Below are 72,089 nucleotides of genomic sequence, written 5' to 3' on the forward strand. Positions count from 1 at the left end.
AAGCTGTTATATTTATATTGTATTTTATGCTTCTGGCGTTGACTTCTTAGGCCCTAACTATTCGATCTGGTGGAACAACACCCTAGAGTGAAGCCTAGGTTGCCTGGAACGTAGAAATGACCATCACTTTCACACGGGTTGCAATTATTCCTGTTATAGGATGAAAGACTGTTGTATTTTTATTGGATTTTATGCTTCACGCGTTGACTTCTGAGGCCGTAGCTATTCGATGTGGTGGATGAACGCCATAGAGTGAAGCCTAGGTTGCCCGGAACGTAGAAATGTCCATATCTTTCACACTGTTTGCAATTATTCATTTTATACGATGGCAATGCTGTTGTATATTTATTGCATTTTATGCTTCGGGCATTGACTTCTAAGGACCTAACTATTCAATCTGTTGGAGCAACGCCATTGGGTGAAGCCTAGGTTGCCCGGAACGTAGAAATGACCATAACTTTCACACTGGTTGCAATTATTCGTTTTATACGATGGAAAAGCTGTTGTATTTATATCGTATTTTATGCTTCTGGCGTTGACTTCTTAGGCCCTAACTATTCCATCTGGTGGAACAACGCCCTAGGGTGAAGCGTAGGTTGCCCGGAAAGTAGAAATGACCATAACTTTCACACTGGTAGCAATTATTCGTTTTATACGATGGAAAAACTGTTCTATTTATTTTGCATTTAATGCTTCGGGCGTTGACTTCTAAGGCCCTAACTATTCGATCAGGTGGAGCAACGCCCTAGAGTGAAGCCTAGGTTGCCCGGTACGACGAAATGACCATCACTTTCAAACTGGTTGCAATTATTCGTCTATACGATGGAAAAGCTGTTGTATTTATATCGTATTTTATGCTTCTGGCGTTGACTTCTTAGGCCCTAACTATTCCATCTGGTGGAACAACGCCATAGGGTGAAGCCTAGGTTGCCTGGAAAGTAGAAATAACCATAACTTTCACACTGGTTTCTATTATTCGTTTTATACGATGGAAAAACTGTTATATTTATATTGTATTTTATGCTTCTGGCGTTGACTTCCTAGGCCCGAACTATTCGATCTGGTGCAACAACGCCCTAGAGTGAAGCCTATGTTGCCTGGAACGTAGAAATGACCATAAGTTTCATACTGGTTGCAATTATTCGTTTTATACGATGGAAAACCTGTTGCATTTATATTGTATTTTATGCTTCAGGCGTTCACTTCTTAGGCCATAACTATTCGATCTGGTGGACCAACGCCCTAGGGTGAAGCCTAGGTTGCCCGGTACGTAGAAAAGACCATAACTTTTACACTGGTAGCATTTATTCGTTTTATACAATGGAAAAACCTTTCTATTTATTTTGTATTTTATGCTTCGGGCGTTGACTTCTAAGGCCCTAACTGTTTGATCTGGTGGAGCAACGCCCTAGTGTGAAGCCCAGATTGCCCGGAAAGTAGAAATGACCATAAGTTTCATACTGGTTGCAATTATTCGTTTAATAAGATGGAAAAACTGTTGTATTTATATTGTATTTTATGCTTCAGGCGTTCACTTCTTAGGCCCTATCTATTCGATCTGGTGGAACAACGCCCTAGGGTGAAGCCTAGGTTGCCCGGAACGTAGAAAAGACCATAACTTTTACACTGGTAGCATTTATTCGTTTTATACAATGGAAAAACCGTTCTATTTATTTTGTATTTTATGCTTCTGGCGTTGACTTCTAAGGCCCTAACTATTCGATCAGGTGGAGCAACGCCCTAGAGTGAAGCCCAGGTTGCTCGAAATGTAGAAATGACCATAACTTTCACACTGGTTGCAATTATTCATTTTATACGATGGAAAAACTGTTGGACTTATATTGTATTTTATTCTTATGGCGTTGACTTCTAAGGCCCTCAACTATTCGATCTGGTGGAGCAACGCCCTAGAGTGAAGCCTAGGTTGCCCGGAACGTACAAATGACCATTACTTTCACACTGTTTGCAATTATTCATTTTATACGATGGAAATGCAGTTGTATTTATATTGCATTTTATTCTTCTGGCGTTGACTTTTAAGGCCGTAGCTATTAGATGTGGTGGAGCAACGCTCTAGAGTGTCGCATAGGTTGCCCGGAACGTAGAAATGACCATTACTTTCACAATGTATGCGAATATTCATTTTATACGATGGAAAAACTGTTGTACATATATTGTATTTTATTCTTCTGGCGTTGAATTCTAAGTCCCTAGCTTTTCGATCTCGTGGAGCAACGCCCTAGAGTGAAACCTAGGTTACCCGGAACGTAGAAATGACCAGTACTTTCACACTGGTTGCAGTTAATCCTGTTATACGATGGAAAAACTGTTGCACCTTTATTGTATTTTATGCTTCTGGCGTTGACATCTAAGTCCCTAACTGTTTGATCTGGTGGAGCAACGCCCTAGAGTGAAGCCTAGGTTGCCCGGAACGTAGAAATGACCATAACTTTCACACTGGTTGCTATTATTCGTTTTATACGATGCAAAAGCTGTTATATTTATATTGTATTTTATGCTTCTGGCGTTAACTTCTTAGGCCCTAACTATTCGATCTGGTGGAACAACACCCTAGAGTGAAGCCTATGTTGCCTGGAACGTAGAAATGACCATCACTTTCACACGGGTTGCAATTATTCCTGTTATAGGATGGAAAGACTGTTGTATTTTTATTGTATTTTATGCTTCACGCGTTGACTTCTGAGGCCGTAGCTATTCGATGTGGTGGATGAACGCCATAGAGTGAAGCCTAGGTTGCCCGGAACGTAGAAATGTCCATATCTTTCACACTGTTTGCAATTATTCATTTTATACGATGGCAATGCTGTTGTATATTTATTGCATTTTATGCTTCGGGCATTGACTTCTAAGGACCTAACTATTCAATCTGTTGGAGCAACGCCATTGGGTGAAGCCTAGGTTGCCCGGAACGTAGAAATGACCATAACTTTCACACTGGTTCCAATTATTCGTTTTATACGATGGAAAAGCTGTTGTATTTATATCGTATTTTATGCTTCTGGCGTTGACTTCTTAGGCCCTAACTATTCCATCTGGTGGAACAACGCCCTAGGGTGAAGCGTAGTTTGCCCGGAAAGTAGAAATGACCATAACTTTCACACTGGTAGCAATTATTCGTTTTATACGATGGAAAAGCTCTTCTATTTATTTTGTATTTTATGCTTCGGGCGTTGACTTCTTAGGCCCTAACTATTCCATCTGGTGGTACAACGCCATAGGGTGAAGCCTAGGTTGCCCGGAAAGTAGAAATAACCATAACTTTCACACTGGTAGCAATTATTCGTTGTATACGATGGAAAAACTGTTCTTTTTATTTTATATTTTATGCTTCTGGCGTTGACTTCTATGGCCCTAGCTATTCGATTTGGTGGAGCAACGCCCTAGAGTGGAGCCTAGGTTGCCCGGTACGTAGAAATGACCATTACTTTCACACTGTTTGCAAATATACATTATATACGATGGAAAGTCTGTTGTATTTATGTTGAATTTTATGCTCCTGGCGTTGACTTCTTAGGCCCTAACTATTTGATCTGGTGGAGCACCGCCCTAGCGTGAAGCCTAGGTTGCCCGGAACGTAGAAATGACCATTCATTTCACACTGGCAGCAATTATTCGTTTTATACGATGGAAAAACTGTTTTATTTATTTTGTATTTTATGCTTCGGGCGTTGACTTCTAAGGCCCTAACTATTCGACCTGGTGGAGCAACGCCCTAGAGTGAAGCCTAGGTTGCGCGGAACGTAGAAATGACCATAACTTTCACACTGGTAGCAATTATTCGTTTTATACGATGGAAGAACTGTTTCAATTATTTTGTATTTTATGCTTCGGGCGTTGACTTCTAAGGCCCTAACTATTCGATCTGGTGGAGCAACGCCCTAGATTGAAGCCTAGGTTGCCCGGAACGTAGAAAAGACCATAACTTTTACACTGGTAGCATTTATTCGTTTTATACAATGGAAAAACTGTTCTATTTATTTTGCATTTTATGCTTCGGGCGTTTACTTCTAAGGCCCTAAGTGATTGATCTGGAGGAGCAACGCCCTACTGTGAAGCCCAGATTGCCCGGAACGTTGAAATGACCATAACTTTCACTCTGGTTGCTAATGTTCGTTTTATACGATGGAAAAGCCGTTATATTTATATTGCATTTTATTCTTATGGCGTTGAATTCTAATTCCCTAGCTATTCGATCTGGTGGAGCAACGCCCTAGAGTGAAACCCAGGTTACCCGGAACGTAGAAATGACCAGTACTTTCATACTGTTTGCAGTTATTCCTGTTATACGATGGAAAAACCTTTGCGTCTTTATTGTATTTTATGCTTCACGCGTTGACTTCTGAGGCCGTAGCTATTCGATGTGGTGGATGAACGCCATAGAGTGAAGCCTAGGTTGCCCGGAACGTAGAAATGTCCATATCTTTCACACTGTTTGCAATTATTACTTTTATACGATGGCAATGCTGTTGTATATTTATTGCATTTTATGCTTCGGGCATTGACTTCTAAGGACCTAACTATTCAATCTGTTGGAGCAACGCCATTGGGTGAAGCCTAGGTTGCCCGGAACGTAGAAATGACCATAACTTTCACACTGGTTGCAATTATTCGTTTTATACGATGGAAAAGCTGTTGTATTTATATCGTATTTTATGCTTCTGGCGTTGACTTCTTAGGCCCTAACTATTCCATCTGGTGGAACAACGCCCTAGGGTGAAGCGTAGTTTGCCCGGAAAGTAGAAATGACCATAACTTTCACACTGGTAGCAATTATTCGTTTTATACGATGGAAAAACTGTTCTATTTATTTTGTATTTTATGCTTCGGGCGTTGACTTCTAAGGCCCTAACTATTCGATCAGGTGGAGCAACGCCCTAGAGTGAAGCCTAGGTTGCCCGGTACGACGAAATGACCATCACTTTCAAACTGGTTGCAATTATTCGTCTTATACGATGGAAAAGCTGTTGTATTTATATCGTATTTTATGCTTCTGGCGTTGACTTCTTAGGCCCTAACTATTCCATCTGGTGGAACAACGCCATAGGGTGAAGCCTAGGTTGCCCGGAAAGTAGAAATAACCATAACTTTCACACTGGTAGCAATTATTCGTTGTATGCGATGGAAAAACTGTTCTTCTTATTTTATATTTTATGCTTCTGGCGTTGACTTCTATGGCCCTAGCTATTCGATTTGGTGGAGCAACGCCCTAGAGTGGAGCCTAGGTTGCCCGGTACGTAGAAATGACCATTACTTTCACACTGTTTGCAAATATACATTATATACGATGGAAAGTCTGTTGTATTTATGTTGAATTTTATGCTCCTGGCGTTGACTTCTTAGGCCCTAACTATTTGATCTGGTGGAGCACCGCCCTAGCGTGAAGCCTAGGTTGCCCGGAACGTAGAAATGACCATTCATTTCACACTGGCAGCAATTATTCGTTTTATACGATGGAAAAACTGTTCTTTTTATTTTATATTTTATGCTTCTGGCGTTGACTTCTATGGCCCTAGCTATTCGATTTGGTGGAGCAACGCCCTAGAGTGAAGCCTGGGTTGCGCGGAACGTAGAAATGACCATAACTTTCACACTGGTAGCAATTATTCGTTTTATACGATGGAAGAACTGTTTCAATTATTTTGTATTTTATGCTTCGGGCGTTGACTTCTAAGGCCCTAACTATTCGATCTGGTGGAGCAACGCCCTAGATTGAAGCCTAGGTTGCCCGGAACGTAGAAAAGACCATAACTGTTACACTGGTAGCATTTATTCGTTTTATACAATGGAAAAACCGTTCTATTTATTTTGTATTTTATGCTTCGGGCGTTGACTTCTAAGGCCCTAACTATTTGATCTGGTGGAGAACGCCCTGGAGTGAAGCCTAGGTTGCCCGGAACGTAGAAATGACCATAACTTTCACACTGGTTGCTATTATTCGTTTTATACGATGGAAAAACTGTTATATTTATATTGTATTTTATGCTTCTGGCGTTAACTTCTTAGGCCCTAACTATTCGATCTGGTGGAACAACGCCCTAGAGTGAAGCCTAGGTTGCCTGGAACGTAGAAATGACCATCACTTTCACACGGGTTGCAATTATTCCTGTTATAGGATGGAAAGACTGTTGTATTTTTATTGTATTTTATGCTTCACGCGTTGACTTCTGAGGCCGTAGCTATTCGATGTGGTGGATGAACGCCATAGAGTGAAGCCTAGGTTGCCCGGAACGTAGAAATGTCCATATCTTTCACACTGTTTGCAATTATTACTTTTATAGGATGGCAATGCTGTTGTATATTTATTGCATTTTATGCTTCGGGCATTGACTTCTAAGGACCTAACTATTCAATCTGTTGGAGCAACGCCATTGGGTGAAGCCTAGATTGCCCGGAACGTAGAAATGACCATAACTTTCACACTGGTTGCAATTATTCGTTTTATACGATGGAAAAGCTGTTGTATTTATATCGTATTTTATGCTTCTGGCGTTGACTTCTTAGGCCCTAACTATTCCATCTGGTGGAACAACGCCCTAGGGTGAAGCGTAGTTTGCCCGCAAAAGTAGAAATGACCATAACTTTCACACTGGTAGCAATTATTCGTTTTATACGATGGAAAAACTGTTCTATTTATTTTGTATTTTATGCTTCGGGCGTTGACTTCTAAGGCCCTAACTATTCGATCAGGTGGAGCAACGCCCTAGAGTGAAGCCTAGGTTGCCCGGTACGACGAAATGACCATCACTTTCAAACTGGTTGCAATTATTCGTCTTATACGATGGAAAAGCTGTTGTATTTATATCGTATTTTATGCTTCTGGCGTTGACTTCTTAGGCCCTAACTATTCCATCTGGTGGAACAACGCCATAGGGTGAAGCCTAGGTTGCCCGGAAAGTAGAAATAACCATAACTTTCACACTGGTAGCAATTATTCGTTGTATACGATGGAAAAACTGTTCTTTTTATTTTATATTTTATGCTTCTGGCGTTGACTTCTATGGCCCTAGCTATTCGATTTGGTGGAGCAACGCCCTAGAGTGGAGCCTAGGTTGCCCGGTACGTAGAAATGACCATTACTTTCACACTGGTAGCAATTATTCGTTTTATACGATGGAAGAACTGTTTCAATTATTTTGTATTTTATGCTTCGGGCGTTGACTTCTAAGGCCCTAACTATTCGATCTGGTGGAGCAACGCCCTAGATTGAAGCCTAGGTTGCCCAGAACGTAGAAAAGACCATAACTTTTACACTGGTAGCATTTATTCGTTTTATACAATGGAAAAACCGTTCTATTTATTTTGTATTTTATGCTTCGGGCGTTGACTTCTAAGGCCCTAACTGTTTGATCTGGTGGAGAACGCCCTGGAGTGAAGCCTAGGTTGCCCGGAACGTAGAAATGACCATAACTTTCACACTGGTTTCTATTATTCGTTTTATACGATGGAAAAACTGTTATATTTATATTGTATTTTATGCTTCTGGCGTTGACTTCTTAGGCCCGAACTATTCGATCTGGTGCAACAACGCCCTAGAGTGAAGCCTAGGTTGCCTGGAACGTAGAAATGACCATCACTTTCACACGGGTTGCAACTATTCCTGTTATAGGATGGAAAGACTGTTGTATTTTTATTGTATTTTATACTTCAGGCGTTGACTTCTGTGGCCGTAGCTATTCGATGTGGTGGTAGAACGCCATAGAGTGAAGCCTAGGTTGCCCGGAAAGTAGAAATGACCATAAGTTTCATACTGGTTGCAATTATTCGTTTTATACGATGGAAAACCTGTTGCATTTATATTGTATTTTATGCTTCAGGCGTTCACTTCTTAGGCCCTAACTATTCGATCTGGTGGAAGAACGCCCTAGGGTGAAGCCTAGGTTGTCCGGAACGTAGAAATGACCATAACTTTTACACTGGTAGCATTTATTCGTTTTATACAATGGAAAAACCGTTCTATTTATTTTGTATTTTATGCTTCGGGTGTTGACTTCTAAGGCCCTAACTGTTTTGATCTGGTGGAGCAACGCCCTGGAGTGAAGCCTAGGTTGCCCGGAACGTAGAAATGACCATAACTTTCACACTGGTTGCTATTATTCGTTTTATACGATGGAAAAGCTGTTGTATTTATATCGTATTTTATGCTTCTGGCGTTAACTTCTTAGGCCCTAACTATTCGATCTGGTGGAACAACACCCTAGAGTGTAGCCTAGGTTGCCTGGAACGTAGAAATGACCATCACTTTCACACGGGTTGCAATTATTCCTGTTATAGGATGGAAAGACTGTTGTATTTTTATTGTATTTTATGCTTCACGCGTTGACTTCTGAGGCCGTAGCTATTCGATGTGGTGGATGAACGCCATAGAGTGAAGCCTAGGTTGCCCGGAACGTAGAAATGTCCATATCTTTCACACTGTTTGCAATTATTACTTTTATACGATGGCAATGCTGTTGTATATTTATTGCATTTTATGCTTCGGGCATTGACTTCTAAGGACCTAACTATTCAATCTGTTGGAGCAACGCCATTGGGTGAAGCCTAGGTTGCCCGGAACGTAGAAATGACCATAACTTTCACACTGGTTGCAATTATTCGTTTTATACGATGGAAAAGCTGTTGTATTTATATCGTATTTTATGCTTCTGGCGTTGACTTCTTAGGCCCTAACTATTCCATCTGGTGGAACAACGCCCTAGGGTGAAGCGTAGTTTGCCCGGAAAGTAGAAATGACCATAACTTTCACACTGGTAGCAATTATTCGTTTTATACGATGGAAAAACTGTTCTATTTATTTTGTATTTTATGCTTCGGGCGTTGACTTCTAAGGCCCTAACTATTCGATCAGGTGGAGCAACGCCCTAGAGTGAAGCCTAGGTTGCCCGGTACGACGAAATGACCATCACTTTCAAACTGGTTGCAATTATTCGTCTTATACGATGGAAAAGCTGTTGTATTTATATCGTATTTTATGCTTCTGGCGTTGACTTCTTAGGCCCTAACTATTCCATCTGGTGGAACAACGCCATAGGGTGAAGCCTAGGTTGCCCGGAAAGTAGAAATAACCATAACTTTCACACTGGTAGCAATTATTCGTTGTATACGATAGAAAAACTGTTCTTCTTATTTTATATTTTATGCTTCTGGCGTTGACTTCTATGGCCCTAGCTATTCGATTTGGTGGAGCAACGCCCTAGAGTGGAGCCTAGGTTGCCCGGTACGTAGAAATGACCATTACTTTCACACTGTTTGCAAATATACATTATATACGATGGAAAGTCTGTTGTATTTATGTTGAATTTTATGCTCCTGGCGTTGACTTCTTAGGCCCTAACTATTTGATCTGGTGGAGCACCGCCCTAGCGTGAAGCCTAGGTTGCCCGGAACGTAGAAATGACCATTCATTTCACACTGGCAGCAATTATTCGTTTTATACGATGGAAAAACTGTTTTATTTATTTTGTATTTTATGCTTCGGGCGTTGACTTCTAAGGCCCTAACTATTCGATCTGGCGGAGCAACGCCCTAGAGTGAAGCCTAGGTTGCGCGGAGCGTAGAAATGACGATATCTTTCACACTGGTAGCAATTATTTGTTTTATATGATGGAAAATCTGTTTTATTTATTTTGTATTTTATGCTTCGGGCGTTGACTTCTAAGGCCCTAACTATTCGATCTGGTGGAGCAACGCCCTAGAGTGAAGCCTAGGTTGCCCGGCACGTAGAAATGACCATAACTTTCACACTGGTTGCTATCATTCGTTTTATATAATGGAAAAACTGTTGTATTTATATTGTATTTTATGCTTCTGGCGTTCACTTCTTAGGCCCTAACTATTCGATCTGATGGAACAACGGCCTAGAGTGAAGCCTAGGTTGCCCGGAACGTAGAAATGACCATAACTTTCACACTGGTTGCTATCATTCGTTTTATATGATGGATAAACTGTTGTAGTTATATTGTGTTTTATGCTTCTGGCGTTCACTTCTTTGGCCCTAACTATTCGATCTGGTGGAACAACGCCCTAGGGTGAAGCCTAGGTTGCCCGGAACGTAGAAATGACCATAACTTTTACACTGCTAGCATTTATTCGTTTTATACAATGGAAAAGCTGTTCTATTTATTTTGCATTTTATGCTTCGGGCGTTGACTTCTAAGGCCCTAACTGATTGATCTGGAGGAGCAACGCCCTAGAGTGAAGCCTAGATTGCCCGGAACGTCGAAATGACCATAAATTTCACACTGTTTGCTAATATTCGTCTTATACGATGGAAAAACTGTTATATTTATATTGTATTTTATACTTATGGCGTTGAATTCTAAGTCCCAAGCTATTTGACCTGGTGGAGCAACGCCCTAAAGTGAAACCTAGGTTACCCGGGACGTAGAAATGCCCAGTACTTTCACACTGTTTGCAGTTATTCCTGTTATACGATGGAAAAACTGTTGCATCTTTATTGTATTTTATGCTTCTGGCGTTGACTTCTAAGGCCCTAACTATTCGATCAGGTGGAGCAACGCCCTAGAGTGAAGCCTAGGTTGCCCGGAACGTACAAATGACCATTACTTTCACACTGTTTGCAATTATTCATTTTATACGATGGAAATGCAGTTGTATTTATATTGCATTTTATTCTTCTGGCGTTGACTTTTAAGGCCGTAGCTATTAGATGTCGTGGAGCAACGCTCTAGAGTGTCGCATAGGTTGCCCGGAACGTAGAAATGACCATTACTTTCACAATGTATGCGAATATTCATTTTATACGATGGAAAAACTGTTGTACTTATATTGTATTTTATTCTTCTGGCGTTGAATTCTAAGTCCCTAGCTTTTCGATCTCGTGGAGCAACGCCCTAGAGTGAAACCTAGGTTACCCGGAACGTAGAAATGACCAGTACTTTCACACTGGTTGCAGTTATTCCTGTTATACGATGGAAAAACTGTTGCACCTTTATTGTATTTTATGCTTCTGGCGTTGACATCTAAGGCCCTAACTGTTTGATCTGGTGGAGCAACGCCCTAGAGTGAAGCCTAGGTTGCCCGGAACGTAGAAATGACCATAACTTTCACACTGGTTGCTATTATTCGTTTTATACGATGGAAAAACTGTTATATTTATATTGTATTTTATGCTTCTGGCGTTAACTTCTTAGGCCCTAACTATTCGATCTGGTGGAACAACACCCTAGAGTGAAGCCTAGGTTGCCTGGAACGTAGAAATGACCATCACTTTCACACGGGTTGCAATTATTCCTGTTATAGGATGGAAAGACTGTTGTATTTTTATTGTATTTTATGCTTCACGCGTTGACTTCTGAGGCCGTAGCTATTCGATGTGGTGGATGAACGCCATAGAGTGAAGCCTAGGTTGCCCGGAACGTAGAAATGTCCATATCTTTCACACTGTTTGCAATTATTACTTTTATACGATGGCAATGCTGTTGTATATTTATTGCATTTTATGCTTCGGGCATTGACTTCTAAGGACCTAACTATTCAATCTGTTGGAGCAACGCCATTGGGTGAAGCCTAGGTTGCCCGGAACGTAGAAATGACCATAACTTTCACACTGGTTGCAATTATTCGTTTTATACGACGGAAAAGCTGTTGTATTTATATCGTATTTTATGCTTCTGGCGTTAACTTCTTAGGCCCTAACTATTCGATCTGGTGGAACAACACCCTAGAGTGAAGCCTAGGTTGCCTGGAACGTAGAAATGACCATCACTTTCACACGGGTTGCAATTATTCCTGTTATAGGATGGAAAGACTGTTGTATTTTTACTGTATTTTATGCTTCACGCGTTGACTTCTGAGGCCGTAGCTATTCGATGTGGTGGATGAACGCCATAGAGTGAAGCCTAGGTTGCCCGGAACGTAGAAATGTCCATATCTTTCACACAGTTTGCAATTATTACTTTTATACGATGGCAATGCTGTTGTATATTTATTGCATTTTATGCTTCGGGCATTGACTTCTAAGGACCTAACTATTCAATCTGTTGGAGCAACGCCATTGGGTGAAGCCTAGGTTGCCCGGAACGTAGAAATGACCATAACTTTCACACTGGTTGCAATTATTCGTTTTATACGATGGAAAAGCTGTTGTATTTATATCGTATTTTATGCTTCTGGCGTTGACTTCTTAGGCCCTAACTATTCCATCTGGTGGAACAACGCCCTAGGGTGAAGCGTAGTTTGCCCGGAAAGTAGAAATGACCATAACTTTCACACTGGTAGCAATTATTCGTTTTATACGATGGAAAAACTGTTCTATTTATTTTGTATTTTATGCTTCGGGCGTTGACTTCTAAGGCCCTAACTATTCGATCAGGTGGAGCAACGCCCTAGAGTGAAGCCTACGTTGCCCGGTACGACGAAATGACCATCACTTTCAAACTGGTTGCAATTATTCGTCTTATACGATGGAAAAGCTGTTGTATTTATATCGTATTTTATGCTTCTGGCGTTGACTTCTTAGGCCCTAACTATTCCATCTGGTGGAACAACGCCATAGGGTGAAGCCTAGGTTGCCCGGAAAGTAGAAATAACCATAACTTTCACACTGGTAGCAATTATTCGTTGTATACGATGGAAAAACTGTTCTTTTTATTTTATATTTTATGCTTCTGGCGTTGACTTCTATGGCCCTAGCTATTCGATTTGGTGGAGCAACGCCCTAGAGTGGAGCCTAGGTTGCCCGGTACGTAGAAATGACCATTACTTTCACACTGTTTGCAAATATACATTATATACGATGGAAAGTCTGTTGTATTTATGTTGAATTTTATGCTCCTGGCGTTGACTTCTTAGGCCCTAACTAATTGATCTGGTGGAGCACCGCCCTAGCGTGAAGCCTAGGTTGCCCGGAACGTAGAAATGACCATTCATTTCACACTGGCAGCAATTATTCGTTTTATACGGTGGAAAAACTGTTTTATTTATTTTGTATTTTATGCTTCGGGCGTTGACTTCTAAGGCCCTAACTATTCGACCTGGTGGAGCAACGCCCTAGAGTGAAGCCTATGTTGCGCGGAACGTAGAAAAGACCATAACTTTTACACTGGTAGCATTTATTCGTTTTATACAATGGAAAAACCGTTCTATTTATTTTGTATTTTATGATTCGGGCGTTGACTTCTAAGGCCCTAACTGTTTTGATCTGGTGGAGCAACGCCCTGGAGTGAAGCCTAGGTTGCCCGGAACGTAGAAATGACCATAACTTTCACACTGGTTGCTATTATTCGTTTTATACGATGGAAAAGCTGTTGTATTTATATCGTACTTTATGCTTCTGGCGTTGACTTCTAAGGCCCTCAACTATTCGATCTGGTGGAGCAACGCGCTAGAGTGAAGCCTAGGTTGCCCGGAACGTACAAATGACCATTACTTTCACACTGTTTGCAATTATTCATTTTATACGATGGAAATGCAGTTGTATTTATATTGCATTTTATTCTTCTGGCGTTGACTTTTAAGGCCGTAGCTATTAGATGTGGTGGAGCAACGCTCTTTAGTGTCGCATAGGTTGCCCGGAACGTAGAAATGACCATTACTTTCACAATGTATGCGAATATTCATTTTATACGATGGAAAAACTGTTGTACTTATATTGTATTTTATTCTTCTGGCGTTGAATTCTAAGTCCCTAGCTTTTCGATCTCGTGGAGCAACGCCCTAGAGTGAAACCTAGGTTACCCGGAACGTAGAAATGACCACTACTTTCACACTGGTTGCAGTTATTCCTGTTATACGATGGAAAAACTGTTGCACCTTTATTGTATTTTATGCTTCTGGCGTTGACATCTAAGGCCCTAACTGTTTGATCTGGTGGAGCAACGCCCCAGAGTGAAGCCTAGGTTGCCCGGAACGTAGAAATGACCATAACTTTCACACTGGTTGCTATTATTCGTTTTATACGATGGAAAAACTGTTATATTTATATTGTATTTTATGCTTCTGGCGTTAACTTCTTAGGCCCTAACTATTCGATCTGGTGGAACAACACCCTAGAGTGAAGCCTAGGTTGCCTGGAACGTAGAAATGACCATCACTTTCACACGGGTTGCAATTATTCCTGTTATAGGATGGAAAGACTGTTGTATTTTTATTGTATTTTATGCTTCACGCGTTGACTTCTGAGGCCGTAGCTATTCGATGTGGTGGATGAACGCCATAGAGTGAAGCCTAGGTTGCCCGGAACGTAGAAATGTCCATATCTTTCACACTGTTTGCAATTATTACTTTTATACGATGGCAATGCTGTTGTATATTTATTGCATTTTATGCTTCGGGCATTGACTTCTAAGGACCTAACTATTCAATCTGTTGGAGCAACGCCATTGGGTGAAGCCTAGGTTGCCCGGAACGTAGAAATGACCATAACTTTCACACTGGTTGCAATTATTCGTTTTATACGATGGAAAAGCTGTTGTATTTATATCGTATTTTATGCTTCTGGCGTTGACTTATTAGGCCCTAACTATTCCATCTGGTGGAACAACGCCCTAGGGTGAAGCGTAGTTTGCCCGGAAAGTAGAAATGACCATAACTTTCACACTGGTAGCAATTATTCGTTTTATACGATGGAAAAACTGTTCTATTTATTTTGTATTTTATGCTTCGGGCGTTGACTTCTAAGGCCCTAACTATTCGATCAGGTGGAGCAACGCCCTAGAGTGAAGCCTAGGTTGCCCGGTACGACGAAATGACCATCACTTTCAAACTGGTTGCAATTATTCGTCTTATACGATGGAAAAGCTGTTGTATTTATATCGTATTTTATGCTTCTGGCGTTGACTTCTTAGGCCCTAACTATTCCATCTGGTGGAACAACGCCATAGGGTGAAGCCTAGGTTGCCCGGAACGTAGAAATGACCATAACTTTCACACTGGTTGCTATTATTCGTTTTATACGATGGAAAAGCTGTTGTATTTATATCGTACTTTATGCTTCTGGCGTTGACTTCTAAGGCCCTCAACTATTCGATCTGGTGGAGCAACGCGCTAGAGTGAAGCCTAGGTTGCCCGGAACGTACAAATGACCATTACTTTCACACTGTTTGCAATTATTCATTTTATACGATGGAAATGCAGTTGTATTTATATTGCATTTTATTCTTCTGGCGTTGACTTTTAAGGCCGTAGCTATTAGATGTGGTGGAGCAACGCTCTAGAGTGTCGCATAGGTTGCCCGGAACGTAGAAATGACCATTACTTTCACAATGTATGCGAATATTCATTTTATACGATGGAAAAACTGTTGTACTTATATTGTATTTTATTCTTCTGGCGTTGAATTCTAAGTCCCTAGCTTTTCGATCTCGTGGAGCAACGCCCTAGAGTGAAACCTAGGTTACCCGGAACGTAGAAATGACCACTACTTTCACACTGGTTGCAGTTATTCCTGTTATACGATGGAAAAACTGTTGCACCTTTATTGTATTTTATGCTTCTGGCGTTGACATCTAAGGCCCTAACTGTTTGATCTGGTGGAGCAACGCCCTAGAGTGAAGCCTAGGTTGCCCGGAACGTAGAAATTACCATAACTTTCACACTGGTTGCTATTATTCGTTTTATACGATGGAAAAACTGTTATATTTATATTGTATTTTATGCTTCTGGCGTTAACTTCTTAGGCCCTAACTATTCGATCTGGTGGAACAACACCCCAGAGTGAAGCCTAGGTTGCCTGGAACGTAGAAATCACCATCACTTTCACACGGGTTGCAATTATTCCTGTTATAGGATGGAAAGACTGTTGTATTTTTATTGTATTTTATGCTTCACGCGTTGACTTCTGAGGCCGTAGCTATTCGATGTGGTGGAAGAACGCCATAGAGTGAAGCCTAGGCTGCCCGGAACGTAGAAATGTCCATATCTTTCACACTGTTTGCAATTATTACTTTTATACGATGGCAATGCTGTTGTATATTTATTGCATTTTATGCTTCGGGCATTGACTTCTAAGGACCTAACTATTCAATCTGTTGGAGCAACGCCATTGGGTGAAGCCTAGGTTGCCCGGAACGTAGAAATGACCATAACTTTCACACTGGTTGCAATTATTCGTTTTATACGATGGAAAAGCTGTTGTATTTATATCGTATTTTATGCTTCTGGCGTTGACTTATTAGGCCCTAACTATTCCATCTGGTGGAACAACGCCCTAGGGTGAAGCGTAGTTTGCCCGGAAAGTAGAAATGACCATAACTTTCACACTGGTAGCAATTATTCGTTTTATACGATGGAAAAACTGTTCTATTTATTTTGTATTTTATGCTTCGGGCGTTGACTTCTAAGGCCCTAACTATTCGATCAGGTGGAGCAACGCCCTAGAGTGAAGCCTAGGTTGCCCGGTACGACGAAATGACCATCACTTTCAAACTGGTTGCAATTATTCGTCTTATACGATGGAAAAGCTGTTGTATTTATATCGTATTTTATGCTTCTGGCGTTGACTTCTTAGGCCCTAACTATTCCATCTGGTGGAACAACGCCATAGGGTGAAGCCTAGGTTGCCCGGAAAGTAGAAATAACCATAACTTTCACACTGGTAGCAATTATTCGTTGTATACGATGGAAAAACTGTTCTTTTTATTTTATATTTTATGCTTCTGGCGTTGACTTCTATGGCCCTAGCTATTCGATTTGGTGGAGCAACGCCCTAGAGTGGAGCCTAGGTTGCCCGGTACGTAGAAATGACCATTACTTTCACACTGGTAGCAATTATTCGTTTTATACGATGGAAGAACTGTTTCAATTATTTTGTATTTTATGCTTCGGGCGTTGACTTCTAAGGCCCTAACTATTCGATCTGGTGGAGCAACGCCCTAGATTGAAGCCTAGGTTGCCCAGAACGTAGAAAAGACCATAACTTTTACACTGGTAGCATTTATTCGTTTTATACAATGGAAAAACCGTTCTATTTATTTTGTATTTTATGCTTCGGGCGTTGACTTCTAAGGCCCTAACTGTTTTATCTGGTGGAGAACGCCCTGGAGTGAAGCCTAGGTTGCCCGGAACGTAGAAATGACCATAACTTTCACACTGGTTTCTATTATTCGTTTTATACGATGGAAAAACTGTTATATTTATATTGTATTTTATGCTTCTGGCGTTAACTTCTTAGGCCCGAACTATTCGATCTGGTGCAACAACGCCCTAGAGTGAAGCCTAGGTTGCCTGGAACGTAGAAATGACCATCACTTTCGCACGGGTTGCAACTATTCCTGTTATAGGATGGAAAGACTGTTGTATTTTTATTGTATTTTATACTTCAGGCGTTGACTTCTGTGGCCGTAGCTATTCGATGTGGTGGTAGAACGCCATAGAGTGAAGCCTAGGTTGCCCGGAAAGTAGAAATGACCATAAGTTTCATACTGGTTGCAATTATTCGTTTTATACGATGGAAAACCTGTTGCATTTATATTGTATTTTATGCTTCAGGCGTTCACTTCTTAGGCCCTGACTATTCGATCTGGTGGAAGAACGCCCTAGGGTGAAGCCTAGGTTGTCTGGAACGTAGAAATGACCATAACTTTTACACTGGTAGCAATTATTCGTTTTATACAATGGAAAAACTGTTCTATTTATTTTGCATTTTATGCTTCGGGCGTTTACTTCTAAGGCCCTAACTATTCGATCTGGTGGAACAACACCCTAGAGTGAAGCCTAGGTTGCCTGGAACGTAGAAATGACCATCACTTTCACACGGGTTGCAATTATTCCTGTTATAGGATGGAAGGACTGTTGTATTTTTATTGTATTTTATGCTTCACGCGTTGACTTCTGAGGCCGTAGCTATTCGATGTGGTGGATGAACGCCATAGAGTGAAGCCTAGGTTGCCCGGAACGTAGAAATGTCCATATCTTTCACACTGTTTGCAATTATTACTTTTATACGATGGCAATGCTGTTGTATATTTATTGCATTTTATGCTTCGGGCATTGACTTCTAAGGACCTAACTATTGAATCTGTTGGAGCAACGCCATTGGGTGAAGCCTAGGTTGCCCGGAACGTAGAAATGACCATAACTTTCACACTGGTTGCAATTATTCGTTTTATACGACGGAAAAGCTGTTGTATTTATATCGTATTTTATGCTTCTGGCGTCAACTTCTTAGGCCCTAACTATTCGATCTGGTGGAACAACACCCTAGAGTGAAGCCTAGGTTGCCTGGAACGTAGAAATGACCATCACTTTCACACGGGTTGCAATTATTCCTGTTATAGTATGGAAAGACTGTTGTATTTTTACTGTATTTTATGCTTCACGCGTTGACTTCTGAGGCCGTAGCTATTCGATGTGGTGGATGAACGCCATAGAGTGAAGCCTAGGTTGCCCGGAACGTAGAAATGTCCATATCTTTCACACCGTTTGCAATTATTACTTTTATACGATGGCAATGCTGTTGTATATTTATTGCATTTTATGCTTCGGGCATTGACTTCTAAGGACCTAACTATTCAATCTGTTGGAGCAACGCCATTGGGTGAAGCCTAGGTTGCCCGGAACGTAGAAATGACCATAACTTTCACACTGGTTGCAATTATTCGTTTTATACGATGGAAAAGCTGTTGTATTTATATCGTATTTTATGCTTCTGGCGTTGACTTCTTAGGCCCTAACTATTCCATCTGGTGGAACAACGCCCTAGGGTGAAGCGTAGTTTGCCCGGAAAATAGAAATGACCATAACTTTCACACTGGTAGCAATTATTCGTTTTATACGATGGAAAAACTGTTCTATTTATTTTGTATTTTATGCTTCGGGCGTTGACTTCTAAGGCCCTAACTATTCGATCAGGTGGAGCAACGCCCTAGAGTGAAGCCTACGTTGCCCGGTACGACGAAATGACCATCACTTTCAAACTGGTTGCAATTATTCGTCTTATACGATGGAAAAGCTGTTGTATTTATATCGTATTTTATGCTTCTGGCGTTGACTTCTTAGGCCCTAACTATTCCATCTGGTGGAACAACGCCATAGGGTGAAGCCTAGGTTGCCCGGAAAGTAGAAATAACCATAACTTTCACACTGGTAGCAATTATTCGTTGTATACGATGGAAAAACTGTTCTTTTTATTTTATATTTTATGCTTCTGGCGTTGACTTCTATGGCCCTAGCTATTCGATTTGGTGGAGCAACGCCCTAGAGTGGAGCCTAGGTTGCCCGGTACGTAGAAATGACCATTACTTTCACACTGTTTGCAAATATACATTATATACGATGGAAAGTCTGTTGTATTTATGTTGAATTTTATGCTCCTGGCGTTGACTTCTTAGGCCCTAACTAATTGATCTGGTGGAGCACCGCCCTAGCGTGAAGCCTAGGTTGCCCGGAACGTAGAAATGACCATTCATTTCACACTGGCAGCAATTATTCGTTTTATACGGTGGAAAAACTGTTTTATATATTTTGTATTTTATGCTTCGGGCGTTGACTTCTAAGGCCCTAACTATTCGACCTGGTGGAGCAACGCCCTAGAGTGAAGCCTATGTTGCGCGGAACGTAGAAAAGACCATAACTTTTACACTGGTAGCATTTATTCGTTTTATACAATGGAAAAACCGTTCTATTTATTTTGTATTTTATGATTCGGGCGTTGACTTCTAAGGCCCTAACTGTTTTGATCTGGTGGAGCAACGCCCTGGAGTGAAGCCTAGGTTGCCCGGAACGTAGAAATGACCATAACTTTCACACTGGTTGCTATTATTCGTTTTATACGATGGAAAAGCTGTTGTATTTATATCGTACTTTATGCTTCTGGCGTTGACTTCTAAGGCCCTCAACTATTCGATCTGGTGGAGCAACGCGCTAGAGTGAAGCCTAGGTTGCCCGGAACGTACAAATGACCATTACTTTCACACTGTTTGCAATTATTCATTTTATACGATGGAAATGCAGTTGTATTTATATTGCATTTTATTCTTCTGGCGTTGACTTTTAAGGCCGTAGCTATTAGATGTGGTGGAGCAACGCTCTAGAGTGTCGCATAGGTTGCCCGGAACGTAGAAATGACCATTACTTTCACAATGTATGCGAATATTCATTTTATACGATGGAAAAACTGTTGTACTTATATTGTATTTTATTCTTCTGGCGTTGAATTCTAAGTCCCTAGCTTTTCGATCTCGTGGAGCAACGCCCTAGAGTGAAACCTAGGTTACCCGGAACGTAGAAATGACCACTACTTTCACACTGGTTGCAGTTATTCCTGTTATACGATGGAAAAACTGTTGCACCTTTATTGTATTTTATGCTTCTGGCGTTGACATCTAAGGCCCTAACTGTTTGATCTGGTGGAGCAACGCCCCAGAGTGAAGCCTAGGTTGCCCGGAACGTAGAAATGACCATAACTTTCACACTGGTTGCTATTATTCGTTTTATACGATGGAAAAACTGTTATATTTATATTGTATTTTATGCTTCTGGCGTTAACTTCTTAGGCCCTAACTATTCGATCTGGTGGAACAACACCCTAGAGTGAAGCCTAGGTTGCCTGGAACGTAGAAATGACCATCACTTTCACACGGGTTGCAATTATTCCTGTTATAGGATGGAAAGACTGTTGTATTTTTATTGTATTTTATGCTTCACGCGTTGACTTCTGAGGCCGTAGCTATTCGATGTGGTGGATGAACGCCATAGAGTGAAGCCTAGGTTGCCCGGAACGTAGAAATGTCCATATCTTTCACACTGTTTGCAATTATTACTTTTATACGATGGCAATGCTGTTGTATATTTATTGCATTTTATGCTTCGGGCATTGACTTCTAAGGACCTAACTATTCAATCTGTTGGAGCAACGCCATTGGGTGAAGCCTAGGTTGCCCGGAACGTAGAAATGACCATAACTTTCACACTGGTTGCAATTATTCGTTTTATACGATGGAAAAGCTGTTGTATTTATATCGTATTTTATGCTTCTGGCGTTGACTTATTAGGCCCTAACTATTCCATCTGGTGGAACAACGCCCTAGGGTGAAGCGTAGTTTGCCCGGAAAGTAGAAATGACCATAACTTTCACACTGGTAGCAATTATTCGTTTTATACGATGGAAAAACTGTTCTATTTATTTTGTATTTTATGCTTCGGGCGTTGACTTCTAAGGCCCTAACTATTCGATCAGGTGGAGCAACGCCCTAGAGTGAAGCCTAGGTTGCCCGGTACGACGAAATGACCATCACTTTCAAACTGGTTGCAATTATTCGTCTTATACGATGGAAAAGCTGTTGTATTTATATCGTATTTTATGCTTCTGGCGTTGACTTCTTAGGCCCTAACTATTCCATCTGGTGGAACAACGCCATAGGGTGAAGCCTAGGTTGCCCGGAACGTAGAAATGACCATAACTTTCACACTGGTTGCTATTATTCGTTTTATACGATGGAAAAGCTGTTGTATTTATATCGTACTTTATGCTTCTGGCGTTGACTTCTAAGGCCCTCAACTATTCGATCTGGTGGAGCAACGCGCTAGAGTGAAGCCTAGGTTGCCCGGAACGTACAAATGACCATTACTTTCACACTGTTTGCAATTATTCATTTTATACGATGGAAATGCAGTTGTATTTATATTGCATTTTATTCTTCTGGCGTTGACTTTTAAGGCCGTAGCTATTAGATGTGGTGGAGCAACGCTCTAGAGTGTCGCATAGGTTGCCCGGAACGTAGAAATGACCATTACTTTCACAATGTATGCGAATATTCATTTTATACGATGGAAAAACTGTTGTACTTATATTGTATTTTATTCTTCTGGCGTTGAATTCTAAGTCCCTAGCTTTTCGATCTCGTGGAGCAACGCCCTAGAGTGAAACCTAGGTTACCCGGAACGTAGAAATGACCACTACTTTCACACTGGTTGCAGTTATTCCTGTTATACGATGGAAAAACTGTTGCACCTTTATTGTATTTTATGCTTCTGGCGTTGACATCTAAGGCCCTAACTGTTTGATCTGGTGGAGCAACGCCCTAGAGTGAAGCCTAGGTTGCCCGGAACGTAGAAATGACCATAACTTTCACACTGGTTGCTATGATTCGTTTTATACGATGGAAAAACTGTTATATTTATATTGTATTTTATGCTTCTGGCGTTAACTTCTTAGGCCCTAACTATTCGATCTGGTGGAACAACACCCTAGAGTGAAGCCTAGGTTGCCTGGAACGTAGAAATGACCATCACTTTCACACGGGTTGCAATTATTCCTGTTATAGGATGGAAAGACTGTTGTATTTTTATTGTATTTTATGCTTCACGCGTTGACTTCTGAGGCCGTAGCTATTCGATGTGGTGGATGAACGCCATAGAGTGAAGCCTAGGCTGCCCGGAACGTAGAAATGTCCATATCTTTCACACTGTTTGCAATTATTACTTTTATACGATGGCAATGCTGTTGTATATTTATTGCATTTTATGCTTCGGGCATTGACTTCTAAGGACCTAACTATTCAATCTGTTGGAGCAACGCCATTGGGTGAAGCCTAGGTTGCCCGGAACGTAGAAATGACCATAACTTTCACACTGGTTGCAATTATTCGTTTTATACGATGGAAAAGCTGTTGTATTTATATCGTATTTTATGCTTCTGGCGTTGACTTATTAGGCCCTAACTATTCCATCTGGTGGAACAACGCACTAGGGTGAAGCGTAGTTTGCCCGGAAAGTAGAAATGACCATAACTTTCACACTGGTAGCAATTATTCGTTTTATACGATGGAAAAACTGTTCTATTTATTTTGTATTTTATGCTTCGGGCGTTGACTTCTAAGGCCCTAACTATTCGATCAGGTGGAGCAACGCCCTAGAGTGAAGCCTAGGTTGCCCGGTACGACGAAATGACCATCACTTTCAAACTGGTTGCAATTATTCGTCTTATACGATGGAAAAGCTGTTGTATTTATATCGTATTTTATGCTTCTGGCGTTGACTTCTTAGGCCCTAACTATTCCATCTGGTGGAACAACGCCATAGGGTGAAGCCTAGGTTGCCCGGAAAGTAGAAATAACCATAACTTTCACACTGGTAGCAATTATTCGTTGTATACGATGGAAAAACTGTTCTTTTTATTTTATATTTTATGCTTCTGGCGTTGACTTCTATGGCCCTAGCTATTCGATTTGGTGGAGCAACGCCCTAGAGTGGAGCCTAGGTTGCCCGGTACGTAGAAATGACCATTACTTTCACACTGGTAGCAATTATTCGTTTTTTACGATGGAAGAACTGTTTCAATTATTTTGTATTTTATGCTTCGGGCGTTGACTTCTAAGGCCCTAACTATTCGATCTGGTGGAGCAACGCCCTAGATTGAAGCCTAGGTTGCCCAGAACGTAGAAAAGACCATAACTTTTACACTGGTAGCATTTATTCGTTTTATACAATGGAAAAACCGTTCTATTTATTTTGTATTTTATGCTTCGGGCGTTGACTTCTAAGGCCCTAACTGTTTGATCTGGTGGAGAACGCCCTGGAGTGAAGCCTAGGTTGCCCGGAACGTAGAAATGACCATGACTTTCACACTGGTTTCTATTATTCGTTTTATACGATGGAAAAACTGTTATATTTATATTGTATTTTATGCTTCTGGCGTTAACTTCTTAGGCCCGAACTATTCGATCTGGTGCAACAACGCCCTAGAGTGAAGCCTAGGTTGCCTGGAACGTAGAAATGACCATCACTTTCACACGGGTTGCAACTATTCCTGTTATAGGATGGAAAGACTGTTGTATTTTTATTGTATTTTATACTTCAGGCGTTGACTTCTGTGGCCGTAGCTATTCGATGTGGTGGTAGAACGCCATAGAGTGAAGCCTAGGTTGCCCGGAAAGTAGAAATGACCATAAGTTTCATACTGGTTGCAATTATTCGTTTTATACGATGGAAAACCTGTTGCATTTATATTGTATTTTATGCTTCAGGCGTTCACTTCTTAGGCCCTGACTATTCGATCTGGTGGAAGAACGCCCTAGGGTGAAGCCTAGGTTGTCCGGAACGTAGAAATGACCATAACTTTTACACTGGTAGCAATTATTCGTTTTATACAATGGAAAAACTGTTCTATTTATTTTGCATTTTATGCTTCGGGCGTTTACTTCTAAGGCCCTAACTGATTGATCTGGAGGAGCAACGCCCTACTGTGAAGCCCAGATTGCCCGGAACGTTGAAATGACCAAAACTTTCACTCTGGTTGCTAATATTCGTTTTATACGATGGAAAAACTGTTATATTTATATTGCATTTTATTCTTATGGCGTTGAATTCTAAGTCCCTAGCTATTCGATCTGGTGGAGCAACGCCCTAGAGCGAAACCTAGGTTACCCGGAACGTAGAAATGACCAGTACTTTAACACTGTTTGCAGTTATTCCTGTTATACGATGGAAAAACTGTTGCACCTTTATTGTATTTTATGCTTCTGGCGTTGACTTCTTAGGCCCTAACTATTCCATCTGGTGGAACAACGCCCTAGGGTGAAGCCTAGGATGCCCGGAACGTAGGAATGACCATAACTTTCCCACTGGTTGCAATTATTCGTTTTATACGATGGGAAAGCTGTTGTATTTATATCGTATTTTATGCTTCTGGCGTTGACTTCTTATTCCCTAACTATTCCATCCGGTGAAACAGCGCCTTAGGGTGAACCCTAGGTTGCCCGGAAAGTAGAAATGACCATAACTTTCACACTGGTAGCAATTATTCGTTTTATACGATGGAAAAACTGTTCTATTTATTTTATATTTTATGCTTCGGGCGTTGACTTCTAAGGCCCTAACTGATTGGTCTGGAGGAGCAACGCCCTAGATTGAAGCCTAGGTTGCCCGGAACGTAGAAAAGACCATAACTTTTACACTGGTAGCATTTATTCGTTTTATACAATGGAAAAACCGTTCTATTTATTTTGTATTTTATGCTTCGGGCGTTGACTTCTAAGGCCCTAACTGTTTGATCTGGTGGAGAACGCCCTGGAGTGAAGCCTAGGTTGCCCGGAACGTAGAAATGACCATAACTTTCACACTGGTTTCTATTATTCGTTTTATACGATGGAAAAACTGTTATATTTATATTGTATTTTATGCTTCTGGCGTTGACTTCTTAGGCCCGAACTATTCGATCTGGTGCAACAACGCCCTAGAGTGAAGCCTAGGTTGCCTGGAACGTAGAAATGACCATCACTTTCACACGGGTTGCAACTATTCCTGTTATAGGATGGAAAGACTGTTGTATTTTTATTGTATTTTATACTTCAGGGGTTGACTTCTGTGGCCGTAGCTATTCGATCGGGTGGAGCAACGCCCTAGAGTGAAACCTAGGTTGCTCGAAATGTAGAAATGACCATAACTTTCACACTGGTTGCAATTATTCATTTTATACCATGGAAAAACTGTTGTACTTATATGGTATTTTGTTCTTATGGCGTTGACTTCTAAGGCCCTAGCTATTCGATTTGGTGGAGCAACGCCCTAGAGTGGGGCCTAGGTTGCCCGGTACGAAGAAATGTCCATTACTTTCACACTGTTTGCAAATATACATTATGTACGATGGAAAATCTGTTGTATTTATGTTGTGTTTTATGCTTCTGGCGTTGACTTCTTAGGCCCTAACTATCTGATCTGGTGGAGCAACGCCCTAAAGTGAAGCCTAGGTTGCCCGGAACGTAGAAGTGACCATAACTTCCACACTGGTTGCTATCATTCGTTTTATATGATGGAAAAACTGTTGTATTTATATTGTATTTTATGCTTCTGGCGTTCACGTCTTAGGCCGTAACTATTCTATCTGGTGGAGCAACGCCCAGGAGAAAAACCAAGGTTGCGCGGAACGCAGAAATGACCACTACTATCACACTGGTTGCAAATTATTTCTGCTATACGATGGAAAAACTGTTGTATTTTTATTGCGTTTTATGCTTCGGGCATCGACTTCTAAGGCCCTAACTATTCAATCTGTTGGAGCAACGCCCTAGAGTGAAGCCTAGGTTGCTCGGAACGTAGAAATGACCACTTCTTTCACACTGTTTGCAATTACTCATTTAATATGATGGAAAAGCTGTTGTATTTATATCGTATTTTATGCTTCGGGCGCTGACTTCTTAGGCCCTAACTATTCCATTTGGTGGAACAACGCCCTAGGGTGAAGCCTAGGATGCCCGGAACGTAGAAATGACCATAACTTTCCCACTGGTTGCAATTATTCGTTTTATACGATTGGAAAGCTGTTGTATTTATATCGTATTTTATGCTTCTGGCGTTGACTTCTTAGGCCCTAACTATTCCATCCGGTGAAACAGCGCCCTAGGGTGAAGCCTAGGTTGCCCGGAAAGTAGAAATGACCATAACTTTCACACTGGTAGCAATTATTCGTTTTATACGATAGAAAAACTGTTCTATTTAATTTATATTTTATGCTTCGGGCGTTGACTTCTAAGGCCCTAACTGATTGGTCTGGAGGAGCAACGCCCTAGAGTGAAGCCTAGATTGCCCGGAACGTTGAAATGACCAGTACGTTCACACTGTTTGCAGTTATTCCTGTTATACGATGGAAAAACTGTTGCATCTGTATTGTATTTTATGCTTCTGGCGTTGACTTCTAAGGCCCTAACTATTCGATCAGGTGGAGCAACGCCCTAGAGTGAAACCTAGGTTGCTCGAAATGTAGAAATGACCATAACTTTCACACTGGTTGCAATTATTCATTTTATACGATGGAAAAACTGTTGTACTTATATTGTATTTTATTCTTATGGCGTTGAATTCTAAGTCCCTAGCTATTCGATATGGAGGAGCAACGCCCTAGAGTGAAACCTAGGTTACCCGGAACGTAGAAATAACCAGTACTTTCATACTGTTTGCAGTTATTCCTGTTATACGATGGAAAAACTTTTGCATCTATATTGTATTTTATGCTTCTGGCGTTCACTTCTAAGGCGCTAGCTATTCGGTTTGGTGGAGCAACGCCCTAGAATGGGGCCTAGGTTGCCCGGTACGTAGAAATGTCCATTACTTTCACACTGTTTGCAAATATACATTATATACGATGGAAAATCTGTTGTATTTATGTTGCATTTTATGCTTCTGGCGTTGACTTCTTAGGCCCTAACTATTTGATCTGGTGGAGCAACGCCCTAAAGCGAAGCCTAGGTTGCCCGGAACGTAGAAGTGACCATAACTTCCACACTGGTTGCTATCAATCTTTTTATACAATGGAAAAACTGTTGTATTTATTTTGCGTTTTATGCTTCGGGCGTTGACTTCTAAGGCCCTAACTGATTGATCTGGAGGAGCAACGCCCAAGTGTGAAGCCTAGATTGCCCGGAACGTTGAAATGACCATAACTTTCACACTGGTTGCTAATATTCGTTTTATACGATTGAAAAACTGTTATATTTATATAGTATTTTATAATTATGGCGTTGAATTCTAAGTCCCTAGCTATTTGATCTGGTGGAGCAACGCCCTAGTGTGAATCCTAGGTTACCCGGAACGTAGAAATGACCAGTACTTTCACACTGTTTGCAGCTATTCCTGATATAAGATGGAAAAACTGTTGCATCTTTATTGTATTTTATGCTTCTGGCGTTAACTTCTGACGCGCTAGCTATTCGATTTGGTGGAGCAACGCCCTAGAATGGGGCCTAGGTTGCCCGGTACGTAGAAATGTCCATTACTTTCACACTGTTTGCAAATATACTTTATATACGATGGAAAATCTGTTGTATTTATGTTGCATTTTATGCTTCTGGCGTTGACTTCTTAGGCCCTAACTATTTGATCTGGTGGAGCAACGCCCTAAAGCGAAGCCTAGGTTGCCCGGATCGTAGAAATGACCAGTACTTTCACACTGTTTGCTAATATTCGTTTTATATGATGGAAAAGCTGTTATATTTATATTGTATTTTATACTTATGGCGTTGAATTCTAAGTCCCTAGCTATTTGATCTGGTGGAGCAACGCCCTAGAGTGAAACCTAGGATACCCGGAACGTAGAAATGACCAGTACTTTCACACTGTTTGCAGTTATTCCTGTTATACGATGGAAAAACTGTTGCATCTTTATTGTATTTTATGCTTCTGGCGTTGACTTCTAAGGCCGTAACTGATTGATCTGGAGGAGCAACGCCCTAGAGTGAAGCATAGATTGCCCGGAAAGTTGAAATGACCATAACTTTCACACTGGTTGCTAATATTCGTTTTATACGATGGAAAATCTGTTATATTTATATTGTATTTTGTACTTATTGCGTTGAATTCTAAGTCCCTAGCTATATCATCTGGTGGAGCATCGCCCTAGAGTGAAACCTAGGTTACCCGGAACGTAGAAATGACCAGTACTTTCACACTGTTTGCAGTCATTCCTGTTATACGATGGAAAAACTGTTGCATCTTTATTGTATTTTATGCTTCTGGCGTTGACTTCTAAGGCCCTAACTATTCGATCTGGTGGAGCAACGCCCTAGAGTGAAACCTAGGTTGCTCCAAATGTAGAAATGACCATAACTTTCACACTGGTTGCAATTATTCATTTTATACGATGGAAAAACTGTTGTACTTATATTGTATTTTATTCTTATGGCGTTGAATTCTAAGACCCTAGCTATTCGATATGGAGGAGCAACGCCCTAGAGTGAAACCTAGGTTACCCGGAACGTAGAAATGACCAGTACTTTCATACTGTTTGCAGTTATTCCTGTTATACGATGGAAAAACTTTTGCATATATATTGTATTTTATGCTTCTGGCGTTGACTTCTAAGGCGCTAGCTATTCGGTTTGGTGGAGCAACGCCCTAGAATGGGGCCTAGGTTGCCCGGTACGTAGAAATGTCCATTACTTTCACACTGTTTGCAAATATACATTATATACGATGGCAATGCTGTTGTATTTATATTGTATTTTATGCTTCTCGTGTTGACTTCTTAGGCCCTAACTATTCGATCTGGTGGAACAACGCCGTAGAGTGGAGCCTAGGTTGTCCGGAACGTAGAAATGACCATTACTTTCACACTGTTTGCAATTATTCCTTTTATACGATGGAAAAGCTGTTGTATTTATACCGTATTTTATGCTTCTGGCGTTGACTTCTAAGGACCTAACTATTCGATCTGGTGGAGCAACGCCCTAGAGTGAAACCTAGGTTGCTCGGAATGTAGAAATGACCATAACTTTCACACTGGTTGCAGCTATTCCTGATATAAGATGGAAAAACTGTTGCATCTTTATTGTATTTTATGCTTCTGGCGTTAACTTCTGACGCGCTAGCTATTCGATTTGGTGGAGCAACGCCCTAGAATGGGGCCTAGGTTGCCCGGTACGTAGAAATGTCCATTACTTTCACACTGTTTGCAAATATACATTATATACGATGGAAAATCTGTTGTATTTATGTTGCATTTTATGCTTCTGGCGTTGACTTCTTAGGCCCTAACTATTTGATCTGGTGGAGCAACGCCCTAAAGCGAAGCCTAGGTTGCCCGGATCGTAGAAATGACCAGTACTTTCACACTGTTTGCTAATATTCGTTTTATATGATGGAAAAACTGTTATATTTATATTGTATTTTATACTTATAGCGTTGAATTCTAAGTCCCTAGCTATTTGATCTGGTGGAGCAACGCCCTAGAGTGAAACCTAGGATACCCGGAACGTAGAAATGACCAGTACTTTCACACTGTTTGCAGTTATTCCTGTTATACGATGGAAAAACTGTTGTATTTTTATTGCATTTTATGCCTCGGGCATTGACTTATAAGGTCCTAACTATTCAATCTGTTAGAGCAACGCCCTAGGGTGAAGCCTAGGTTGCCCGGAAAGTAGGAATGACGTTAACTTTCATACTGGTTGCAATTATTCGTTTTATAAGATGGAAAAACAGTTGTATTTATATTGTATTTTATGCTTCTGGCGTTGCCTTCTTAGGCCCTAACTGTTCGATCTGGTGGAACAGCGCCCTAGAGTGAAGCCTAGGTTATCCGGAACGTAGAAATGACCAGTACTTTCACACTGTTTGCAGTTATTCCTGTTATACGATGGAAAAACTGTTGCATCTGTATTGTATTTTATGCTTCTGGCGTTGACTTCTAAGGCCCTAACTATTCGATCAGGTGGAGCAACGCCCTAGAGTGAAACCTAGGTTGCTCGAAATGTAGAAATGACCATAACTTTCACACTGGTTGCAATTATTCATTTTATACGATGGAAAAACTGTTGTACTTATATTGTATTTTATTCTTATGGCGTTGAATTCTAAGTCCCTAGCTATTCGATATGGAGGAGCAACGCCCTAGAGTGAAACCTAGGTTACCCGGAACGTAGAAATAACCAGTACTTTCATACTGTTTGCAGTTATTCCTGTTATACGATGGAAAAACTTTTGCATCTATATTGTATTTTATGCTTCTGGCGTTCACTTCTAAGGCGCTAGCTATTCGGTTTGGTGGAGCAACGCCCTAGAATGGGGCCTAGGTTGCCCGGTACGTAGAAATGTCCATTACTTTCACACTGTTTGCAAATATACATTATATACGATGGAAAATCTGTTGTATTTATGTTGCATTTTATGCTTCTGGCGTTGACTTCTTAGGCCCTAACTATTTGATCTGGTGGAGCAACGCCCTAAAGCGAAGCCTAGGTTGCCCGGAACGTAGAAGTGACCATAACTTCCACACTGGTTGCTATCAATCTTTTTATACAATGGAAAAACTGTTGTATTTATTTTGCGTTTTATGCTTCGGGCGTTGACTTCTAAGGCCCTAACTGATTGATCTGGAGGAGCAACGCCCAAGTGTGAAGCCTAGATTGCCCGGAACGTTGAAATGACCATAACTTTCACACTGGTTGCTAATATTCGTTTTATACGATTGAAAAACTGTTATATTTATATAGTATTTTATAATTATGGCGTTGAATTCTAAGTCCCTAGCTATTTGATCTGGTGGAGCAACGCCCTAGTGTGAATCCTAGGTTACCCGGAACGTAGAAATGACCAGTACTTTCACACTGTTTGCAGCTATTCCTGATATAAGATGGAAAAACTGTTGCATCTTTATTGTATTTTATGCTTCTGGCGTTAACTTCTGACGCGCTAGCTATTCGATTTGGTGGAGCAACGCCCTAGAATGGGGCCTAGGTTGCCCGGTACGTAGAAATGTCCATTACTTTCACACTGTTTGCAAATATACTTTATATACGATGGAAAATCTGTTGTATTTATGTTGCATTTTATGCTTCTGGCGTTGACTTCTTAGGCCCTAACTATTTGATCTGGTGGAGCAACGCCCTAAAGCGAAGCCTAGGTTGCCCGGATCGTAGAAATGACCAGTACTTTCACACTGTTTGCTAATATTCGTTTTATATGATGGAAAAGCTGTTATATTTATATTGTATTTTATACTTATGGCGTTGAATTCTAAGTCCCTAGCTATTTGATCTGGTGGAGCAACGCCCTAGAGTGAAACCTAGGATACCCGGAACGTAGAAATGACCAGTACTTTCACACTGTTTGCAGTTATTCCTGTTATACGATGGAAAAACTGTTGCATCTTTATTGTATTTTATGCTTCTGGCGTTGACTTCTAAGGCCGTAACTGATTGATCTGGAGGAGCAACGCCCTAGAGTGAAGCATAGATTGCCCGGAAAGTTGAAATGACCATAACTTTCACACTGGTTGCTAATATTCGTTTTATACGATGGAAAATCTGTTATATTTATATTGTATTTTGTACTTATTGCGTTGAATTCTAAGTCCCTAGCTATATCATCTGGTGGAGCATCGCCCTAGAGTGAAACCTAGGTTACCCGGAACGTAGAAATGACCAGTACTTTCACACTGTTTGCAGTCATTCCTGTTATACGATGGAAAAACTGTTGCATCTTTATTGTATTTTATGCTTCTGGCGTTGACTTCTAAGGCCCTAACTATTCGATCTGGTGGAGCAACGCCCTAGAGTGAAACCTAGGTTGCTCCAAATGTAGAAATGACCATAACTTTCACACTGGTTGCAATTATTCATTTTATACGATGGAAAAACTGTTGTACTTATATTGTATTTTATTCTTATGGCGTTGAATTCTAAGACCCTAGCTATTCGATATGGAGGAGCAACGCCCTAGAGTGAAACCTAGGTTACCCGGAACGTAGAAATGACCAGTACTTTCATACTGTTTGCAGTTATTCCTGTTATACGATGGAAAAACTTTTGCATATATATTGTATTTTATGCTTCTGGCGTTGACTTCTAAGGCGCTAGCTATTCGGTTTGGTGGAGCAACGCCCTAGAATGGGGCCTAGGTTGCCCGGTACGTAGAAATGTCCATTACTTTCACACTGTTTGCAAATATACATTATATACGATGGCAATGCTGTTGTATTTATATTGTATTTTATGCTTCTCGTGTTGACTTCTTAGGCCCTAACTATTCGATCTGGTGGAACAACGCCGTAGAGTGGAGCCTAGGTTGTCCGGAACGTAGAAATGACCATTACTTTCACACTGTTTGCAATTATTCCTTTTATACGATGGAAAAGCTGTTGTATTTATACCGTATTTTATGCTTCTGGCGTTGACTTCTAAGGACCTAACTATTCGATCTGGTGGAGCAACGCCCTAGAGTGAAACCTAGGTTGCTCGGAATGTAGAAATGACCATAACTTTCACACTGGTTGCAGCTATTCCTGATATAAGATGGAAAAACTGTTGCATCTTTATTGTATTTTATGCTTCTGGCGTTAACTTCTGACGCGCTAGCTATTCGATTTGGTGGAGCAACGCCCTAGAATGGGGCCTAGGTTGCCCGGTACGTAGAAATGTCCATTACTTTCACACTGTTTGCAAATATACATTATATACGATGGAAAATCTGTTGTATTTATGTTGCATTTTATGCTTCTGGCGTTGACTTCTTAGGCCCTAACTATTTGATCTGGTGGAGCAACGCCCTAAAGCGAAGCCTAGGTTGCCCGGATCGTAGAAATGACCAGTACTTTCACACTGTTTGCTAATATTCGTTTTATATGATGGAAAAACTGTTATATTTATATTGTATTTTATACTTATAGCGTTGAATTCTAAGTCCCTAGCTATTTGATCTGGTGGAGCAACGCCCTAGAGTGAAACCTAGGATACCCGGAACGTAGAAATGACCAGTACTTTCACACTGTTTGCAGTTATTCCTGTTATACGATGGAAAAACTGTTGTATTTTTATTGCATTTTATGCCTCGGGCATTGACTTATAAGGTCCTAACTATTCAATCTGTTAGAGCAACGCCCTAGGGTGAAGCCTAGGTTGCCCGGAAAGTAGGAATGACGTTAACTTTCATACTGGTTGCAATTATTCGTTTTATAAGATGGAAAAACAGTTGTATTTATATTGTATTTTATGCTTCTGGCGTTGCCTTCTTAGGCCCTAACTGTTCGATCTGGTGGAACAGCGCCCTAGAGTGAAGCCTAGGTTATCCGGAACGTAGAAATGACCAGTACTTTCACACTGTTTGCAGTTATTCCTGCTATACGATGGAAAAACTGTTGCATCTTTATTGAATTTTATGCTTCTGGCGCTGACTTCTAAGGCCCTAACTATTCTATCTGGTGGATTAACGCCCTAGAGTGAAGCCTGGGTTGCTCGGAATGTAGAAATGACCATTACATTCACACTGGTTGAAATTATTCGTTTTATACGATGGATAAACTGTTATATTTATATTGAATTTTATGCTTCTGGCGTTGATTTCTTAGGCCCTAACTATTCAATCTGGTGGAACAACGCCCTAGAGTGAGGCCTAGGTTGCCCGGAACGTAGAAATGACCATCACTTCCATACTGGTAGCAATTATTCGTTTTATACGATGGAAAAACTGTTGTGTTTATATTGTCTTTTATGCATCTGGCGTTGACTTCTAAGGCACTAACTATTCGATCTGGTGGAGCAACGCCCTAGAGTGAAGCCTAGGTTGCCCGGAACGTAGAAATGACCATCACTTTCAAACTGGTTGCAATTATTCCTGTTATAGGATGGAAAGACGGTTGTATTTTTATTGTATTTTATGCTTCAGGCGTTGACTTCTGAGGCCGCAGCTATTCGATGTGGTGGAAGAACGCCATAGAGTGAAGCCTGGGTTGCCCGGAACGTAGAAATGACCATCACTTTCACACGGGTTGGAATTATTCCTGTTATATGATGGAAAAACTGTTGTATTTTTATTGCATTTTATACCTCGGGCATTGACTTATAAGGTCCTAACTATTCAATCTGTTAGAGCAACGCCCTAGGGTGAATCCTAGGTTGCCCGGAAAGTAGGAATGACGTTAACTTTCATACTGGTTGCAATTATTCGTTTTATAAGATGGAAAAACAGTTGTATTTATATTGTATTTTATGCTTCTGGCGTTGCCTTCTTAGGCCCTAACTGTTCGATCTGGTGGAACAGCGCCCTAGAGTGAAGCCTAGGTTATCCGGAACGTAGAAATGACCAGTACTTTCACACTGTCTGCAGTTATTCCTGCTATACGATGGAAAAACTGTTGCATCTTTATTGAATTTTATGCTTCTGGCGCTGACTTCTAAGGCCCTAACTATTCTATCTGGTGGATCAACGCCCTAGAGTGAAGCCTGGGTTGCTCGGAATGTAGAAATGACCATAACATTCACACTGGTTGAAATTATTCGTTTTATACGATGGAAAAACTGTTATATTTATATTGTATTTTATGCTTCTGGCGTTGATTTCTTAGGCCCTAACTATTCAATCTGGTGGAACAACGCCCTAGAGTGAGGCCTAGGTTGCCCGGAACGTAGAAATGACCATCACTTCCATACTGGTAATAATTATTTGTCTTATACGATGGAAAAACTGTTGTGGTTATATTGCATTTTATGCTTCTGGCGTTGACTTCTAATGCACTAACTATTCGATCTGGTGGAGCAACGCCATAGAGTGAAGCCTAGGTTGCCCGGAACGTAGAAACGACCATCACTTTCAAACTTGTTGCAATTATTCCTGTTATAGGATGGAAAGACTGTTGTATTTTTATTGTATTTTATGCTTCAGGCGTTGACTTCTGAGGCTGTAGCTATTCGATGTGGTGGAAGAACGCCATAGAGTAAAGCCTGGATTGCCGGGAACGCAGAAATGACCATAACTTTCATACTGGTTGCAATTATTCGTTGTATATGATGGAATAGCTGTTGTATTTATATTGTATTTTATGCAGCTGGCGTTCACATCTTAGGGCCTAACTATTCGTTCTGGTGGAACAACGACCTGGGGTGAAGCCTAGGTTGCCCGGAACGTAGAAATGACCATAACTTTCACACTGGTTGCTATTATTCGTTTTATACGATGGAAAAAGTGTTATATTTATATTGTATTTTATGCTTCAGGCGTTGGCTTCTTAGGCCCTAACTGTTCGATCTGGTGGAACAACGCACTACAGTGAAGCCTAGGTTACCCGGAACGTAGAAATGACCAGTACTTTCACACTGTTTGCAGTCATTCCTGCTATACGATGGAACAACTGTTGCATATTTATTGAATTTTATGCTTCTGGCGCTGACTTCTAAGGTTCTAACTATTCTATCTGGTGGATCAACGCCCTAGAGTGAAGCCTAGGTTGCTCGGAATGTAGAAATGACCATAACATTCACGCTGGTTGAAATTATTCGTTTTATACGATGGAAAAACTGTTGTGTTTATATTGTATTTTATGCATCTGGCGTTGACTTCTAAGGCACTAACTATTCGATCTGGTGGAGCAACGCCCTAGAGTGAAGCCTAGGTTGCCCGGAACGTAGAAATGATCATCACTTTCAAACTGGTTGCAATTATTCCTGTTATCGGATGGAAAGACTGTAGTATTTTTGTTGTATTTTATGCTTCAGGCGTTGACTTCTGAGCCCGTAGCTATTCGATGTGGTGGAAGAACGCCATAGAGTGAAGCCTGGGTTGCCCGGAACGTAGAAATGACCATAACTTTCATACTGGTTGCAATTATTCGTTTTATATGATGGAAGAACTGTTGTATTTATATTGTATTTTATGCTGCTGGCGTTCGCTTCTTAGGCCCTAACTATTCGATCTGGTGGAACAACGATCTGGGGTGAAGCCTAGGTTGCCCGGAACGTAGAAATGACCATCACTTTCACACGGGTTGCAATTATTCCTGTTATATGATGGAAAAACTGTTGTATTTTTATTGCATTTTATACCTCGGGCATTGACTTATAAGGTCCTAACTATTCAATCTGTTAGAGCAACGCCCTAGGGTGAATCCTAGGTTGCCCGGAAAGTAGGAATGACGTTAACTTTCATACTGGTTGCAATTATTCGTTTTATAAGATGGAAAAACTGTTGTATTTATATTGTATTTTATGCTTCTGGCGTTGCCTTCTTAGGCCCTAACTGTTCGATCTGGTGGAACAGCGCCCTAGAGTGAAGCCTAGGTTATCCGGAACGTAGAAATGACCAGTACTTTCACACTGTTTGCAGTTATTCCTGCTATACGATGGGAAAACTGTTGCATCATTATTGAATTTTATGCTTCTGGCGCTTTCTTCTAAGGCCCTAACAATTCTATCTGGTGGATCAACGCCCTGGAGTGAAGCCTGGGTTGCTCGGAATGTAGAAATGACCATAACATTCACACTGGTTGAAATTATTCGTTTTATACGATGGAAGAACTGTTATATTTATATTGAATTTTATGCTTCTGGCGTTGATTTCTTAGGCCCTAACTATTCAATCTGGTGAAAAAACGCCCTAGAGTGAGGCCTAGGTTGCCCGGAACGTAAAAATGACCATCACTTCCATACTGGTAGCAATTATTCGTTTCATACGATGGAAAAACTGTTGTGTTTATATTGTATTTTATGCATCTGGCGTTGACTTCTAAGGCACTAACTATTCGATCTGGTGGAGCAACGCCGTAGAGTGAAGCCTAGGTTGCCCGGAACGTAGAAATGACCATCACTTTCACACGGGTTGCAATTATTCCTGTTATACGATGGAAAGACTGTTGTATTTTTATTGTATTTTATGCTTCAGGCGTTGACTTCTGAGGCCGTAGCTATTCGATGTGGTGGAAAAACGCCATAGACTGAAGCCTAGGTTGCCCGGAACGTAGAAATGACCATAACTTTCATACTGGTTGCAATTATTCGTTTTATATGATGGAAGAACTGTTGTATTTATATTGTATTTTATGCTGCTGGCGTTCGCTTCTTAGGCCCTAACTATTCGATCTGGTGGAACAACGACCTGGGGTGAAGCCTAGGTTACCCGGAACGTAGAAATGACCAGTACTTTCACACTGTTTGCAGTTATTCCTGCTATACGATGGAAAAACTGTTGCATATTTATTGAATTTTATGCTTCTGGCGCTGACTTCTAAGGCTCTAACTATTCTATCTGGTGGATCAACGCCCTAGAGTGAAGCCTAGGTTGCTCGGAATGTAGAAATGACCATAAGCATTCACGCTGGTTGAAATTATTCGTTTTATACGATGGAAAAACTGTTATATTTATATTGAATTTTATGCTTCTGGCGTTGATTTCTTAGGCCCAGCTATTCAATCTGGTGGAACAACGCCCTAGAGTGAGGCCTAGGTTGCCCGGAACGTAGAATTGGCCATCACTTTCAAACTGGTTGCAATTATTCCTGTTATATGATGGAAACACTGTTGTATTTTTTTTGCATTTTATGGTTCGGGCGTTGACTTCTAAGGCCCTAACTATTCAATCCGTTGGAGCAACGCCCTAGGGTGAAGCCAAGGTTGCTCGGAAAGTAGAAATGAGCATATGCTTCATACTGGTTGCAATTATTTGTTTCATACGATGGAAAAACTGTTGTATTTATATTGTATTTTATGCTTCTGGCGTTGACTTCTAAGGCACTAACTATTCGATCTGGTGGAGCAACGCCCTACAGTGAAGCCTAGGTTGCCCGGAACGTAGAATTGGCCATCACTTTCAAACTGGTCGAAATTATTCCTGTTATATGATGGAAACACTGTAGTATTTTTTTTGCATTTTATGGTTCGGGCGTTGACTTCTAAGGCCCTCACTATTCAATTTGTTGGAGCAACGCCCTAGGGTAAAGCCAAGGTTGCTCGGAAAGTAGAAATGACCATAAGTTTCATACTGGTTGCAATTATTCGTTTTATACGATGGAAAAGCTGTTGTATTTATATCGTGTTTTATGCTTCTGGCGTTGACTTCTTAGGCCGTAGCTATTCGGTCTGGTGGAGCAACGCCCTGGAGTGAATCCTAGGTTGCCCGGAACGTAGAATTGGCCATCACTTTCAAACTGGTTGCAATTATTCCTGATATATGATGGAAACACTGTTGTATTTTTTTTGCATTTTATGGTTCGGGCGTTGACTTCTAAGGCCCTAACTATTCAATTTGTTGGAGCAACGCCCTAGGGTAAAGCCTAGGTTGCTCGGAAAGTAGAAATGACCATAAGTTTCATACTGGTTGCAATTATTCGTTTTATACGATGGAAGAACTGTTGTATTTATATTGTATTTTATGCTTCTGGCGTTGACTTCTAAGGACCTAGCTGTTCGATCTAGTGGAGCAACGCCCTAGAGTGAAGCCTAGGTTGCCGGGAAGGAGAAATGACCATCACGTTCAAACTGGTTGCACTTAATCCTTTTATACGATGGAAAAGCTGTTGTATTTATATCGTATTTTATGCTTCTGGCGTTTACTTCTAAGGACCTAACTATTCGATCTGGTGGAGCAACGCCCTAGAGTGAAGCCCAGGTTGCTCGGAATGTGGAAATGACCATAACTTTCACACTGGTTGCAATTATTCGTTTTATACGATGGAAAAACTGTTGCATTTATATTGTATTTTATGCTTCTGGCGTTGACTTCTAAGGCACTATCTATTCGATCTGGTATAGCAACGCCCTAGAGAGAAGCCTAGGTTGCCCGGAACGTAGAAATGACCATTACTTTCACACTGGTTGCAATTATTCGTTTTATACGATGGAAAAGCTGTTGTATTTATATCGTATTTTATGCTTCTGGCGTTGACTTCTTAGGCCGTAACTATTCGGTCTGGTGGACCAACGCCCTGGAGTGAAACCTAGGTTGCCCGGAACGTAGAATTGGCCATCACTTTCAAACTGGTTGCAATTATTCCTGTTATATGATGGAAACACTGTTGTATTTTTTTTGCATTTTATGGTTCGGGCGTTGACTTCTAAGGCCCTAACTATTCAATCCGTAGGAGCAACGCCCTAGGGTGAAGCCTAGGTTGCTCGGAAAGTAGAAATGAGGATATGCTTCATACTGGTTGCAATTATTTGTTTCATACGATGGAAAAACTGTTGTATTTATATTGTATTTTATGCTTCTGGCGTTGACTTCTAAGGCACTAACTATTCGATCTGGTGGAGCAACGCCCTACAGTGAAGCCTAGGTTGCCCGGAACGTAGAATTGGCCATCACTTTCAAACTGGTCGAAATTATTCCTGTTATATGATGGAAACACTCTTGTATTTTTTTTGCATTTTATGGTTCGGGCGTAGACTTCTAAGGCCCTAACTATTCAATCTGTTGGAGCAACGCCCTAGGGTGAAGCCTAGGTTACTCGGAAAGTAGAAATGACCATAAGTTTCATACTGGTTGCAATTTTTCGTTTTATACGATGGAAAAACTGTTGTATTTATATCGTGTTTTATGCTTCTGGCGTTGACTTCTTAGGCCGTAGCTATTCGGTCTGGTGGAGCAACGCCCTAGAGTGAAGCCTAGGTTGCCCGGAACGTAGAATTGGCCATCACTTTCAAACTGGTTGCAATTATTCCTGATATATGATGGAAACACTGTTGTATTTTTTTTGCATTTTATGGTTCGGGCGTTGACTTCTAAGGCCCTAACTATTCAATCTGTTGGAGCAATGCCCTAGGGTGAAGCCTAGGTTGCTCGGAAAGTAGAAATGACCATAAGTTTCATACTGGTTGCAATTATTCGTTTTATACGATGGAAAAACTGTTGTATTTATATTGTATTTTATGCTTCTAGCGTTGACTTCTAAGGCACTATCTATTCGATCTGGTGGAGCAACGCACTAGAGAGAAGCCTAGGTTGCCCGGAACGTAGAATTGACCATCACTTTCAAACTGGTTGCAATTATTCCTGTTATATGAGGGAAACACTGTTGTATTTTTTTTGCATTTTATGGTTCGGGCGTTGACTTCTAAGGCCCTAAGTATTCAATCCGTTGGAGCAACGCCCTACGGTGAAGCCTAGGTTGCTCGGAAAGTAGAAATGACCATAAGTTTCATACTGGTTGCAATTATTTGTTTCATACGATGGAAAAACTGTTGTATTTATATTGTATTTTATGCTTCTGGCGTTGACTTCTAAGGCGCTAACTATTCGATCTGGTGGAGCAACGCCCTAGAGTGAAGCCTAGGTTGCCCGGAACGTAGAATTGGCCATCACTTTCAAACTGGTCGCAATTATTCCTGTTATATGATTGAAACACTGTTGTATTTTTTTTGCATTTTATGGTTTGGGCTTAGACTTCTAAGGCCCTAACTATTCAATCTGTTGGAGCAACGCCCTAGGGTGAAGCCTAGGTTGCTCGGAAAGTAGAAATGACCATAAGTTTCATACTGCTTGCAATTATTCGTTTTATACGTTGGAAAAGCTGTTGTATTTATATTGTATTTTATGCTTCTGGCGTTGACTTCTAAGGCACTAACTATTCGATCTGGTGGAGCAACGCCCTAGAGTGAAGCCTAGGTTGCGCGGGACGTAGAAATGACCATATGTTTCATACTGGTTGCAATTATTCGTTTTACACGATGAAAACACTGTTGTATTTTTATTGCATTTTTTGCTTCGGGCGTTGACTTCTAAGGCCCCAACTATTCAATCTGTTAGTGCAACGCCCTAGGGTGAAGCCTAGGTTGCTCGGAAAGTAGAAATGACCATCAGTTTCATACTGGTTGCAATTATTCGTTTTATACGATGGAAAAACTGTTGTACTTATATTGTATTTTATGCTTCTAGCCTTGACTTCTAAGGCACTATCTATTCGATCTGGTGGAGCAATACCCTGGATTGAAACCTAGGTTGCCCGGAACGTAGAATTGGCCATCACTTTCAAACTGGTTGCAATTATTCGTTATACACGATGGAAACACTGTTGTATTTTTATTGCATTTTATGCCTCGGGCGTTGACTTCTAAAGCCCTAACTATTCAATCTGTTGGAGCAACGCCCTAGGGTGAAGCCTAGGTTGCTAGGAAAGTAGAAATGACCATCAGTTTCATACTGGCTGCAATTATTCGTTTTATACGATGGAAAAACTGTTGTATTTATATTTTATTTTATGCTTCTGGCGTTGACTTCTAAGGCCCTAGCTATTCGATCTGTTGGAGCAACACCCTAGAGTGAAGCCTAGGTTGCCCGGAAAGGAGGAATGACCATCACTTTCAAACTGGTTGCAATTAATCCTGACATACGATGGAAAAACTGTTGTATTTTTATTGCATTTTATGCTTCTGGCGTTCACTTCTTAGGCCCTAACTATTCGATCTGGTGGAACAAGGGCCTAGGGTGAAGCCTAGCTTGCCCGGAACGTAGAAATGACCATTACTTTCACACTGGTTGCAATTATTCGTTTTATACGATGGAAACACTGTTGTATTTATATCGTATTTTATGCTTCTGGCGTTTACTTCTAAGGACCTAACTATTCGATCTGGTGGAGCAACGCCCTAGAGTGAATCCTAGGTTGCTCGGAATGTAGAAATGACCATAACTTTCACACTGGTTGCAATTATTCGTTTTATACGATGGAAACGCTGTTGTATTTATATTGTACTTTAAGCCTCTGGCGTTGACTTCTAAGGCCCTAACTATTCAATCTGTTGGAGCAACGCCCTAGGGTGAAGCCTAGGTTGCTCGGAAAGTAGAAATGACCATCAGTTTCAGACTGGTTGCAATTATTCGTTTTATACGATGGAAAAACTGTTGTATTTATATTGTATTTTATGCTTCTGGCGTTGACTTCTAAGGACCTAGCTATTCGATATGTTGGAGCAACACCCTAGAGTGAGGCCTAGGTTGCCCGGAAAGGAGAAAGGACCATTACTTTCAAACTGGTTGCAATTAATCCTGTTATACGATGGAAAAACTGTTGTATTTTTATTGCATTTTATGCTTCTGGCGTTCACTTCTTAGGCCCTAACTATTCGATCTGGTGGAACAAGGGCCTAGGGTGAAGCTTAGCTTGCCCGGAACGTAGAAATGACCATTACTTTCACACTGTTTGCAATTATTCCTTTTATACGATGGAAAGGCTGTTGTATTTATATCGTATTTTATGCTTCTGGCGTTTACTTCTAAGGACCTAACTATTCGATCTCGTGGAGCAACGCCCTAGAGTGAATCCTAGGTTGCTCGGAATGTAGAAATGACGTTAACTTTCACACTGGTTGCAATTATTCGTTTTATACGATGCAAACGCTGTTGTATTTATATCGTATTTTATGCTTCTGGCGTTTACTTCTAAGGACCTAACTATTCGATCTGGTGCAGCAACGCCCTAGAGTGAATCCTAGGTTGCTTGCAATGTAGAACTGACCATAACTTTCACACTGGTTGCAATTATTCGTTTTATACGATGGAAACGCTGTTGCATTTATATTGTACTTTATGCCTCTGGCGTTGACTTCTAAGGCCGTAGCTATTAGATGTGGTGGAGCAACGCCCTAGAGTGACGCCTAGGGTGCTCGGAACGTAGAAATGACCATTACTTTCACACTGGTTGCAATTATTCGTTTTATACGATGGAAAAGCTGTTGTATTTATATCGTATTTTATGCTTCTGGCGTTGACTTCTTAGGCCGTAACTATTCGGTCTGGTGGAGCAACGCACTGGAGTGAAACCTAGGTTGCCCGGAACGTAGAATTGGCCATCACTTTCAAACTGGTTGCAATTATTCCTGTTATATGATGGAAACACTGTTGTATTTTTTTTGCATTTTATGGTACGGGCGTTGACTTCTAAGGCCCTAACTATTCAATCCGTTGGAGCAACGCCCTAGGATGAAGCCTAGGTTGCTCGGAAAGTAGAAATGACCATAAGTTTCATACTGGTTGCAATTATACGTTTTATACGATGGAAAAGCTGTTGTATTTATATCGTATTTTATGCTTCTGGCGTTGACTTCTAAGGCACTAACTATTCCATTTGGTGGAGCAACGCCCTAGAGAGAAGCCTAGGTTGCCCGTCACGTAGAATTGGCCATCACTTTCAAACTGGTTGCAATTATTCCTGTTATATGATGGAAACACTGTTGTATTTTTATTACATTTTATGCTTCGGGCGTTGACTTCTAAGGCCCTAACTATTCAATCTGTTGGAGTAACGCCCTAGGGTGAAGCCTAGCTTGCTCGAAAAGTAGAAATGACCATAAGTTTCATTCTGGTTGCAATTATTCGTTTTATACGATGGAAAAGCTGTTGTATTTATATTGTATTTTATGCTTCTGGCTTTGACTTCTAAGGCACTAACTATTCGATCTGGTGGAGCAACGCCCTAGAGCGAAGGCTAGGTTGCCCGGAACGTAGAATTGGCCATCACTTTCAAACTGGTTGCAATTACTCCTGTTATATGATGGAAACACTGTTGCATTTTTTTTGCATTTTATGGTTCGGGCGCTGACTTCTAAGGCCCTAACTATTCAATCTGTTGGAGCAACGCCCTAGGGTGAAGCCTAGGTTGCTCGGAAAGTAGAAATGTCCATAAGCATCATACTGGTTGCAATTATTCGCTTCATACGATGGAAAAACTGTTGTATTTATATTGTATTTTATGCTTCTGGCGTTGACTTCTAAGGCACTAACTATTCGATGTCGTGGAGCAACGCCCTAGAGTGAATCCTAGGTTGCTCGGAATGTAGAAGTGACCATAACTTTCACACTGGTTGCAATTATTCGTTTCATACGATGCAAACGCTGTTGTATTTATATCGTATTCTATGCTTATGGCGTTTACTTCTAAGGACCTAACTATTCGATCTGGTGCAGCAACGCCCTAGAGTGAATCCTAGGTTGCTTGCAATGTAGAACTGACCATAAATTTCACACTGGTTGCAATTATTCGTTTTATACGATGGAAACGCTGTTGTATTTATATTGTACTTTATGCCTCTGGCGTTGACTTCTAAGGCCGTAGCTATTAGGTGTGGTGGAGCAACGCCCTAGAGTGACGCCTAGGGTGCTCTGAACGTAGAAATGACCATTACTTTCACACTGGTTGCAATTATTCGTTTTATACGATGGAAAAGCTGATGTATTTATATTGTATTTTATGCTTCTGGCGTTGACTTCTAAGGCACTAACTATTCGATCTGGTGGAGCAACGCCCTAGAGTGAAGGCTAGGTTGCCCGGAACGTAGAATTGGCCATCACTTTCAAACTGGTTGCAATTATTCCTGTTATATGATGGAAACACTGTTGCATTTTTTTTGCATTTTATGGTTCGGGCGCTGACTTCTAAGGCCCTAACTATTCAATCTGTTGGAGCAACGCCCTAGGGTAAAGCCCAGGTTGCTCGGAAAGTAGAAATGACCACAAGTTTCATACTGGTTGCAATTATTCGTTTTATACGATGGGAAAGCTGTTGTATTTATATTGTATTTTATGCTTCTGGTGTTGACTTCTAAGGCACTAACTATTCGATCTGGTGGAGCAACGCCCTAGAGTGAAGTCTAGGTTGCCCGGAACGTAGAATTGGCCATCACTTTCAAACTGGTTGCAATTATTCCTGTTATATGATGGAAACACAGTTGTATTTTTATTGCATTTTATGCTTCGGGCGTTGACATCTAAGGCCCTAACTCCTCAATCTGTTGGAGCAACGCCCTAGGGTGAAGCCTAGGTTGCTCGGAAAGTAGAAATGACCATAAGTTTCAAACTGGTTGCAATTATACGTTTTATACGATGGATGAACTGTTGTATTTATATTGTATTTTATGCTTCTGGCGTTGACTTCTAAGGCACTACCTATTCGATCTGGTGGAGCAACGCCCTAGAGCGAAGCCTAGGTTGCCCTGAACGTAGAATTGGCCATCACTTTCAAACTGGTTGCAATTATTCCTGTTATATGATGGAAACACTGTTGCATTTTTTTTGCATTTTATGGTTCGGGCGCTGACTTCTAAGGCCCTAACTATTTAATCTGTTCTAGCAACGCCCTAGGGTGAAGCCTAGGTTGCTCGGAAAGTAGAAATGTCCATAAGCATCATACTGGTTGCAATTATTCGCTTTATACGATGGAAAAACTGTTGTATTTATATTGTATTTTATGCTTCTGGCGTTGACTTCTAAGGCACTAACTATTCGATGTCGTGGAGCAACGCCCTAGAGTGAATCCTAGGTTGCTCGGAATGTAGAAGTGACCATAACTTTCACACTGGTTGCAATTATTCGTTTCATACGATGCAAACGCTGTTGTATTTATATCGTATTTTATGCTTCTGGCGTTTACTTCTAAGGACCTAACTATTCGATCTGGTGCAGCAACGCCCTAGAGTGAATCCTAGGTTGCTTGCAATGTAGAACTGACCATAACTTTCACACTGGTTGCAATTATTCGTTTTATACGATGGAAACGCTGTTGTATTTATATTGTACTTTATGCCTCTGGCGTTGACTTCTAAGGCCGTAGCTATTAGGTGTGGTGGAGCAACGCCCTAGAGTGACGCCTAGGGTGCTCTGAACGTAGAAATGACCATTACTTTCACACTGGTTGCAATTATTCGTTTTATACGATGGAAAAGCTGTTGTATTTATATCGTATTTTATGCTTCTGGCGTTGACTTCTTAGGCCGTAACTATTCGGTCTGTTGGAGCAACGCCCTGGAGTGAAACGTAGGTTGCCCGGAACGTAGAATTGGCCATCACTTTCAAACTGGTTGCAATTATTCCTGTTATATGATGGATACTCTGTTGTATTTTTTTTGCATTTTATGGTTCGGGCGTTGACTTCTAAGGCCCTAACTATTCAATCTGTTGGAGCAACGCCCTAGGGTGAAGCCTAGGTTGCCCGGAACGTAGAATTGGCCATCACTTTCAAACTGGTTGCAATTATTCCTGTTATATGATGGAAACACTGTTGCATTTTTTTTGCATTTTATGGTTCGGGCGCTGACTTCTAAGGCCGTAACTATTCAATCTGTTCTAGCAACGCCCTAGGGTGAAGCCTAGGTTGCTCGGAAAGTAGAAATGTCCATAAGTTTCATACTGGTTGCAATTATTCGTATTATACGATGGAAAAACTGTTGTATTTATATTGTATTTTATGCTTCTGGAGTTGACTTCTAAGGCACTAACTATTCGATCTGGTGGAGCAACGCAATAGAGTGAAGCCTAGGTTGCCCGGAACGTAGAATTGGCCATCACTTTCAAACTGGTTCCAATTATTCCTGTTATATGGTGGAAACACTGTTGTATTTTTATTGCATTTTATGCTTCGGGCGTTGACTTCTAAGGCCCTAACTATTCAATCCGTTGGAGCAACGCCCTTGGGTGAAGCCTAGCTTGCTCGAAAAGTAGAAATGACCGTAAGTTTCATACTGGTTGCAATTATTCGTTTTATACGATGGAAAAGCTGTTGTATTTATATTGTATTTTATGCTTCAGGCGTTGACTTCTAAGGCACTAACTATTCGATCTGGTGGAGCAACGCCCTAGAGTGAAGGCTAGGTTGCCCGGAACGTAGAATTGGCCATCACTTTCAAACTGGTTGCAATTATTCCTGCTATATGATGGAAACACTGTTGCATTTTTTTTGCATTTTATGGTTCGGGCGTTGACTTCTAAGGCCCTAGCTATTCAATCTGTTGGAGCAACTCCCTAGGGTGAAGCCTAGGTGGCTCGGAAAGTAGAAATGACCATAAGTTTCATACTGGTTGCAATTATTCGTTTTATACGATGGAAAAACTGTTGTATTTATATCGTATTTTATGCTTCTGGCGTTGACCTCTAAGGCACTACCTATTCGATCTGGTGGAGCCACGCCCTAGAGCGAAGCCTAGGTTGCCCGGAACGTAGAATTGGCCATCACTTTCAAACTGGTTGCAATTGTTCCTGTTATATGATGGATACACTGTTGTATTTTTTTTGCATTTTATGGTTCGGGCGCTGACTTCTAAGGCCCTAACTATTCAATCTGTTGGTGCAACGCCCTAGGGTGAAGCCTAGCTTGCTCGGAAAGTAGAAATGACCATAAGTTTCATACTGGTTGCAATTATTCGTTTTATACGATGGAAAAACTGTTGTATTCATATCGTATATTATGCTTCTGGCGTTGACCTCTAAGGCACTACCTATTCGATCTGGTGGAGCAACGCCCTAGAGCGAAGCCTATGTTGCCCGGAACGTAGAATTGGCCATCACTTTCAAACTGGTTGCAATTATTCCTGTTATATGATGGAAACACTGTTGCATTTTTTTTGCATTTTATGGTTCGGGCATTGACTTCTAAGGCCCTAACTATTCAATCTGTTGGAGCAACGCCCTAGGGTGAAGCCTAGGTTGCCCGGAACGTAGAAATAACCATAACTTTTACACTGGTTGCAGTTATTCGTTTTATACAATTGAAAAACTGTTCTATTTATTTTGCATTTCAAGCTTCGGGCGTTGACTTCTAAGGCCCTACCTATTCGATCTGGCGGAGCAACACCCTACAGTGAAGCCTAGGTTGCCGGAACGTAGAAATGACCATAACTTCACACTGGTTGCTATTATTCGTTTTATACGATGAAAAAACTGTTATATTTATATTGCATTTTATGCTTCTGGCGTTGACTTCTTACGCCCTAACTATTCGATCTGGTGGAACAACGCCCTAGAGTGAAGCCTGCGATCCCCGGAACGTAGAAATGATCATTACCTTCACGCTTGTTGCAATTATTCCTGTTATACGATGAAAAAACTGTTGTATTTTTATTGCATTTTTTCCTTCTGGCGTTGACTTCTAAGGCCGTAGCTATTCGATGTGGTGGAGCAACGCCCTAGAGTGACGTCTAGGTTGCCCGGAACGTAGAAATGACCATTACTTTCAGAATGTTTGCAATTATTCACTTTATACAATGGAAAAACTGTTGTACTTATATAGTATTTTATTCTTCTGCCGTTGACTTCTTATGCCCTGTCTGTTCTATCTGGTGGAACAACGCCCTAGAATGAAGTCTAGGTTGCCCGGAACGTAGAAATGACCATTACTTTCACACTGTTTGCAAATATACATTATATACGATGGAAACGCTGTTGCATTTATATTGTATTTTATGCTTCTGGCGTTCCCTTCTTAGGCCCTAACTATTTGGTCTGGTGGAGCAACACCCTATAGTGTCGCCTAGGTTGCCCGGAACGTCGAACGTACCATTACCTTCACACTGGTTGCAATTATTCCTGTTATACGATGGAAAAACTGTTGCGTCTTTATTGTATTTTATGCTTCTGGCGTTGACTTCTTAGGACCTAACCATTCGAATCTGGTGGAGCAAGGCCCTAGAGTGAAGCCTAGGTTGCCCGGAACGTAGAAATGACCATAACTTTCACACTGGTTACCATTATTCGTTTTATACGATTTAAATGCTGTTGTATTTACATCGTATTTTATGCTTCTGGCGTTGACTTCTTAGGCCCTAACTGTTCCATCTGGTGGAACAACGCACTAGGGTGAAGCCTAGGTTGCCCGGAACGTAGAAATGTCCATAACTTTCACTCTGGTAGCAATTATTCGTTTTATACAATGGAGAAACTGTTCTATTTATTTTGCATTTTATGCTTCGGGCGTTGACTTCTAAGGCCCCAACTATTCGATCTGGTGGAGCAACGCCCTAGAGTGAAGCCTAGGTTGCCCGGAACGTAGAACATACGATTACCTTCACACTGGTTGCAATTATTCCTGTTATACGATGGAAAAACTGTTGCACCATAATTGTATTTTATGCTTCTGGCGTTGACTTCATAGGCCCTATCTATTTGATCTGGTGGAGCAACGCCCTGGAGTGAAACCTAGGTTACCCGGAACGTAGAAATGACCAGTACTTTCACACTGGTTGCAGTTATTCGTTTTATACAATGGAAAAACTGTTCTATTTATTTTGCATTTTAAGCTTCGGGCGTTGACTTCTAAGGCTCTAACTATTCGATCTGGTAGAGCAACGCCCAAGAGTGAAGCCTAGGTTGCCCGGAACGTAGAAATGACCATAACTTTCACACTGGTTACCATTATTCGTTTTATACGATGGAAAAGCTGTTGTATTTATATCGTATTTTATGCTTCTGGCATTGACTTCTAAGGCCCTAACTATTTCATCTGGTGGAACAACGCCCTAGGGCGAAGCCTAGGTTGCCCGGAACGTAGAAATGACCATAACTTTCACACTGGTAGCAATTATACGTTTTATACAATGGAAAGTCTGTTTTATTTATTTTGTAGTTTATGCTTTTGGCGTTGACTTCTAAGGCCCTAACTCTTCGATCCGGTGGAGCAACGCCTCAGAGTTAATCCCTGGATGCCCGAAACGTCGATATGATCATTACTTTCGCACTGGTTGCAATTAGTCATGTTATACGATGGAAAAACTGTTGCATTATTGTTGTATCTTCTGCTTCTGGCGTTGACTTCTAAGGCCGTAGCTATTAGCTGTGGTGGAGCAAAGCCCTACCGTGACGTCTAGGTTGCCCGGAACGTAGAAATCACCATTACTTTCACAATGTTTGCAATTATTCACTTTATACAATGGAAAAACTGTTGTACCTATATCGTATTTTATACTTCTGGCGTTGACTTCTTAGGCCCTGTCTGTTCGATCCGGTGGAACAGCGCCCTAGAATGAAGCCTAGGTTGCCCGGAACGTAGAAATGACCATTACTTTCACACTGTTTGCAAATATACATTATATACGATGGAAAAGCTGTTGCACTTATATTGTAATTTATGCTTCGGGCGTTGACTTCTAAGGCCCTAGCTATTCGATCTGGCGGAGCAACGGCCTAGAGTGAAGCCTAGGTTGCCCGGAACGTAGAAATGACCATAACTTTCACACTGGTTACCATTATTCGTTTTATACGATGGAAAAGCTGTCGCATTTACATCGTATTTTATGCTTCTGGCGTTGACTTCTTAGGCCCTAACTGTTCCATCTAGTGGAACAACGCACTAGGGTGAAGCCTAGGTTGCCCGGAACGTAGAAATGTCCATAACTTTCACTCTGGTAGCAATTATTCGTTTTATACGATGGAAAAACTGTTGTATTTATATTGTATTTTATGCTTCTGGCGTTGACTTCTAAGGTACTAACAATTCGATCTAGTGGAGCAACGCCCTAGAGCGAAGCCTAGGTTGCCCGTAACGTAGAAATGACCATCCCTTTCAAACTGGTTGCAATTAATCCTGTTATATGATGGAAACACTGTTGTATTTTTTTTGCATTTTATGGTTCGGGCATTGACTTCTAAGGCCCTAACTATTCGATCTGGTGGAGGAACGCCCTAGAGTGAAGCCTAGGTTGCCCGGAACGTAGGAATGACCATAACTGGCACACTGGTTACCATTATTCGTTTTATACGATGGAAAAGCTGTTGTATTTATATCGTATTTTATGCTTCTGGCGTTGACTTCTTAGGCCCTAACTGTTCCATCTAGTGGAACAACGCACTAGGGTGAAGCCTAGGTTGCCCGGAACGTAGAAATGTCCATAACTTTCACTCTGGTAGCAATTATTCGTTTTATACAATGGTAAAACTGTTCTATTTATTTTGCATTTTATGCTTCGGGCGTTGACTTCTAAGGCCCCAACTATTCGATCTGGTGGAGCAACGCCCTAGAGTGACGCCTAGGTTGCCCGGCACGTAGATATGACCATAACTTTCACACTGGTTGCAATCATTCCTTTTATATGATGGAAAAACTGTTGTATTTATATTGTGTTTTATGCTTTTGGCGTTCACTTCTTAGGCCCTAACTATTCGATCTGGTGGAACAACGGCCTAGAGTGAAGCCTAGGTTGCCCGGAACGTAGAAATGACCATAACTTTCACACAGGTTGCTATCATTCGTTTTATATGATGGATAAACTGTTGCATTTATATTGTATTTTATGCTTCTGGCGTTCACTTCTTAGGCCCTTACTATTCGATCTGGAGGAACAACGCCCTAGGGTGAAGGCTAGGTTGCCCGGAACGTAGAAATGACCATAACTTTTACACTGGTATCAATTATTCGTTTTATACAATGGAAAAACTGTTCTATTTATTTTACATTTTATGCTTCGGGCGTTGACTTCTAAGGCCCTAACTGTTTGATCTGGTGGAGCAACGCCCTAGATTGAAGCCTAGGTTGCCCGGAACGTAGAATTGACCATAACTTTCACACTGGTTGCAATTATCCGTTTTATACGATGGAAAAGCTGTTGTATTTATATCGTATTTTATGCTTCTGGCGTTGACTTCTTAGGCCCTAACTATTCCATCTGGTGGAACAACGCCCTAGGGTGAAGCGTAGGTTGCCCGGAAAGTAGAAATGACCATAACTTTTACACTGGTAGCAATTATTCGTTTTATACAATGGAAAAACTGTTCTATTTATCTTACATTTTATGCTTCGGGCGTTGACTTCTAAGGCCCTAACTGTTTGATCTGGTGGAGCAACGCCCTAGATTGAAGCCTAGGTTGCGCGGAACGTAGAAATGACCATTCATTTCACACTGTTTGCAATTATTCATTTTATACGATGGAAAAGCTGTTATATTTATATTGCATTTTATTCTTCTGGCGTTGACTTCTTAGGCCCTTACTATTCCATCTGGTGGAACAACGCCCTAGGGTGAAGCGTAGGTTGCCCGGAAAGTAGAAATGACCATTACTTTCACAATGTTTGCAAATATTCAATTTATACGATGGAAAAACTGTTGTACTTATATTGTATTTTATTCTTCTGGCGTTGATTTCTAAGTACCCAGCTTTTCGATCTCGTGGAGCAACGCCCTAGAGTGAAACCTCGGTTACCCGGAATGTAGAAATGACCAGTACTTTCACCATGGTTGCAGTTATTCCTGTTATACGATGGAAAAACTGTTGCACCTTTATTGTATTTTATGCTTCTGGCGTTGACATCTAAGGCCCTAACTGTTTGATCTGGTGGAGCAACGCCCTAGAGTGAAACCTAGGTTGCCCGAAATGTCGAAAGTACCATAACTTTTACACTGGTAGCAATTATTCGTTTTAGACGATGGAACAACCGTTCTATTTATTTTGTATTTCATGCTTCGGGCGTTGACTTCTAAGGCCCCAACTATTCAATCTGTTGGAGCAACGCCCTAGGGTCAAGCCTAGGTTGCCCGGAAAGTAGAAATGACGTTAACTTTCATACTGGTTGCAATTATTCGTTTTATACGATGGAAAAGCTGTTTTATTTTTATTGCATTTTATGCTTCGGGCGTTGACTTCTAAGGCCCTAACTATACAAGCTGTTGGAGCAACGCCCTAGATTGAAGCATAGGTTGCCCGGAACGTAGAAATGACCATACCTTTCACACTGGTTGCTATTATTCCTGTTATACGATGGAAAAACTGTTGTATTTTTATTGCATTCTATGCTTCGGGCGTTGACATCTAAGGCCCTATCTATTCTATCTCTTGGAGCAACGCCCTAGGGGGAAGCCTAGGTTGCCCGGAAAGTAGAAATGACCATAACTTTCATACTAGCTGCTATTATTCGTTTTATACGATGGAAAAACTGTTTTATTTATTTTGTATTTTATGCTTCGGGCGTTGACATCTAAGGCCCTAACTATAGGATCTGGCGGAGCAACGCCCTAGAGTGAAGCCTACGTTGCCCGGAACGTAGAAATGACCATAATTTTCACACTGGTTGCTTTCATTCGTTTTATATGATGGAAAAACTGTTGTATTTATATTGTATTTTATGCTTCTGGCGTTCACTTCTTATGCCCTAACTGTTCGATCTGGTGGAACTACTGCCTATGGTGAAGCCTAGGTTGCCCGAGACGTAGAAATGACCATAACTTTTACACTGGTAGCAATCATTCGTTTTATACGATGGAAAAACTGTTGTATTTATATCGTATTTTATGCTTCTGGCGTTGACCTCTAAGGCACTACCTATTCGATCTGGTGGAGCAACGCCCTAGAGCGAAGCCTAGGTTGCCCGGAACGTAGAATTGGCCATCACTTTCAAACTGGTTGCAATTGTTCCTGTTATATGATGGATACACTGTTGTATTTTTTTTGCATTTTATGGTTCGGGCGCTGACTTCTAAGGCCCTAACTATTCAATCTGTTGGTGCAACGCCCTAGGGTGAAGCCTAGCTTGCTCGGAAAGTAGAAATGACCATAAGTTTCATACTGGTTGCAATTATTCGTTTTATACGATGGAAAAACTGTTGTATTCATATCGTATTTTATGCTTCTGGCGTTGACCTCTAAGGCACTACCTATTCGATCTGGTGGAGCAACGCCCTAGAGCGAAGCCTATGTTGCCCGGAACGTAGAATTGGCCATCACTTTCAAACTGGTTGCAATTATTCCTGTTATATGATGGAAACACTGTTGCATTTTTTTTGCATTTTATGGTTCGGGCGCTGACTTCTAAGGCCGTAACTATTCAATCTGTTCTAGCAACGCCCTAGGGTGAAGCCTACGTTGCTCGGAAAGTAGAAATGTCCATAAGTTTCATACTGGTTGCAATTATTCGTATTATACGATGGAAAAACTGTTGTATTTATATTGTATTTTATGCTTCTGGCGTTGACTTCTAAGGCACTAACTATTCGATCTGGTGGAGCAACGCAATAGAGTGATGCCTAGGTTGCCCGGAACGTAGAATTGGCCATCAATTTCAAACTGGTTGCAATTATACCTGTTATATGATGGAAACACTGCTGTATTTTTTTTGCATTTTATGGTTCGGGCGTTGACTTCTAAGGCCCTAACTATTCAATCCGTTGGAGCAACGCCCTAGGGTGAAGCCCAGGTTGCTCGGTAAGTAGAAATGACCATAAGTTTCATACTGGTTGCAATTATTCGTTTTATACGATGGAAAAACTGTTGTATTTATATTGTATTTTATACATCTGGCGTTGACTTCTAAGGTACTAACTATTCGATCTAGTGGTGCAACGCCCTAGAGTGAAGCCTAGGTTGCCCGGAACGTAGAAATAACCATAACTTTTACACTGGTAGCAATTATTCGTTTTATACTATGGAAAAACTGTTCTATTTTTTTGTATTTAATGCTTCGGGCGTTGGCTTCTTAGGCCCTGACTGTTTATCTGCTGGAGCAACGCCCTAGAGTGAAACCGAGGTTGCCCGGAACGTAGAAATGACCATAACTTTCACACTGGTTGCTCTTATTCGTTTTATACGATGGAAAAACTGTTATATTTATATTGTGTTTTATGCTTCTGGCGTTGACTTCTTAGGCCCTTACTATTCGATCTGGTGGAACAACGCCCTAGAGTGAAGCCTAGGTTGCCCGGAACGTAGAAATAACCATAACATTTACACTGGTAGCAATTATTCGTTTTATACTATGGAAAAACTGTTCTATTTATTTTGTATTTAATGCTTCGGGCGTTGACTTCTAAGGCACTAACTATTCGATCTGGTGGAGCAACGCCCTAGGGTGAAGCCTAGCTTGCTCGGAAAGTAGAAATGGCCATAAGTTTCATACTGCTTGCAATTATTCGTTTTATACGATGGAAAAGCTGTTGTATTTATATCGTATTTTATGCTTCTGGCGTTGACTTCCTAGGCCGTAACTATTCGGTCTGGTGGAGCAACGCGCTGGAGTGAAACCTAGGTTGCCCGGAACGTAGAATTGGCCATCACTTTCAAACTGTTTGCAATTATTCCTGATATATGATGGAAAAACTGTTGTATTTATATTGTATTTTATGCTTCTGGCGTTGACTTCTAAGGCCCTAACTATTCAATCTGTTGGAGCAACTCCCTAGGGTGAAGCCTAGGTGGCTCGGAAAGTAGAAATGACCATAAGTTTCATACTGGTTGCAATTATTCGTTTTATACGATGGAAAAACTGTTGTATTTATATCGTATTTTATGCTTCTGGCGTTGACCTCTAAGGCAGTACCTATTCGATCTGGTGCAGCAACGCCCTAGAGCGAAGCCTAGGTTGCCCGGAACGTAGAAATGACCATAACTGGCACACTGGTTACCATTATTCGTTTTATACGATGGAAAAGCTGTTGTATTTATATCGTATTTTATGCTTCTGGCGTTGACTTCTTAGGCCCTAACTGTTCCATCTAGTGGAACAACGCACTAGGGTGAAGCCTAGGTTGCCCGGAACGTAGAAATGTCCATAACTTTCACTCTGGTAGCAATTATTCGTTTTATACAATGGTAAAACTGTTCTATTTATTTTGCATTTTATGCTTCGGGCGTTGACTTCTAAGGCCCCAACTATTCGATCTGGTGGAGCAACGCCCTAGAGTGACGCCTAGGTTGCCCGGCACGTAGATATGACCATAACTTTCACACTGGTTGCAATCATTCCTTTTATATGATGGAAAAACTGTTGTATTTATATTGTGTTTTATGCTTTTGGCGTTCACTTCTTAGGCCCTAACTATTCGATCTGGTGGAACAACGGCCTAGAGTGAAGCCTAGGTTGCCCGGAACGTAGAAATGACCATAACTTTCACACAGGTTGCTATCATTCGTTTTATATGATGGATAAACTGTTGCATTTATATTGTATTTTATGCTTCTGGCGTTGACTTCATAGGCCCTATCTATTTGATCTGGTGGAGCAACGCCCTGGAGTGAAACCTAGGTTACCCGGAACGTAGAAATGACCAGTACTTTCACACTGGTTGCAGTTATTCGTTTTATACAATGGAAAAACTGTTCTATTTATTTTGCATTTTAAGCTTCGGGCGTTGACTTCTAAGGCTCTAACTATTCGATCTGGTGGAACAACGCCCTAGGGCGAAGCCTAGGTTGCCCGGAACGTAGAAATGACCATAACTTTCACACTGGTAGCAATTATACGTTTTATACGATGGAAAGTCTGTTTTATTTATTTTGTAGTTTATGCTTTTGGCGTTGACTTCTAAGGCCCTAACTCTTCGATCCGGTGGAGCAACGCCTCAGAGTTAATCCCTGGATGCCCGAAACGTCGATATGATCATTACTTTCGCACTGGTTGCAATTAGTCATGTTATACGATGGAAAAACTGTTGCATTATTGTTGTATCTTCTGCTTCTGGCGTTGACTTCTAAGGCCGTAGCTATTAGCTGTGGTGGAGCAAAGCCCTACCGTGACGTCTAGGTTGCCCGGAACGTAGAAATCACCATTACTTTCACAATGTTTGCAATTATTCACTTTATACAATGGAAAAACTGTTGTACCTATATCGTATTTTATACTTCTGGCGTTGACTTCTTAGGCCCTGTCTGTTCGATCCGGTGGAACAGCGCCCTAGAATGAAGCCTAGGTTGCCCGGAACGTAGAAATGACCATTACTTTCACACTGTTTGCAAATATACATTATATACGATGGAAAAGCTGTTGCACTTATATTGTAATTTATGCTTCGGGCGTTGACTTCTAAGGCCCTAGCTATTCGATCTGGCGGAGCAACGGCCTAGAGTGAAGCCTAGGTTGCCCGGAACGTAGAATTGACCATAACTTTCACACTGGTTGCAATTATCCGTTTTATACGATGGAAAAGCTGTTGTATTTATATCGTATTTTATGCTTCTGGCGTTGACTTCTTAGGCCCTAACTATTCCATCTGGTGGAACAACGCCCTAGGGTGAAGCGTAGGTTGCCCGGAAAGTAGAAATGACCATAACTTTTACACTGGTAGCAATTATTCGTTTTATACAATGGAAAAACTGTTCTATTTATCTTACATTTTATGCTTCGGGCGTTGACTTCTAAGGCCCTAACTGTTTGATCTGGTGGAGCAACGCCCTAGATTGAAGCCTAGGTTGCGCGGAACGTAGAAATGACCATTCATTTCACACTGTTTGCAATTATTCATTTTATACGATGGAAAAGCTGTTATATTTATATTGCATTTTATTCTTCTGGCGTTGACTTCTTAGGCCCTTACTATTCCATCTGGTGGAACAACGCCCTAGGGTGAAGCGTAGGTTGCCCGGAAAGTAGAAATGACCATTACTTTCACAATGTTTGCAAATATTCAATTTATACGATGGAAAAACTGTTGTACTTATATTGTATTTTATTCTTCTGGCGTTGATTTCTAAGTACCCAGCTTTTCGATCTCGTGGAGCAACGCCCTAGAGTGAAACCTCGGTTACCCGGAATGTAGAAATGACCAGTACTTTCACCATGGTTGCAGTTATTCCTGTTATACGATGGAAAAACTGTTGCACCTTTATTGTATTTTATGCTTCTGGCGTTGACATCTAAGGCCCTAACTGTTTGATCTGGTGGAGCAACGCCCTAGAGTGAAACCTAGGTTGCCCGAAATGTCGAAAGTACCATAACTTTTACACTGGTAGCAATTATTCGTTTTAGACGATGGAACAACCGTTCTATTTATTTTGTATTTCATGCTTCGGGCGTTGACTTCTAAGGCCCCAACTATTCAATCTGTTGGAGCAACGCCCTAGGGTCAAGCCTAGGTTGCCCGGAAAGTAGAAATGACGTTAACTTTCATACTGGTTGCAATTATTCGTTTTATACGATGGAAAAGCTGTTTTATTTTTATTGCATTTTATGCTTCGGGCGTTGACTTCTAAGGCCCTAACTATACAAGCTGTTGGAGCAACGCCCTAGATTGAAGCATAGGTTGCCCGGAACGTAGAAATGACCATACCTTTCACACTGGTTGCTATTATTCCTGTTATACGATGGAAAAACTGTTGTATTTTTATTGCATTCTATGCTTCGGGCGTTGACATCTAAGGCCCTATCTATTCTATCTCTTGGAGCAACGCCCTAGGGGGAAGCCTAGGTTGCCCGGAAAGTAGAAATGACCATAACTTTCATACTAGCTGCTATTATTCGTTTTATACGATGGAAAAACTGTTTTATTTATTTTGTATTTTATGCTTCGGGCGTTGACATCTAAGGCCCTAACTATAGGATCTGGCGGAGCAACGCCCTAGAGTGAAGCCTACGTTGCCCGGAACGTAGAAATGACCATAATTTTCACACTGGTTGCTTTCATTCGTTTTATATGATGGAAAAACTGTTGTATTTATATTGTATTTTATGCTTCTGGCGTTCACTTCTTATGCCCTAACTGTTCGATCTGGTGGAACTACTGCCTATGGTGAAGCCTAGGTTGCCCGAGACGTAGAAATGACCATAACTTTTACACTGGTAGCAATCATTCGTTTTATACGATGGAAAAACTGTTGTATTTATATCGTATTTTATGCTTCTGGCGTTGACCTCTAAGGCACTACCTATTCGATCTGGTGGAGCAACGCCCTAGAGCGAAGCCTAGGTTGCCCGGAACGTAGAATTGGCCATCACTTTCAAACTGGTTGCAATTGTTCCTGTTATATGATGGATACACTGTTGTATTTTTTTTGCATTTTATGGTTCGGGCGCTGACTTCTAAGGCCCTAACTATTCAATCTGTTGGTGCAACGCCCTAGGGTGAAGCCTAGCTTGCTCGGAAAGTAGAAATGACCATAAGTTTCATACTGGTTGCAATTATTCGTTTTATACGATGGAAAAACTGTTGTATTCATATCGTATTTTATGCTTCTGGCGTTGACCTCTAAGGCACTACCTATTCGATCTGGTGGAGCAACGCCCTAGAGCGAAGCCTATGTTGCCCGGAACGTAGAATTGGCCATCACTTTCAAACTGGTTGCAATTATTCCTGTTATATGATGGAAACACTGTTGCATTTTTTTTGCATTTTATGGTTCGGGCGCTGACTTCTAAGGCCGTAACTATTCAATCTGTTCTAGCAACGCCCTAGGGTGAAGCCTACGTTGCTCGGAAAGTAGAAATGTCCATAAGTTTCATACTGGTTGCAATTATTCGTATTATACGATGGAAAAACTGTTGTATTTATATTGTATTTTATGCTTCTGGCGTTGACTTCTAAGGCACTAACTATTCGATCTGGTGGAGCAACGCAATAGAGTGATGCCTAGGTTGCCCGGAACGTAGAATTGGCCATCAATTTCAAACTGGTTGCAATTATACCTGTTATATGATGGAAACACTGCTGTATTTTTTTTGCATTTTATGGTTCGGGCGTTGACTTCTAAGGCCCTAACTATTCAATCCGTTGGAGCAACGCCCTAGGGTGAAGCCCAGGTTGCTCGGTAAGTAGAAATGACCATAAGTTTCATACTGGTTGCAATTATTCGTTTTATACGATGGAAAAACTGTTGTATTTATATTGTATTTTATACATCTGGCGTTGACTTCTAAGGTACTAACTATTCGATCTAGTGGTGCAACGCCCTAGAGTGAAGCCTAGGTTGCCCGGAACGTAGAAATAACCATAACTTTTACACTGGTAGCAATTATTCGTTTTATACTATGGAAAAACTGTTCTATTTTTTTGTATTTAATGCTTCGGGCGTTGGCTTCTTAGGCCCTGACTGTTTATCTGCTGGAGCAACGCCCTAGAGTGAAACCGAGGTTGCCCGGAACGTAGAAATGACCATAACTTTCACACTGGTTGCTCTTATTCGTTTTATACGATGGAAAAACTGTTATATTTATATTGTGTTTTATGCTTCTGGCGTTGACTTCTTAGGCCCTTACTATTCGATCTGGTGGAACAACGCCCTAGAGTGAAGCCTAGGTTGCCCGGAACGTAGAAATAACCATAACATTTACACTGGTAGCAATTATTCGTTTTATACTATGGAAAAACTGTTCTATTTATTTTGTATTTAATGCTTCGGGCGTTGACTTCTAAGGCACTAACTATTCGATCTGGTGGAGCAACGCCCTAGGGTGAAGCCTAGCTTGCTCGGAAAGTAGAAATGGCCATAAGTTTCATACTGCTTGCAATTATTCGTTTTATACGATGGAAAAGCTGTTGTATTTATATCGTATTTTATGCTTCTGGCGTTGACTTCCTAGGCCGTAACTATTCGGTCTGGTGGAGCAACGCGCTGGAGTGAAACCTAGGTTGCCCGGAACGTAGAATTGGCCATCACTTTCAAACTGTTTGCAATTATTCCTGATATATGATGGAAAAACTGTTGTATTTATATTGTATTTTATGCTTCTGGCGTTGACTTCTAAGGCCCTAACTATTCAATCTGTTGGAGCAACTCCCTAGGGTGAAGCCTAGGTGGCTCGGAAAGTAGAAATGACCATAAGTTTCATACTGGTTGCAATTATTCGTTTTATACGATGGAAAAACTGTTGTATTTATATCGTATTTTATGCTTCTGGCGTTGACCTCTAAGGCAGTACCTATTCGATCTGGTGCAGCAACGCCCTAGAGCGAAGCCTAGGTTGCCCGGAACGTAGAAATGACCATAACTGGCACACTGGTTACCATTATTCGTTTTATACGATGGAAAAGCTGTTGTATTTATATCGTATTTTATGCTTCTGGCGTTGACTTCTTAGGCCCTAACTGTTCCATCTAGTGGAACAACGCACTAGGGTGAAGCCTAGGTTGCCCGGAACGTAGAAATGTCCATAACTTTCACTCTGGTAGCAATTATTCGTTTTATACAATGGTAAAACTGTTCTATTTATTTTGCATTTTATGCTTCGGGCGTTGACTTCTAAGGCCCCAACTATTCGATCTGGTGGAGCAACGCCCTAGAGTGACGCCTAGGTTGCCCGGCACGTAGATATGACCATAACTTTCACACTGGTTGCAATCATTCCTTTTATATGATGGAAAAACTGTTGTATTTATATTGTGTTTTATGCTTTTGGCGTTCACTTCTTAGGCCCTAACTATTCGATCTGGTGGAACAACGGCCTAGAGTGAAGCCTAGGTTGCCCGGAACGTAGAAATGACCATAACTTTCACACAGGTTGCTATCATTCGTTTTATATGATGGATAAACTGTTGCATTTATATTGTATTTTATGCTTCTGGCGTTGACTTCATAGGCCCTATCTATTTGATCTGGTGGAGCAACGCCCTGGAGTGAAACCTAGGTTACCCGGAACGTAGAAATGACCAGTACTTTCACACTGGTTGCAGTTATTCGTTTTATACAATGGAAAAACTGTTCTATTTATTTTGCATTTTAAGCTTCGGGCGTTGACTTCTAAGGCTCTAACTATTCGATCTGGTGGAACAACGCCCTAGGGCGAAGCCTAGGTTGCCCGGAACGTAGAAATGACCATAACTTTCACACTGGTAGCAATTATACGTTTTATACGATGGAAAGTCTGTTTTATTTATTTTGTAGTTTATGCTTTTGGCGTTGACTTCTAAGGCCCTAACTCTTCGATCCGGTGGAGCAACGCCTCAGAGTTAATCCCTGGATGCCCGAAACGTCGATATGATCATTACTTTCGCACTGGTTGCAATTAGTCATGTTATACGATGGAAAAACAGTTGCATTATTGTTGTATCTTCTGCTTCTGGCGTTGACTTCTAAGGCCGTAGCTATTAGCTGTGGTGGAGCAAAGCCCTACCGTGACGTCTAGGTTGCCCGGAACGTAGAAATCACCATTACTTTCACAATGTTTGCAATTATTCACTTTATACAATGGAAAAACTGTTGTACCTATATCGTATTTTATACTTCTGGCGTTGACTTCTTAGGCCCTGTCTGTTCGATCCGGTGGAACAGCGCCCTAGAATGAAGCCTAGGTTGCCCGGAACGTAGAAATGACCATTACTTTCACACTGTTTGCAAATATACATTATATACGATGGAAAAGCTGTTGCACTTATATTGTAATTTATGCTTCGGGCGTTGACTTCTAAGGCCCTAGCTATTCGATCTGGCGGAGCAACGGCCTAGAGTGAAGCCTAGGTTGCCCGGAACGTAGAAATGACCATAACTTTCACACTGGTTACCATTATTCGTTTTATACGATGGAAAAGCTGTCGCATTTACATCGTATTTTATGCTTCTGGCGTTGACTTCTTAGGCCCTAACTGTTCCATCTAGTGGAACAACGCACTAGGGTGAAGCCTAGGTTGCCCGGAACGTAGAAATGTCCATAACTTTCACTCTGGTAGCAATTATTCGTTTTATACGATGGAAAAACTGTTGTATTTATATTGTATTTTATGCTTCTGGCGTTGACTTCTAAGGTACTAACAATTCGATCTAGTGGAGCAACGCCCTAGAGCGAAGCCTAGGTTGCCCGTAACGTAGAAATGACCATCCCTTTCAAACTGGTTGCAATTAATCCTGTTATATGATGGAAACACTGTTGTATTTTTTTTGCATTTTATGGTTCGGGCATTGACTTCTAAGGCCCTAACTATTCGATCTGGTGGAGGAACGCCCTAGAGTGAAGCCTAGGTTGCCCGGAACGTAGAAATGACCATAACTGGCACACTGATTACCATTATTCGTTTTATACGATGGAAAAGCTGTTGTATTTATATCGTATTTTATGCTTCTGGCGTTGACTTCTTAGGCCCTAACTGTTCCATCTAGTGGAACAACGCACTAGGGTGAAGCCTAGGTTGCCCGGAACGTAGAAATGACCATAACTTTCACACTGGTAGCAATTATACGTTTTATACGATGGAAAGTCTGTTTTATTTATTTTGTAGTTTATGCTTTTGGCGTTGACTTCTAAGGCCCTAACTCTTCGATCCGGTGGAGCAACGCCTCAGAGTTAATCCCTGGATGCCCGAAACGTCGATATGATCATTACTTTCGCACTGGTTGCAATTAGTCATGTTATACGATGGAAAAACTGTTGCATTATTGTTGTATCTTCTGCTTCTGGCGTTGACTTCTAAGGCCGTAGCTATTAGCTGTGGTGGAGCAAAGCCCTACCGTGACGTCTAGGTTGCCCGGAACGTAGAAATCACCATTACTTTCACAATGTTTGCAATTATTCACTTTATACAATGGAAAAACTGTTGTACCTATATCGTATTTTATACTTCTGGCGTTGACTTCTTAGGCCCTGTCTGTTCGATCCGGTGGAACAGCGCCCTAGAATGAAGCCTAGGTTGCCCGGAACGTAGAAATGACCATTACTTTCACACTGTTTGCAAATATACATTATATACGATGGAAAAGCTGTTGCACTTATATTGTAATTTATGCTTCGGGCGTTGACTTCTAAGGCCCTAGCTATTCGATCTGGCGGAGCAACGGCCTAGAGTGAAGCCTAGGTTGCCCGGAACGTAGAAATGACCATAACTTTCACACTGGTTACCATTATTCGTTTTATACGATGGAAAAGCTGTCGCATTTACATCGTATTTTATGCTTCTGGCGTTGACTTCTTAGGCCCTAACTGTTCCATCTAGTGGAACAACGCACTAGGGTGAAGCCTAGGTTGCCCGGAACGTAGAAATGTCCATAACTTTCACTCTGGTAGCAATTATTCGTTTTATACGATGGAAAAACTGTTGTATTTATATTGTATTTTATGCTTCTGGCGTTGACTTCTAAGGTACTAACAATTCGATCTAGTGGAGCAACGCCCTAGAGCGAAGCCTAGGTTGCCCGTAACGTAGAAATGACCATCCCTTTCAAACTGGTTGCTATTAATCCTGTTATATGATGGAAACACTGTTGTATTTTTTTTGCATTTTATGGTTCGGGCATTGACTTCTAAGGCCCTAACTATTCGATCTGGTGGAGGAACGCCCTAGAGTGAAGCCTAGGTTGCCCGGAACGTAGAAATGACCATAACTGGCACACTGGTTACCATTATTCGTTTTATACGATGGAAAAGCTGTTGTATTTATATCGTATTTTATGCTTCTGGCGTTGACTTCTTAGGCCCTAACTGTTCCATCTAGTGGAACAACGCACTAGGGTGAAGCCTAGGTTGCCCGGAACGTAGAAATGTCCATAACTTTCACTCTGGTAGCAATTATTCGTTTTATACAATGGTAAAACTGTTCTATTTATTTTGCATTTTATGCTTCGGGCGTTGACTTCTAAGGCCCCAACTATTCGATCTGGTGGAGCAACGCCCTAGAGTGACGCCTAGGTTGCCCGGCACGTAGATATGACCATAACTTTCACACTGGTTGCAATCATTCCTTTTATATGATGGAAAAACTGTTGTATTTATATTGTGTTTTATGCTTTTGGCGTTCACTTCTTAGGCCCTAACTATTCGATCTGGTGGAACAACGGCCTAGAGTGAAGCCTAGGTTGCCCGGAACGTAGAAATGACCATAACTTTCACACAGGTTGCTATCATTCGTTTTATATGATGGATAAACTGTTGCATTTATATTGTATTTTATGCTTCTGGCGTTCACTTCTTAGGCCCTTACTATTCGATCTGGAGGAACAACGCCCTAGGGTGAAGGCTAGGTTGCCCGGAACGTAGAAATGACCATAACTTTTACACTGGTATCAATTATTCGTTTTATACAATGGAAAAACTGTTCTATTTATTTTACATTTTATGCTTCGGGCGTTGACTTCTAAGGCCCTAACTGTTTGATCTGGTGGAGCAACGCCCTAGATTGAAGCCTAGGTTGCCCGGAACGTAGAATTGACCATAACTTTCACACTGGTTGCAATTATCCGTTTTATACGATGGAAAAGCTGTTGTATTTATATCGTATTTTATGCTTCTGGCGTTGACTTCTTAGGCCCTAACTATTCCATCTGGTGGAACAACGCCCTAGGGTGAAGCGTAGGTTGCCCGGAAAGTAGAAATGACCATAACTTTTACACTGGTAGCAATTATTCGTTTTATACAATGGAAAAACTGTTCTATTTATCTTACATTTTATGCTTCGGGCGTTGACTTCTAAGGCCCTAACTGTTTGATCTGGTGGAGCAACGCCCTAGATTGAAGCCTAGGTTGCGCGGAACGTAGAAATGACCATTCATTTCACACTGTTTGCAATTATTCATTTTATACGATGGAAAAGCTGTTATATTTATATTGCATTTTATTCTTCTGGCGTTGACTTCTTAGGCCCTTACTATTCCATCTGGTGGAACAACGCTCAAGGGTGAAGCGTAGGTTGCCCGGAAAGTAGAAATGACCATTACTTTCACAATGTTTGCAAATATTCAATTTATACGATGGAAAAACTGTTGTACTTATATTGTATTTTATTCTTCTGGCGTTGATTTCTAAGTACCCAGCTTTTCGATCTCGTGGAGCAACGCCCTAGAGTGAAACCTCGGTTACCCGGAATGTAGAAATGACCAGTACTTTCACCATGGTTGCAGTTATTCCTGTTATACGATGGAAAAACTGTTGCACCTTTATTGTATTTTATGCTTCTGGCGTTGACATCTAAGGCCCTAACTGTTTGATCTGGTGGAGCAACGCCCTAGAGTGAAACCTAGGTTGCCCGAAATGTCGAAAGTACCATAACTTTTACACTGGTAGCAATTATTCGTTTTAGACGATGGAACAACCGTTCTATTTATTTTGTATTTCATGCTTCGGGCGTTGACTTCTAAGGCCCCAACTATTCAATCTGTTGGAGCAACGCCCTAGGGTCAAGCCTAGGTTGCCCGGAAAGTAGAAATGACGTTAACTTTCATACTGGTTGCAATTATTCGTTTTATACGATGGAATAGCTGTTTTATTTTTATTGCATTTTATGCTTCGGGCGTTGACTTCTAAGGCCCTATCTATTCTATCTCTTGGAGCAACGCCCTAGGGGGAAGCCTAGGTTGCCCGGAAAGTAGAAATGACCATAACTTTCATACTAGCTGCTATTATTCGTTTTATACGATGGAAAAACTGTTTTATTTATTTTGTATTTTATGCTTCGGGCGTTGACATCTAAGGCCCTAACTATAGGATCTGGTGGAGCAACGCCCTAGAGTGAAGCCTACGTTGCCCGGAACGTAGAAATGACCATAATTTTCACACTGGTTGCTTTCATTCGTTTTATATGATGGAAAAACTGTTGTATTTATATTGTATTTTATGCTTCTGGCGTTCACTTCTTATGCCCTAACTGTTCGATCTGGTGGAACTACTGCCTATGGTGAAGCCTAGGTTGCCCGAGACGTAGAAATGACCATAACTTTTACACTGGTAGCAATCATTCGTTTTATACAATGGAAAAACTGTTCTATTTATTTTGTATTTAATGCTTCGGGCGTTGACTTCTAAGGCCCTAACTGTTTGATCTGGTGGAGCACCGCCCTAGAGTGAAGCCTAGGCCGCTCGGAACGTAGAAATGACCATAACTTTCACACTGTTTGCTATTATTCGTTTTATACGATGGAAAAACTGTTGTATTTTTATTGTATTATTTGCTTCTGGCGTTGACTTCTAAGGCCGTAGCTATTCGATGTGGTGGAGTAACGCCCTAGAGTGACGCCTAGGTTGCCTGGAACGTAGAAATGACCTTTACTTTCACAATGTTTCCAATTATTCATTTTACACGACGGAAAAACTGTTGTACTCATATTGTATTTTATTCTTATGGCGTTGAATTCTAAGTCCCTAGCTATGCGATCTGGTGGAGCAACGCCCTAGAGTGAAACCGAGGTTGCCCGGAACGTAGAAATTACCATAAGTTTCACACTGATAGCAATTATTCGTTTTATACGATGGAACAACTGTTCTATTTATTTTGTATTTCGTGCTTCGGGCGTTGACTTCTAAGGCCCTAACTATTCAATCTGTTGGAACAACGCCCTAAAGTGAAGCCTTGGTTGCTCGGAATGTAGAAATGACCATAACATTCACACTGGTTGAAATTATTCGTTTTATACGATGGAAAAGCTGTTGCATCTTTATTGTATTTTATGCTTCGGGCACTGACTTCTAAGGCCCTGACTATTCGATCTGGTGGAGCAACGCCCTAGATTGAAGCATAGGTTGCCCGGAACGTAGAAATGACGTTAACTTTCGTACTGGTTGCAATTATTCGTTTTATACGATGGAAAAACTGTTGTATTTATATTGTATTTTATGCTTCTGGCGTTGACTTCAAAGGCACTAACTATTCGATCTGATGGAGCAACGCCCTAGAGTGAAGCCGAGGTTACCCGGAACGTAGAAACGACCAGTACTTTCACACTGTTTGCAGTGACTCCTTTTATACGATGGAAAAACTGTTGCATCTTTATTGAATTTTATTCTTCTGGCGTTGACTTCTAAGGCCCTAACTATTCTATTTGGTGTATCAACGCCCTAGAGTGAAGCCTAGGTTGCTCGGAATGTAGAAATGACCATAACATTCACACTGGTTGAAATTACTCGTTTGATACGATGGAAAAGCTGTTGCATCTTTATTGTATTTTATGCTTCTGGCGTTGACTTCTAGGGCCCTAACTATTCGACCTGGTGGAGCAACGCCCTAGGGTGTAGCCTAGGTTGCCCGGTATGTAGAAATGACCACAACTTTCATACTGGTTGCAATTAATCCTTTTATACGATGGAAAAACTGTTGTATTTTAATTGCATTTTATGCTTCCGGCGTTGACTTCCAAGGCCCTAACTATTCAATCTGTTGGAGCAACGCCCTAGGGTGAAGCCTAGGTTGCCCGAAAAGTAGAAATGACGTAAACCTTCATACTGGTTGCAATTATTCGTTTTACACGACGGAAAAACTGTTATATTTATATTGTATCTTATGCTTCTGGCGTTGACTTCTTACGCCCTAACAATTCGATCTGGTGGAACAACGCCCTAGAGTGAAACCTAGGTTGCCCGGAACGTAGAAATAACGACAACTTTCATCCTTGCTGCAATTATTCGTTTTATACAATGGAAAAACTGTTATATTTATATTGTATTTTATGCTTCTGGCGTTAACTTCTTAGGCCCTAACTATTCGATCTGGTGGCACAACGCCCTAGGGTGCAGCCTAGGTTGCCGGAACGTAGAAATGACCATAACTTTCACACTGGTAGCAATTATTCGTTATATACAATGGAAAAACTGTTCTATTTATTTTGTATTTTATGCTTCGGGCGTTGACTTCTAAGGCCCTGACTATTCGATCTGGTGGAGCAACGCCCTAGAGTGAAGCCTAGGTTGCCCGGAACGTAGAAATGACCAGAACTTTCACACTGTTTGCTATTATTCGTTTTATACGATGGAAAAACTGTTGTATTTTTATTGTATTATATGCTTCTGGCGTTGACTTCTAAGGCCGTAGCTATTCGATGTGGTGGAGTAACGCCCTAGAGTGACGCCTAGGTTGCCTGGAACGTAGAAATGACCTTTACTTTCACAATGTTTCCAATTATTCATTTTACACGACGGAAAAACTGTTGTACTCATATTGTATTTTATTCTTATGGCGTTGAATTCTAAGTCCCTAGCTATGCGATCTGGTGGAGCAACGCCCTAGAGTGAAACCGAGGTTGCCCGGAACGTAGAAATTACCATAAGTTTCACACTGATAGCAATTATTCGTTTTATACGATGGAACAACTGTTCTATTTATTTTGTATTTCGTGCTTCGGGCGTTGACTTCTAAGGCCCTAACTATTCAATCTGTTGGAACAACGCCCTAAAGTGAAGCCTTGGTTGCTCGGAATGTAGAAATGATCATAACATTCACACTGGTTGAAATTATTCGTTTTATACGATGGAAAAGCTGTTGCATCTTTATTGTATTTTATGCTTCTGGCGTTGACTTCTAAGGCCCTAACTATTCGATCTGGTGGAGCAACGCCCTAGAGTGAAGCCTAGGTTGCCCGGAACGTAGAAATGACCATCACTTTCAAACTGGTTGCAATTAATCCTTTTATACGATGGAAAAACTGTTGTATTTTTATTGAATTTTATGCTTCCGGCGTTGACTTCTAAGGCCCTAACCATTCAATCTGTTGGAGCAACGCCCTAGGGTGAAGCCTAGGTTGCCCGGAAAGTAGAAATGACGTTAACTTTCGTACTGGTTGCAATTATTCGTTTTATACGATGGAAAAACTGTTGTATTTATATTGTTTTTTATGCTTCTGGCGTTGACTTCAAAGGCACTAACTATTCGATCTGATGGAGCAACGCCCTAGAGTGAAGCCGAGGTTACCCGGAACGTAGAAACGACCAGTACTTTCACACTGTTTGCAGTGACTCCTTTTATACGATGGAAATACTGTTGCATCTTTAATGAATTTTATTCTTCTGGCGTTGACTTCTAAGGCCCTAACTATTCTATTTGGTGTATCAACGCCCTAGAGTGAAGCCTAGGTTGCTCGGAATGTAGAAATGACCATAACATTCACACTGGTTGAAATTACTCGTTTGATACGATGGAAAAGCTGTTGCATCTTTATTGTATTTTATGCTTCTGGCGTTGACTTCTAGGGCCCTAACTATTCGACCTGGTGGAGCAACGCCCTAGGGTGTAGCCTAGGTTGCCCGGAATGTAGAAATGACCACAACTTTCATACTGGTTGCAATTAATCCTTTTATACGATGGAAAAACTGTTGTATTTTTATTGCAGTTTATGCTTCCGGCGTTGACTTCTAAGGCCCTAACTATTCAATCTGTTGGAGCAACGCCCTAGGGTGAAGCCTAGGTTGCCCGAAAAGTAGAAATGACGTTAACCTTCATACTGGTTGCAATTATTCGTTTTACACGACGGAAAAACTGTTATATTTATATTGTATCTTATGCTTCTGGCGTTGACTTCTTACGCCCTAACAATTCGATCTGGTGGAACAACGACCTAGAGTGAGGCCTAGGTTGTCCGGAACGTAGAACTGACCATAGCTTTTACACTGGTAGCAATTATTCGTTTTACACAATGGAAAAACTGTTGTATTAAATTGTATTTTATGCTTCTGGCGTGGACTTCTAAGGCACTAACTATTCGATCTGGTGGAGCTACGTCCTAGAGTGAAGCCTAGGTTGCCCGGAACGTAGAAATGACCATAACTTTCACACTGGTTGCTATTATTCGTTCTATACGATGGAAAAACTGTTATATTTATACTGTATCTTATGCTTCTGGCGTTGACTTCTTAGGCCCTAACAATTCGATCTGGTGGAACAACGACCTAGGGTGAGGCCTAGGTAGCCCGGAACGTAGAAATGACCATCACTTCCATACTCGTAGCAATTATTCGTTTTATACGATGGAAAAACTGTTGTATTTATATTGTATTTTATGCTTCTGGCGTTGACTTCTAAGGCACTAACTATTCGATCTGGTGGTGCAACGCCCTAGAGTGAAGCCTAGGTTGGCCGGAACGTAGAAATGACCATCTCTTTCAAACTGGTTGCAATTATTCCTGTTATGTGATGGAAAAACTGTTGTATTTTTATTGCATTTTATGCTTCGGGCATTGACTTCTAAGGTCCTAACTATTGAATCTGTTGGAGCAACGCGCTAGGGTGAAGCCTAGGTTGCGCAGAAAGTAGAAATGACAATAACTTTCACACTGGTTGCAATTATTCGTTTTATACGATGGAAAAGCTGTTGCATCTTTATTGTATTTTATGATTCTCTCGTTGACGTCTAAGGCCGTAGCTAGTAGATGTGGTGGAGCAACGCACTAGAGTGACGCCTAGGTTGCCCGGAACGTGGAGTGACCATTACTTTCGCAATGTTTGCAATTATACATTTTATACGATGGAAAAACTGTTATATTTATATTGTATCTTATGCTTCTGGCGTTTACTTCTTAGGCCCTAACAATTCGATCTGGTGGAACAACGCCCTAGTGTGAAGCCTAGGTTGCCCGGAAAGTAGAAATGACCATCACTTTCAAACTGGTTGCAATTATTCCTGTTATATGATGGAAAAACTGTTGTATTTTTATTGCATTTTATGCTTCGGGCATTGACTTCTAAGGTCCTAACTATTGAATCTGTTGGAGCAACGTGCTAGGGTGAAGCCTAGGTTGCGCAGAAAGTAGAAATGACAATAACTTTCACACTGGTTGCAATTATTCGTTTTATACGATGGAAAAGCTGTTGCATCTTTATTGTATTTTATGATTCTCTCGTTGACGTCTAAGGCCGTAGCTAGTAGATGTGGTGGAGCAACGCACTAGAGTGACGCCTAGGTTGCCCGGAACGTGGAGTGACCATTACTTTCGCAATGTTTGCAATTATACATTTTATACGATGGAAAAACTGTTATATTTATATTGTATCTTATGCTTCTGGCGTTGACTTCTTAGGCCCTAACAATTCGATCTGGTGGAACAACGCCCTAGTGTGAAGCCTAGGTTGCCCGGAACGTAGAAATGACCATCACTTTCAAACTGGTTGCAATTATTCCTGTTATATGATGGAAAAACTGTCGTATTTTTATTGCATTTTATGCTTCGGGCATTGACTTCTAAGGTCCTAACTATACAATCTGTTGGAGCAACGCCCTAGGGTGAAGCCTAGGTTGCCCGGAAAGTAGAAATGACAATAACTTTCACACTGGTTGCAATTATTCGTTATATACAATGGAAAAACTGTTCTATTTATTTTGTATTATATGCTTCGGGCGTTGACTTCTAAGGCCCTGACTATTCGATCTGGTGGAGCAACGCCCTAGAGTGAAGCCTAGGTTGCCCGGAACGTAGAAATGACCAGAACTTTCACACTGTTTGCTATTATTCGTTTTATACGATGGAAAAACTGTTGTATTTTTATTGTATTATATGCTTCTGGCGTTGACTTCTAAGGCCGTAGCTATTCGATGTGGTGGAGTAACGCTCTAGAGTGACGCCTAGGTTGCCTGGAACGTAGAAATGACCTTTACTTTCACAATGTTTCCAATTATTCATTTTACACGACGGAAAAACTGTTGTACTCATATTGTATTTTATTCTTATGGCGTTGAATTCTAAGTCCCTAGCTATGCGATCTGGTGGAGCAACGCCATAGAGTGAAACCGAGGTTGCCCGGAACGTAGAAATTACCATAAGTTACAAACTGATAGCAATTATTCGTTTTATACGATGGAACAACTGTTCTATTTATTTTGTATTTCGTGCTTCGGGCGTTGACTTCTAAGGC

The sequence above is a fragment of the Calliopsis andreniformis genome, unplaced genomic scaffold (assembly GCF_051401765.1).
Source record: "Calliopsis andreniformis isolate RMS-2024a unplaced genomic scaffold, iyCalAndr_principal scaffold0015, whole genome shotgun sequence".
In the NCBI taxonomy this organism is placed as follows: domain Eukaryota; kingdom Metazoa; phylum Arthropoda; class Insecta; order Hymenoptera; family Andrenidae; genus Calliopsis; species Calliopsis andreniformis.